This window comes from Cryptomeria japonica, chromosome 1 (genome assembly GCF_030272615.1).
Source record: "Cryptomeria japonica chromosome 1, Sugi_1.0, whole genome shotgun sequence".
NCBI lineage: Eukaryota > Viridiplantae > Streptophyta > Pinopsida > Cupressales > Cupressaceae > Cryptomeria > Cryptomeria japonica.
The window spans coordinates 447,246,816-447,318,904 of NC_081405.1; positions in this window are offsets into that span (position 1 = coordinate 447,246,816).

Consider the following 72,089-nt stretch of genomic DNA (forward strand, 5'->3'; position numbering starts at 1 on the left):
TGAACTATATCATCTGTCGCTATGGAATACCAATGACCATTACCACTGATAATGGGCAACCATTCAAGAATCAAGATGTACAAGAGCTATGTGAGAAGTTCAAAATTTAGCACAGATTATCCACACTATATTATCCACAGGGAAATGGGCAGGCAAAAGCATTTAACAAAACTATTCTGAAAATCCTTAAAAAGACAGTGAACGATGCCGAGAAAGATTGGCATATTCAATTAAACCCTGTTCTATGGGCCTACCACACTAGTACCCGCACATTGACAGGTGCCACACCATTCTCTCTTGTATATGGATCAGAAGCCATATTGCTAATTGAAGTAGAGATACCCTTTCTACGTGTGTCACTAAAAGGACTCATCCCAGATGAAGAACAAAGAGTATCTAGACTACAAGAGTTAGAACGGATTCATGAATGCAGACACAATTCCTTTGATCATCTAAAGGTATATCAACAAAGAATGTGTCGAAGCTATAATCATAAGGTCAAACCATGAATCTTTAAAGTGGGAGAACTAGTGCTAAAGGAAAATCCACGCAACCAGGCAGATCAAGAGAAGAAAGGAAAGTTTGAACCAAACTGGTTGGGTACATTTGTGGTCACAGCAGTATTTGGGTCAGGAGCATATCAGTTATCAACACAAGACGGCGATCAACTCGAGGAACCCATCAATGGCATGCACCTGAAGAAATTCTATGTTTGAAAAAAGAAAAAAAATCAAAAACAGTGAAAATCAGGAAAAATAAAAAATAGTGAAAAATCAAAAAAAATTAAAAAAAAAGTGAAAAAGCAAAAAAATCCTAAAAAAAAAAAAAGAAAGAAAGAAAAAAATCAAATATCAGAAAAAGTGCAATAAAAACAGATTGTGAAAACCTGGCAAACATGCGCTATCTGTCTGCTAGCTCTTCCATCTATCAGTTCATGCATTTTTCTACTTGCATTCATCTTCCATCAGCGTGGACCATCACAAAGCCTTTCTACATACGCAAGCATCCCAAGTGTCTTCTTGCCATGGTTTGGATCATTGGATATATCATAACGACTTTGTTTCTAGGCTTGGGGCAAAATCCTACACCTAGTTGGGGGCAAAACTCTTTCTCAATTTTGAGCTTAATCAAACAGGTAGAACAAACAATTAGACAACTCTTATTAAGCGAAAACTAAGACACATCCAACATTGAACACAAGATCAAACTATCAACTATCAAGCTATCACAAAATCAACCTAAGCACATCACACACTTCTCAGTGGATAATATCTTTGGATAATGATTGTAACATGATTGTTCAACTTTCCTATATTGCTTTTCGCTATCATGATTTCTGAGTGACTCCAGGATGTCATTGACTAGAGGCACACGGAAGAAACATGATATTTTTCTTGTCCGCTATCTAAAAATTAATCATTAATATGTGCAAATTTGTCTCGAGACATGATCATTGAAGTATCATTGAAGACATTTCTTATTTGCGTATTGAAATGATTAATACTACCTGTTTTACACAAACAACACTCAGGTCATCTCGATTCAATTATACCTCAATGCTTTTATTAACTTGCTATATCAAAATCTAGGAAAGAAATGCTCAGGTCATCATGGTTTAATTATACCATCGATGTTTGCACTCACTTCCCACATTTTAAAATCTCAATGATGACAAAAATGCAAAATAATCTAGTGAATGGTCCGGTCGTAGCATTTCATTATTGCATGGGATCCTACAAGATCCTTTTATTCAAGGCTAAATCTATCATAGGAATCATCAAAGTATCATCACAAGTGTATATGCAATCAGAATGATGACCCATCTCTCTCATGATATTGTCAACCTAGCCTAAATCTTATGCTATCTCCCTCAACAGAATCAACATCAACATATCAAAATATTTCTACAACTTGATATCAACAAAATATTAGTTCTTTATCTAATCAACCTTATCAAATCAAATCAATCACGCAAACCTAATCAATTCTATCACGTCTTATACAGGATGTATCCTTCCTAAAACCAGACATTCTGATCATGTCTTATATAGGATGAATCCTTCCTGAAACCAAACGCTTTGATCATCGTTGTCTTATACAGGATGAATCCTTCCTAAAACTAGACTGAATCTAATCAATCAAGATTTTTCAATCTTACCAATCTAAGCAATCAAGCTAATCGAAGAACTCGCATTTTCATCAAAACCACAGTTGCAGAAATAAAATAAAATCTATCGGGATATCAATCTCGCAAAACTCCAAAGATCAATTATCTCAATTGATCTTCTGAGGGGGCATCATCATACTAGAATTTAGCAAACAAGAGTTGGGGCATCCTATCAAATCAATATCATCATCAAAATGAGATTATTCTTTGAATCAACGTGTCATCACACCTCGTTTCAAAGAGGGGCAAAATGTAGATACCTAAAAATGGTCTGAAGATAATTAATTAAATAAGCAATTATTTAATTAATCCTCCTTCCCAATTTAATTGAATTCACTAAGCAATTTAATTAAATTTCCCTTTTCATCTACTTATTAATAAATTTAAGGATTTATTTAATAGGTTCATTTCATTTAACCCCTTTAATTAATTAATTCAAATTAATTAGTTCCCTCATCCAAAATCATTTCTTCTAATCCCCTAATTAATTAAAACAAATCAAATTCATGAGTTGTTGAGATTAATTATCCTTTTCCTATTATTTGAATTTTTAAATTCAAATTCTCCTAACTTCTACCACTCCTAAACCTAACCATTCCTAAACCTAACCCATTCTACCTACCTCCATGTCCCCTTTCATCCAACATCTTCTAGAACCTTGTGACACTTGTCACTAAGTGTTCCCTTTCATCTAACCTCTTCTAGAAGCCTCTTGACACTTGTCACCATAGAGATGACAGATGTTCCCTTTAATCCAACCCCCTTTGCCATCCTCCTCCAATTTAACCATTTATATCTTCATATCAATATTGAGCGTTGATTCTTGCCACATCACCCCTAGACCTAGAAAATCCTATAAATAGACCTCATCTTGGAGCTCAAAGGGTCCCAATTTCATATCATTTGATCCATCTCATTCGTAGCTTAAGCATTGTTATTATAGGCATCTAGCTTATAGTTTATCAGTTTTAGCAATGTTATCATGCTCAATCTTAGCTTAATTGCATCTTAATCTTAGCTTATTTTCTAGATCAATCATGAAATTATGTAGCTTAATCATTATTCTTGCTAGATCATGCATTTTCATCATTCAAATCCTCCATCTAAGTGTAGTCAAGTCACTAGAATTTGCATGATAAGATCTAAGAGAAAAATTCATACTCGCATTTACTAGGAGGCAATAAGTCGATTAGCTATGGTTTTGTCTTTCATTGTTTCAATTTGCTAACCATGCTTGTAATGATTTATTCAGTGCAATATGTTTGCAGAAACAAGTACACTTCACAGAGCACGACATCCTGCATCATCTAATGGACATAAATTTATCATAACTGCCATTGAGTATTTCACTAAGTGGGTAGAAGAAGTTCCACTCATCAAAACAACTGGCAAACAAGTAGCTCTGTTCATCCTAAACCATATCATTTGCAGGTATGAGATACCTTTGTCCATCGTGACTGACAATGGAGAACAATTCAAGAATAAATATCTGGATGAGCTCTGTGAGAAATTCAAAATTAGACAACACTGGTCATCTATATATTACCCCCAAGGTAATGGACAAGCTGAGGCATCCAACAAAAACATACTGACTATCTTGCACAGAACAGTGAACAAATCTAAGAAGGATTGGTATCTACAACTCAATCCTACATTATGGGCTTACAGAACAAGTATCAGAACACCTACTGGGGCTACACCTTTCTCTTTGGTGTATGGGTCTGAAGTAGTATTACCTATTGAAGTAGAAATACCATCTCTAAGAGTTTCTTTGCAAGGTCTTGTTACTAATGAAGACTATAGAATATCTAGATTGCAAGAACTTGATTTGTTGGATGAGCGTCGGCAAGTGGCATTTGATCATCTCAGAGTGTATCAAAAGAGAATGTCCAGAGGATATAACAAGAAGGTTAGACAAAGAGAATTTTAGGTTGGTTACCTAGTTCTGAGAGAAAATCCTAAAAATCAACAGTTTCGAGACAACAAAGGGAAGTTTGAACCCAATTGGTTGGGTCCCTACATCATTACTGCAGTCTTCAGCTCTGGTGCCTATCAACTCTCAACATCGGAAGGAGAACAGCTTTGTGAACCAATTAACACCATCCATTTGAAGAAATTCTTCACTTAGCATTATCTACTCCAGCAATCTATACAGCTGAAAAATGTCCTAAAAAAAACTCATAAAAATCATAAATAGTTTTGAAAAAAGAAAAAAAAAAAAAGAGAGAGAAAAAAGAGAAAAAATGTCCTAGTGAAAACCTGGTAAACAGGCACCTTGGTAAAAAAAATGATGAATCTATGCCAAGTAGGTGAAACTTGGCAAACAAGCGGCTCTTGTACTCAATGCTCCATCTATCAACGCAACGTTGCCATTTCCTGCTTTCATGCATCTTTATTATCGTTTGTACATATATTTCAGTCACTTTTGTGACATCTTGGTTCGTTGGAACCCCCATGGCTTGAAACTGATTAATGTCCTAGTCTTAGGTTAATCGACAGAGAAATTTACATATCCTAAGTAGTATCAACCAAGTCATCTTTCCGTCAGTGAAACCTGGTTGTCTACTCTAAGTCAGTCACATGTCTCCTAACTACCAAAGATTTTTATCACTGAGTACACAAGCAAACAACAAAATTGAAAACAATCACTAAATAGTTTTGAGCTATGAATGAAAATTTACTTTGTATGTTATCTTTTCTATTGATTTTCAATTATTATCCCTCTGAGTAACTCGAGGAAGTCTATCTTGACTAAGAGGAGCAAGGATTGGGGGCATAATATTTTCTTTGTTTTCTACTTGTAGGAATCATTCTGATGATCTAGAAACATCTAATAAGTTGGGTGTCTGTGATAAGAGCCTTCACAACAAGGTGAAATCTCCACACATACCTCGAGTCCACTTATTTGTATGCTACAAGGAGGTTCCCATCATTTCTTTGTCTATTTTGAGGGAATTTCTTTATCATGCAATCTGGGTCCCTGCAAAATTTGTCCAAGGATATGAACAAAATAAGGGTCATTATGGACGAGATAATTAATATTGCACATGAAAAGAAAGGAACTCTAATCTGCCTGTTATGTTTGTTATGCTCAGTAATGAAACTTAAGCATTTTAAATCCAGTGACTAGGTTTAGGTTGCATTTCATTTTGCATCTCATTTTGCATTTCATTCTATATTTTGTGAATTTAGATTGATTTCAGTATAATAATAATGATCTCTTTATCTTCTATCATTTCTTAGCTAAGTGGTCTCTTTTTTTCATCATTTCTCTGATCGAGTACTTTTGTTTTGAGATGTTAGCTACATACATAAACATCTTATATAGATTCATACATTTCATTATTACTCATTTGGATTCACCTTATTGCATAGCAAACATAAAATAAATTTTTGCATCACTCAGTTTCATCATTTATTTGCATATGAAAAGAAACAAAAACAAACATTCATATTCATCTGCATTACATACATCTATGCTAAATAAAATAAAAAAATTTATGCATACATATAGAATAAAGCATATAGGAGACATCTCATAATCAATCAACACAAACACTATGAAGTCCAATCAGATCTCGTATATATATATATAATCATCAAGTCTCATAGTACAAAATGATGTCAACTAACATATACAAACTTCCATCAGAGCAAGAATCGTATAGGCTACAAAAAAATGGGTGTGTCTACAAAAAATCTCACAGCTACAAAAAGAATATCTAGCTCTCGGCTTCTCCCTCATCACCTAGTGAAGGAGGTGGAGCTTGCTGATTAGGATCCTGACAAGGTGCCTGAGCTCCCTCTGATCATGCCATAAACTGCGAGTACAGTACAACCTGCTGCGCTACAGGAATAGCTATGTTGTAAGTTGCAACATAATAAGCCATCTGAGTGGTCTAGTGCAAAACCTCCTACCGCAAAGCGTCTGTCTCTGCCCTCCTTTCTACTCTCATCTCTGAGATATGATGATCTCTCTCTACTCTAAGCTCTGCTAGCTGTCGGTCTCGCTCCGCCAGCTAAGTTTGTGCCACTATCAACTATGATTGTAGATCTGCTAGATGTACTCTCATCGATCGTGTTGCGTCGGCCCCCTGCTCTCTCGCAGGCTCTCCACCCCCATCTCCACCTCCAGCTCCACCCTTCTTCTCCTGCCTCTATCGGACCTATCTAGGAGCTACTCACTCCTCCTCACCTCTACCCAACCTAACACCAACACCACCTAGGGATCCACCCTCACCCCTCTATTGTCTAACTCCAGTTGAAACCCTATTGCTGCTAGCACCAGGATCACCACCTGTCTGCCTCAGATCTCTGTCCCTGTCCTTGTCTCTCCCTGTCCCTATGTGGGGGCATCATCCTCAATCTCCTCAATATGAGGTTCCTTCTCTACCAGATCTGTAAATATAAAGAACGGATGTTGCTGGAACTAATCCCTGTACTGGGGCAATACCCCCACATCTGCAATGTCATCCATATAGTCCCATCGGAGTCGCTACAATCCAGTCACCTCCTACATACCTAAGGCATAAGATAACATCGGTGCCCATCCCCGCCTCTCCTCATCAGCATATCTCACATGTGTTGTGAACTCATGTGAGATCCCCTGAGGCCTACCATACTTCCTCATCACTTGAGATATGAAGAATCGCTCCACCACAGTCTGCAATCTTCCAATGAGTGGGCATGTAACAAATAGATCTCTATGTATGATCCTCCAGTCATCCCATGGCTCTAAACCCCTATAAGATCTCCATACCATAGCTATCAAGTCATCTAACTGTCGTCACTAGAAATCAGTCTTGCCCAGATGGGGCTGCATGACATAACCTGAATATCTTTATACAATCGGTTGACCAGGCTCCCTACTGTCATCTACAATCAGCCTACAAACTAGGAGGTGCTCCCAGGCCCATACCTGTAAGATCAAGACTCCTATAGCCATGCTCTTCCCCTCCTGATAAATAATCTCACGATACATGTGGGCCAATATACAAGAATCCCAGCCTAGTCTCTGAGGGGTCTCAACAAGCCTCTCTAGCATCCTACCCCATCCACAAAGGAATCCCTGTTCTCCTCTATCCGGCATAAGAAAATAGTCGATAAACCCTGCTATAACACAAGCTAGAGGAAGAGCCTCACTATACCTGCTCATCATAATGTCCCAACTGATAGAACGTGTCAAGATATCTTGATCCCTGAATACACGTCTGACAGCCTGTAATCCAAGAAGTTGTGTTGCATCATAATCTACCTTACCCCCACCAAAAGGGATATGGAGAATCTTGTAAATGTCCTCAAGAGTGATGGTCATCTCCCCACCTAGAAAATGGAAGGTGTTATGCTCATAATGAAATCTCTCTACTAATGATGTGAGCATCCCGTGATTCACATGGATATCGGGTAACCGAAGAAGGTGGGTGAAACCGCACACATCAATATGTGCATGCTCAACATCTAACAACTGCCAAACTAATGTCATAGTGGGTGGATATACGCATCTGAAAATAACATGAGGCAAACAAACCTGCAAAAAAATCAACCAACGAAGTATTAGAAAACATTCCAAATAAGCCTACAAGAGAAGTAAAAATTCACGCAAATTCAACTACGTCAATTGCCAAGTCAAAATTTCAAGTTGAACCTTCAAAAATGCTCATTAAACTCATACAAGTTAGGATTAGAGCTCGTACGACAAAATAATCCCATACGATACAGGACTAGAATTAGGACAACAAATTGGTCTCTTATTAATGTTGTTGTAGGATACAAGGGTAGGCCTCGCATGAAAAAACTAATGACTCTAAACAACAAAATACACTTTATCAGTTTTTCGTATGAGATAGGATCCTATCTCGCATGACAAAATGCGAAAGCCCGACTTCAACATGCCAAAAACTTGAAAAATCAACAAAAAAATTCAAAATTAAAATTAATAACAGGCTTAAGATCGATCACTTACCGTTGGCTCATAGTCCCAAGGTCGATTATTTCATCTCTGGCACTCAAATCGATGCTCATGAGTGGGGACCACCATTTTTCTTCACAGAAGGTTTTTTGAATTTTCAAACTTGGAGGCTTAAAATGAATTGAAAATGATACTTTTACCCCTTATATAGCCAAAACCCTAATTTTTCAACTTGCTCCGATGGACATGAAAATTGTACCCTTAGCTAATTCGCCCGTTTTGATTCCATTTTCAGGATTGAAATCAAAATTCGAGATCATTTTGCTAGTCAATTTCATAAAATTTAGACCACTTAGCGCTTCTTCATCAAATGCTCATTCTTTCTTCAAACTGCGCTCAATTTCTCATGAATCAACCTTGAATCTCAATTTTATTCTACACAACAACTTTGCCCTCAATTTCTTATCAATCAACGCCAAATTTTCAAAAATTCCTTTGAATCATTTGTGCTCTAATAATTATCATCGCCAAAAATTGCCTATAATCATGTACGCTCGCTAGCTTTCGATTTCGCTCCCAAGGGGGCATACTCATGACCTTATGACCTCATATCTTCAAAGTTGAGAAAATTTTCAAATCTTCATCAAAGTCGAGCAAAAATATTTTCAAATAAAGAAAATCAAATCAAATTCTTATTGCTAAGGGGCATCTCAGCTTCATCACTTCACATCAAGTTGAGATCTCTCGATCATCTGAATCAAATCAATCACTAGGGGCATATCAGTTTCATCGCTTCAAATCAAGCTACTATTTGTCTTCGTCTGAATCAATCTCTTAACGTTAATCAATTTCATCTCTTTACATCAAGCTGACTATTCATTTAAACTCAATCAAAAGTTTAAAGAGTATCTTCGATCACACACTCAATCTAAGCAGGTGTTTAGTTTCATCGCATCAAATCAGTAAGATCTGCTTCTTGATCAATCAAGTTCAATTTCGATATCTTTGCTCTCTATCGTTCCTAGTTCAATCAAGTTCGAGATCGATATCACTTTAATCAGACTATGTTCATCTTGTTTGCTTCAAATCAAGCTAAACACCTTGCTCTTCATCTGGTTTGTGATAAATCAAGCTCAAAACTAGCATCTCCTAGACATCAACTATTCTTTGAACCAACGTGTTGCTCACACATTAATTCAAAGAGGGGCAAATGTAATACCCTAAAAATGGTCATCTAAACCATGGGCCTCTAATCTCGACAACATCACCAAGGTCCTAACCAAAGACAATTAAATCAATCTTGACCACATTATTAATTCTTTAATCATCAAATGTCACATGGCAAATAGATTACTCAATATTAACTAAATATTTATTTAATTAATTGAATCATTCCAAGAAAATCATTTTTAATCAATTATCCTATTTAATTTATTAAATATCCTAGCATATTTAATTAATTAATTAATTTCCCATTTAATCATGCAAATAAGAATTAATTTATTACAAAAGAGGACTTAATTACAAAGCAAGAGTTGAATTGAAAATAAAATGAAAGAATTGAATTGAGAGAGAAATCAAACTTGAGATATTATTTCTTCTTCTAAATTTAGAACTTGAAATTGGAAAAGCAATTAATTAAATTATTGATCATTCTCTAAAATTAGAACTTAAAGCTTTTCAGAAAAAAAAAGTTCAGTTGCATTGAAAAGACTATTTTCTTGAATAAATCAAAGAATTGTCTATTTTTAGCACAAGTGCATGGAATTAATTAAATCTTATTTCCAATGCAACTTGAACTTCTAATTTAGATGCATTTCAATTAAACTATACTTGGAATCTATCTCAAGGTTAACTGAACCTGATTTCTCAATTATTTTCAATTAATCCTAAATTGAGTTTTTTTGTAATTCTCTATAAATTCAGCCTTCAGCTCTCATTCAATGCACCCCAGAGATTTTTGAGAACACGCTTGGAGATTATTATTATGCTAATTTTGCTCTGGAGTCATTGAATACATTGTGCTTTTTTAGATTATTTGCATCCATATTTAGTTTATTCCATTATTGCTTGAATTCGTTATTGCTTGAATCTTTCATCCATCTTGCATCCATATAGTTTAATATCATATAGATTAAATCCTTTGTCTTGGTGTATTCTAGTCACTAGTATTGCTTATAAAAATCTGAGAGCAATCTTATACTCGCATCTTTTAGAGGGCAATTAGTCGCTTTGTTATGGTTTATTATTTATTGATTATTGATTTACTAGCCATACATGTAATGACTTAATTGAAGTGTTGTGCCTGCAGCTATCAGACCTCTTTCCACTTTTACACACACACAAGCTCAGCCAAGCTTGATGAGATGCTTGTTAGTCAGAAGAATCCTAATAATACTTAGGGTCTCAGATATGAGAAAGGTGAAAGCTCCAAATCGGCATGCAGAAGAACAATTCAAGAAAGCCTCTGGTAAGGCAGCCTAATGCTCAAAAATTCAATGGTAACTATTTTGTTTACAATAAAGTTGGTCATATGGCTAGTTAATGCAAAAATAGGATGAACAACAAAGGTCCATCTTTTACCGGTCAATGTTTCAAATGCAATAAGTATGGTCATAAGGCAAATGTATGCAGAAGTGTGATAAACAACTTTTAGAATCGATGAAATGTTAGATGTTATGCATATGGTATGTTTGGACATATTGTGAATCAATGCAGATCGAGGACAAATCAAGGAGATTTTAGACCTAAATAGAGGAACAATATTGTTTTCTATGTGATAGGACCTAAAATTATGTTTTGCAAAATTTTGGTCACTACGTAATTTTTGGTTTTTTTTCGATTTATTTTGCCCTCTGTCAAAGTTTCAAGGTTTAGGGTTTTAGGGGTTGTGATTTCTGATTAAGTCTTGTTAAAGAGAAACCCTGAGCCTGTTATGTTTCGCAATTACCTTTTTTCCACTTAAGTCAAGGGTTGGTTACCATTGGCGGGGCCATTGTAATTCTTAAGCGTTAAGTTGTGTTCAACTGGTCCCTCTATGGTTTTTCTTAAGTTGCACGAAAAAATTTCCCTATGGTCAGTCCCATTTTAATATTTGTGCCTGTGCCCATTAATTTTTTGTAAGTCTAGTTTTTTAAATACTTTGGCATGTGGATAAAGGTAGAATAGATTTTACGGTCTGCGCTTCCCTGTGGTGAAGGTGCAAGGAAGATAAAGACCGCAGCATCATGAGATCATGCCACATGTCCTCAATGGAGAAGGGTGAGTCAGCGGTTTGACCTTTCAAATTTTTAATGTTACTGGTTCCCAGTGGATAAAACCCAAGTTACTAAGGATGTATGTTTCTGCACGTGCTTATATTGAATGATGATGTTTTAATCTAGGTCCAAGAAGTGCTCAGGATTTAGTGGCCATTTATTGTGATCATTGTAGTTGGAAAGTAAACAGAGAGTAGATCCAACAATTTTTGTAACCTCACGATCAAGAGATGTGAGGAGAATATGGACTACGACATCACAAGATGATGCCACATGTCCAAGACAGGCCAAGGAAAGTCAATGGTGGGGTCACTGAAAGTGGAGAAATAAGTGATGAGTTGGATATGCCACATCATGCTAAGGGTGGACCCACTTGCCACATGGAAGGATCAATGTCAGATTGACTGGTTTGGTCTGTGAGATTTGTCAGCATGAGAAATGATCAACGGTCGGGTTTTAAACTTTTCAAATGCAAGTTAGAGTTGTTATTTCACTTGCGTGAGTAATAATGGCAGATGAGACATTAGCGTTTCATTCCAGGTGATAATAAAAGCACTCTCAAAGCTATTTTTGATTCATAAATAAATTCATAGTGATTCAGAGGACATCCCTGTAGCTTAAGAATATTAAGATGATTTCCAACATAGAATTGCTATTTCCCAGGTGTAATCAAAACAATAAGTTCGTCTGAGCTTTTTCATCTATTTTGAAGAATTGATATTATAAATTTTGCACAAAATTGTAGGAAAAGAGTTTTAATTGTTCTAGGGGTAGAAGCTAAACAGAGAAAGGTGAAATTTGCTTGAAAATTATTGTTGTAATTTAAATCTTGTGTTATCTCTAGTCTTTTCCTTCCCAATTTGAGGTTGCAGTAGAAAATCCTAGTTCAAAAGATGGTTGCCTCAGTTCATTGGATTGTACCGGTGAGATGATGCATATGCTTCTCTGGTTAGCTTTCTCCTTGAATTAATGCCTTAGAGATCTCATTCCTCAGAGAGATAAGTTTGTCCAATTTAGGACTGAGTTTATACTTCAGCTCTCTAGCATTTGCCTTGATCCTTGCTTTTTCCTTCTCAAATTTCTCTAACTTTTCCTCAAATCCTACTATCTCTTGCTCAATAACTGATATAGGTTCGGATGAACCAATGATGTTATCAGCTATATCGTCAATTTCTTTTTGTACTTTACTTATCTCTTTATCAATGTCTTGGGTCAACAGATGTGGCTTGCATGTCTCTCTATACAATTCCTTGTACTCCAAAATTGTTGTATTTAGTGCCGGTAAAAGTGTGTTAATGTGTTCCGTGCACTTCTTTATTGGCTCCTCAAAGAATTTATCTTTTTCCATTTTCTCTTTGAATGTGTCCTCATTTACCTTATCCAATGTTATTACATTTCCAACAATAAACTAGACAATGTGTCTAACTGTCCTAAAGAATCCTTTACATTATCTACATTGCATTTTGGTGCAATCATCTTAAGAATAGATATAGTATCATCAGTTGCCTTGTAGGCCAAAGCATTACAATCAGTTATCTTCTTGATTGAGTCTAGAAGTACTTCAGTCATATTTGTAGGTCTGAATTCACTTAGTGAAGTACCTGATGTCTAACCAACTTCTTTTACTATCTTATTGCTTGCATTATTTGTAACCAATTTGCTTGTCTCAACCTCTGGTGGATCAATCTGAGTTTGTGTTTCCACCTATAGTGGTTTGGGTTTCTTAGTGATTACCAGTTTTTCTATCTCAACATGTATCTGTGCTTCTATCAGTTTCTCTATTAGTTTCTCAGTGTTATTAGTTGTCGGTATCTTTGTGTTATCAACTTCCAGTTTCTCTGACTCTGTCGGTTTCACCGTGCCAACATCTACACTACCTGTATTTATTCCATTGTCTAGAGGTTTCTCTGTATGCACTATTTGCACTTCAACCTCTACATTTTCTGTTAGTTGCTCAGCAATGTTTCCACTGCTAGTAATATCATCCTACACCTCTGTGTTATTCTTGTCCATAATGATGTTCACTTCCTGAGTATCAACATTCATAGTGAATAGAATTTATGATTCAGGGTTAGTGTCATCATGTGTTATGTCCACATTTTCAATAGCCAGTGTATCCTCAATGTGTACCGGTGAAGTATCCAAGGGTGTTGGTAGGTTGCCAGTTATTTTTATGTTTGGTAATCCACCAACTTTACCTTTCCCTTTGTCCTTGTCCTTTTGATAAACTTTGAATGTTTTCTTGGTTCTGTTCAATTCTTCCTGTTTTTCTTTTTCTACAAAAAAGATATCCCATTTGTCTATTGTTTCCTCTACAATTTCATTAACTCTGCAAGCCATTAGGCTCACATGTCGGTGACCGCTTGCAAAAACTGATCTATTTGCTTCACTAATTAGTTCATCAATCTCTTCTTTAGAGTTAACCGGATGTATAGCTAGTAGTTTTTCAATCTTGAGTTTCTTATCTAACTCCATAACTGCAATCCTCTTTGCATCTAACCTTCTATACAATTCATTTGGCAAATCATCTACAACTTCTATTAACACTTTCTTGTAAATTTCTAGATGTAGAATTATGTTATTTTCAACACTTTCCTTTTCAGAATCAGTGAATGTATTATACAGTTTTCTCACATTTGCCAAGTTGCCATCATCAGTGATTTCATTCAGTAAGTTATCCAAAGGTGGTATAACCTATTGTTGTTTCTTCTTAGGTGTCAACTTCTTTGTCGGTTGTCTTACTGCCTATTGCTTCTTCCTCAGTGTTCTTGTTTTCTTGGGTGGAGGAGAGGGTACCGGTGAAGGTTTTCTCTTCCTATCAACTCTCTTAAACTCAACAGGTATCTCACTGTCAGATGATGTACCAACCGGTGAGATATGTGACTCTGGTTGTAATCCTTCCAGATCACTTTCGTTTATTCCAGTAATGTTCATGATGTTTTCTTTGATTTCCTTTACTTGTTTTGTTGCACTCCTTATGTACTTTTCTCTTTTCTTTCTTTGTTCCAATGTCTATACACCGCTTTCAATTATTTCTGCACTATTAAAAACTTTTTCCGTTGGTTCTCTAGGTGATTCTAACAGGGCTTTAGCATAAGTTTCAAGAATATTTACATCAGCCTCATACCCCATTTCAATTACCCATATAGTTCTAGGAAGAACTGCTTCAATCCATATTTTATCCTTCTTAATTACAAAGCAGATTTCCTTACCATATTTGTCTACTATACTTTTTGGTAGTCTCTCTCTTATTTTCATTTTGGCTTGGAAGGTTTTGAAATGTTTAGTTATATTGCTTTCCTTATCAGTACCCATGCTGGTGAAGGCTTCTTAAAACTATTTGCCTACCGGTATGTCATATCCAAAATCTTTGTGTCCAATACCGAGAATTTATTTTGAGAAATACAACATAAGACATACCAAAAGATTACCAAAATGAAATGTTTGTTTCTTGTCTCCTTTTATCTTCTTCAAATTGTCAACTAGTTCATCCTTCAGCCATTCACATACATCTATTTTTTCATCATTATTTACCATATCATAAGCACTTTTAATGCAAAGACTAGAAAATAAGTTAAATCGGTTTGCATGTGTGGTCTTGTAACCTAAGATCATACTTATGAATCTGACATTTATATCCTTGATGTCATTTACTCTCAAAGATCTGCTATCAGATGTTGCCCCTATTAATGTCATGACTGTGTTGTTGGGTACCTTCTTTGTTTTGTCCGGCCTGCTACCGGTGGAGGGTAAACCTGTCACTGCCCTAATTGCTTGTCGAGTGAATTTGCAGACTGGGTCTAGCCAAATAAATTCTCCATGTGCCCTACTTAGGACAATTCTCACTACCTCCTCTGGAAATTCAGGGATGTTCAAGATTTCTACAAAACCTAAGGTCTCAATAACCTTCTATTTGAGTTTGACATTTCCATTCTCATCACAAATTATTGTTTTAAACATCTTTAATATTTCCACAAAACCTAACTCTTCAATATTGTAGTGAATATAAATTATAGGGTCTTCACCATAAGCTACTCCTTTAGGAATTTTTGAAAAAGCACCTATTGAATCATCTTGCTTAGCTATCTCGGAAATAATCTTGAAAATGGGCCTAGGGTGTTTTACAATTTCCACAACAGTAGGGTTTGCAATAAATTCTGGAGTAGAAAAGGAAGCCATTTTAAAAATACCTTAAGCTACCTGATAATGTTTGAGTGCTTGAAAGGAATTGCTTCACTTCTTCGCCTTGAATGCCTTCGCTCATATTTTTGTGCTCTCTACTAGTTTGAATGCTCGGTGAATTGAAATAGAGGGAAAACCGATGATTTATAATGAAATTTCATTCAACAACTGGAATAAATGCTCGTCGGTTAAGTGATAACTTAACACATCTGCTGGTAAAGAAGAAATCTATCTTCTCACCATCTACCGAGGGTAATTTGCATGATGTTCAACTTGCTGCAATACCCCCAAAGGGTTACTTCTCAGTTGGATGAAGAATTTCCTACCGGTGGAGTGATACTCTGTTCTATCAGTGAAGGAATAGTCTCATCAACATTCTAATCTGTCTTTCTAATCCATTGTCTTGAAAATTCTTGCTTTACCTCATCAACCTTTTCTTTGCCTTTCAAACTGGGTCCTTTATTGTTTACCGGTGAAGTCTTGCTTCTACAAAATTTTGCAATATGTCCAATCTTGTTACAAGCATAACATGTCACATTATTCTTTTGAATAGCCTTTCCATATCTTATGCCAGTTTGTGTTCTGCATTGATTAGATAAGTGCCCAAATCTTCCATAAACATAACATCTCACATTCATTCTGTAGTTTTCTGAATTATGACCAACTTTGTTGCATTTGGAACATTGACTGGTGGGTGCATTAATGTTTTGATTGTTTCTAGATCTACACTAATTTACTCTATGACCATACTTGTTACAATTAAAGCATTTCCCATTAAATTTGTAAGTATTAGGTTGTCTTACCGGTTTACTATGATCATGATTGTTTGCAGTACCAGAACTTTCACCAACTTCAAATCCAAGTCCATTAGTATCTCCATTAGGTTTCTGACTTTTCAGCATATCATCAAGTTCTTCTGAACTTTTCTTGAATTTCTCTTTATGTTGATTTGCAGTAGCCAACTCATTCTCCAGAATTCCCATTTGCCTCATAAGTTCAATTTTATCATGTTGCATGTGAATCAAATCTATCTTTAACATATCATTTTCATGACTGAGTCTTAGATTTTCATTTCCAGCATCATTGAGTCTCCTAGTCAAGTCATCTTCATTCTTCTTTTTGTCTTCAATGTCTTTACAAAATCTCATAGTCATGTCTTGCATTTCATTCCTCATAGTCATGTTTTCCTGCCTCATCTTGTTTACAAGCTCATTAAGAGTTTCCTTTTCATCATCATCACTTTGTATCTTCTCATGAAGTTCTTTTCTCTTATTTCTAGCAATAGTAAGATTCTCCTAAAGTCCTTGAATGAATTCTTGTGCAGTCCTCAGATCATCTTCAAGTTTGATATTCTTCAACTTCTCTGAATCATAGTCTACAAGAGCTCCTTCCAATTACTTTCTTAGGTTCTTCATCTGTACCGGTGTGAGAATCTTCCTCAAGTTGTTAGGCTTTTAAAAATAGAGGACCAAGCTCTGATACCAATTGTTAGGATTAATGATAGTCCCAAAGATACTGAGAGGGGGTGATGAATCAGTATCTAACTAGTTAAGAGAATATTTAACCTTATTAAGTATTTCACATTCCAAAATAATGTACCGGTAAATAAGAATTAATGCAATAAATAGGAACAGTAAAGATAGCATAGAAAACATACCATAACATAAGATGTTTAATAAGGAAACCCAGTGTGGGAAAAACCTCGGTGGGATTTGTGACCCACAATATTCACTCACTGGCCAATGAATAAATATTACTTACAATGAGGGGCCTACACATGCAAGAAGGACAACTGCCTAGTGCTCACTTCTCAATCTACAAAATGGAAGTCTCACTAACTTACAAAATGGATTATGAAAATCCAATACAATGTACTGCTTCAAATCTGTATCAACTATGCTAGGTTCAGTACTGGTTTATGCTCATACTATAACCATCAACCTTATACAAAATTTGTCATATGCATTCGCATATATCTCATCTTCTATTCCATCCACTATGCTTATTATCCTCTCTATCCTTATCACAAAATGATTTACAAGATCTCATACATATATGAGTCTATTACAATATTCCATGTCGGCTTTACAAAAAGATATTTACAATTAAATACAATAAACAAAATTTTATTCATGTCGGCTGGAGTATCGGTATGTATTGTTGTTGCTGTCGGTGAAGAGTCTGCCGGTGCCGGTGCCTGTCGGTGGTTTACCAGATGAATGTTGGGTGGCTGCCTGAAGGTTACCAGTAGGTTGTTGGTAGGTTGCCATCAATGACAACACCATCATGTCTCACTAGAGTGTAGAATGCCAACATAGGCCAGACCGAATACCTGAAGAGGAATCTTTATGATGATTTCTTGGACCAATTGAGGCCCTTGACAAATGATAGATACCAAGGGCAGAAATTTGTTAATGGAAAAACCCTAAGAGAAGGGTTAACTGATAAATCATATCGCTTGGCGGATGCTAGGATACCAATTACTGGGTTAGATATGTTTAAATTATGGTATGGACAGAGAAACTTAGATTCCCCACTCTCAAGTCCCTGGCAGTATGATTCGAGTAAATTAGTGGTGTTGAGTGTGTTCATGGATGTCGACCTTCTTAAGGTTTTTGCAAACAGATATGACCATGTCTCAAGGGTTATAAGGGGAAATGAAGGAGAAACTCTGCTAACAATCAGAAGAGAAGAATTCCAGGAGATTTTTGACTTATATGAACCATTTGCTAACTTAGTGCAAATAGATTTGAATGAGTTAAAGGCAGAGTATTATAAAATGAAGGATTTCATTAGAAGTAATTTTCTTCCAATGCATTTGCCTAGAGCAGGAGATACAACATATTACATTGGCCCTAGTTCAGAGGAGTCATTCCCTATTGGTGCTTTTGCTCCTTATTTTCAGGCTACCTTTTTCTCTCTATGTCATATTTTGGGTTTCAATCCAATTGTAGTTATGCCACCTAATTTCATGTATATGTCCATGCAAATTCAACATCCGAATTATACATTGGTTTTTTACTTTTCCCCATACCTTGAAGATAAGATTCATGAGGGGTTACAGATATTAAAAATGAAGTGGTTGGTGCTAGATTCTACTGGTATTCCTTGCTCATGCATATGTTCCTGTATAGGAACACAAATTACTTTGAAGGTACTATGAACCTCAAGAGGACAATTGATAATAAGGAAATTTCAGTGCAGCTTTGGAGCACGGATATGTCTTGGGACAGACAGGAGGCTAGTTTTGTGAGATTTGATAACAACTTTGCTTCTAGGTTGAGACAAAGGTTGACAGTGAACCCACCAAGGATCCCCAAGGAGTTGCATGATTTTGTAAGGCCTAAAGTGAGGTTTCCACTTGTGAGGATTGAGCATAATTGGGGGGATTTCATCCCTTATCTTGTTAGCACTGTTATTAGAATCTATGGTTTTTCTGGTCAGCCACATGTATTGTCTTTTAATGTTCCTTCGAGAATGGGTTTTGTTGAAGTAATATGGCAGATAGGGTGCATTCATGATAAGGAATTAAAGGGAAAAGGAAAAGGAACATTTTTTCTTGATTATACTATCATCCCATATTTTGTGATTCTGAAAGGAGGATATGAGCATTTTGACAAATTCTTTGCACCATATCATTTAGGGGTGAGCATATCTAGACACAATGACCCGAAAGGGTTTTACAACATTCTCAAGACAAGAATAAAAGGAATTATATTGCCTCATGAGAATAACTTTCCTGAGGATATAATTAGAAATGAGTTTGATTCCATGACTCAGGAGTGGAGAAAGAGAAATGGATAATTTTCAAGAAATAATGGGCTGCAATTCAGAAAATGGATCCAAGTTATGATCCAATAGAATATTTTACTCCATTTTGTGCTAAAGTCAATTTTGTTATGAACAATTTTGATGAGTTGAAGCTTGCATTGAAGGAGAAGAAGGCCAAACTTGAATAAGTTCATGGCCGACAAGTTGAAATAAGAGATGTACATCATCCAACACCCATCACTGTGGAGGAATCAGTTTTGATTCATCAAAAGGGATGCAACAGTCAAGATCATGACTTCCTTTGCCTCAAAGAACATATGGCATGATAGAAAAGAGACATGTTTATGAGTCTTCTCAAAAGAGAGCAAGAGAAGAAACAAGTGATAAAGAAGAGAGTAGAAGTGATAGTGGAGGATTAGTGAGGAGAAAAGTTAAAAGGATAATGAAGATAGAGCCTTCCCCAAAGGTGCAAATAAAGCCTTTTAAAGGAGTTAAGATCATTGATCTTGAAGACTCAGATAAATTTCCTTTGCCACCTTCATTCCCTTTTCAACAGTAAGGCAGGATGACGAATAAATGGAGGAAGATACGTTTCTAGAAACAAGTGCAAAAATGCAAATAGGTCCTATTTTTCCCCCTAATTTGGAGTTGGACCTCACTCCTTTAGATATTCAAGGTAAAGCTTTCAGGGATTCAAGGAAGGAGGCATGTGATAAGTTTCTTGAGGATGATACCTTTGTGAGAAGCCCGACCTTTTTGCAATTAGTATGGAAGATGAAAATTGAAGAATACAAAAGGAGAAGTGCTGAGAAAAAGGCCCAAAGGCTAGATAGGTCTAATCAAGAAAATCAAGAAGAGGTCAAGAATGAAATGATGGAAGAGTTTAAGAGAATCACTATAGATGAGGGCAGGATGATTATAAGTCAGGCTAGAGTTCTGATTTTACTAGAATGGGACATAGTAGATGCAGTGGCCTTTGATGCTATTCGGAAATCAAAAGGCCATCAATTTAGTTCAGAGGAGGAAGTAAGGTTGGCATTGAAAGGATCATATTTTGTAGATGATTATGCAACCTTGGAAATATGGGCATTAGAGGAAGGACCTAGAAAGCCTAACATTATTGAATTATATGCCAACTTAAGGGGAGGCCTTATTATAAAGAGAGCATCTGACACATCAAGTATGGAACTACAAAGTTGAATTTTGATGTTGCTAAATTAGCTCGTGAAACTTTAAAAAGAGAAGCTTTGGAAATGGCAGAGTTAATGAGAAAGTTTGATAATCTTTTCAATGATTACAATGCAGCTCAACAAAGGTGTGTGGAGTTACAAATGAGAGTGCAACTCCTTGAGAAAGGACAAATAAAAGTCTCCTCCTCTACACTTACAGGGACATCAGCGCCATCAACATCTAGGTCATCACTTTTTATCCATGAAGAAGAAGCAGTTCAACCTAACATAAATATTGGTATCCCCAGTATATCATTAGTCCCATATGATGATGACAAGCCTGAAGCCACTAGATCTACTGATCCAACTCAATCTTAGCTTTTTGAGAAGATTGTTGAATTAGAAAATAAGTTGAAGGAATCATAAGATCAATCGGTCAGGCAGCAAAAGGAGATAGTTATCTTAGTGCTAACTCATTTAAATGAAAAGTTTGATAGTAGGCATAATAGCATTCATACTTTGTATTCTTTATTATTTAATGCTATTCAAAAATTTGATGATGATAAAGAAGTGGCAATCCCTTTTTTCACAAAATGGTTGCAAAATGGAAATGAGCTTAGAATATTGTCTATAGCTTCCAAGTATCATGTTGAGAGGCCACATGCACTCCAACCAACATATTTGTTGCTAAAATCAATGCAGGAAGCTCAAATTTTGCAAGAAAATATAGAAAGAAAGGTAAGGGAATTGATGATAAATTTCAATGAGTTGAATGAAACTCTTTTGCTAGATATTAAGGATGAAGATGGGATAGTAAAGCCTCTACAATTTTGGAAGGCAGAGGCAGAAAGAGTCATCAGTACCCAAGTAGAGTTAATATGTGAAGGGTTGAACATGGATATGTTGGAGGATAGCATGGACAAAATAATTGCCACGAGGTCAATTTTTGAATCTTTTGAAAAAGAGGCAAATCAAGTAGCCATTAAATACACTCCATAAAAAGATAAATTTGATGAAGTCATGAGTTATGAATGGCAATCTGATGAAGAGTACAATGGATGGAGTAAGATGTATCTGAATAATGAATAAAGGTTGTAAACAGTTTGATATAATTATTTTTGTCTTCTAGTGGTGGATATGTTTGAACCAGAACAACAGCAATGGCAGTAAAATTCTTTATGAGTTTTAGAGAAGTGGCCCCAGATTTTGATTTTGAATGAAAGAAATCAAGGATGGAATATTTATGTAACAAAATGCAGTTGTATGTGATCATTTTGAGATGACAGGTGTCTCCTTTGGTCTAAATCTTGTTAGCTCCCTTGTTTTTATAAAAGGTAATTCAGGGCTATGTGATAGGGTTCCGATTTTGGTCCCTTGAGTGTTCCAAATTTCTGGTTCCAATAGCAAAGTCTAGGTGAAATGAGGGAATTGTAAAGTCATTTGTAGAGCAAATAGAAAGAGTCTTGTGTCTATTTTTTTGCAGGTTCTTGAAGGAGTTAAACATAAATTGTATTTTGACAGAGACAACTAAATTATTTACTAGCTATATAATTATAATTCATTTCTCTCCTGTGTATTATGCTACCATATTTTGAATGAATAACATCAAGGAATTTTTTTCATTCATTGCACTATTGTGTATGTAGTTTTTGTTCATGCTTTGGTCTAAGGGGCCAATTAAATGCTTGAGTAGAATTGCAAAGTGGTAGGGATATTGCAGGGATTTTGATAAGTAGTTTTGGGTTGGGGTTGCAAATGTGATGTATTCCAAGGCAATACTATCTTAGATCTATATGTTATTAGATAAATTTTGTCAGAATTCATTTTATGTAGTATGAATTCATGTACCCAATGAAGTAAGACACTGATTGTAGCTTGCAACTATCTTAGTGTTGACTTTTTGTTTGAAATCACCAACAATTTGCTATAATTTGTTGAATATCAGAATATTTTCATTATCATGTATGTTGCTAAGTGCACATAATCATCTCATGCTCCAAATTGGTTGAGGATCACTGAGGAATTTTCCATTCCTAAGCATTCTCCCTTTCTATCGAGCCTTTACATGAGATTATCTGCTTTGTTTTATGCCTAATTTGTGAGTATGTCATAGAGATCACAAATTGGCAAAGGGATTACCCTCCCGGGTCTTGCAGAGCTCAAAGTGCAGAAGGATTTGCAGATCCTTGTCGTAGTTGGTCCAATTATAAAAGATATTTTTAGTTGGAAGTGGATTTCCATAGGTATTTTGAGGAATCAACTTGGTTTCTTCCTCCCACAGTGTAAACCCATTTTTTCGGGCACCAACACTATGCTTGCAACAACACCAGTCACACTGCTAAGTATTGCAGAAGCGAAAAAATTAATAGGAGAGGTCCGAAAGTCAAAAATAAGAATGTGAAGCCATATGAGAAGGGAAAATAAAAAATGTAAGAGATCAGAGAGCAGATGAAGAAGACTGTTAGTGTCATGCCCAAACTTTTGGGCACAAACGGAATAATTTTTTTTTTTAAATACTTAACCTAATACAACTAACTTATTTAAAATAATGCAAGTCTAGTTTAGTCTTAACTATGTTTTGAGTAAATCAAACAACTAAATCAATTAGGCGATAAATAATCTAAGTTGAAAGCGGGATAATAATTCTCCATGAGAATTATTATTATCTCACCAATTAATAATTAAACACATTTAACAAAAATCTCTAATTAATTGATAAGGGTAATAATGACCCTCCTAAAGTCCTTTAATTGCCTAGGGTCTAAATTAATTTGCCCTAGCTCTTAGATTAAATAACCTATTAAATAAAATTTCCATAAATTAAAAATTCCTTATAATTTAAAATTTAAAGAGGGGGCCAACTTGACCCTACATATGTCATTTAATTTCCTAAGGATTCATCCTCCCAAGGATTTTTTTAAAACATCTTATTAGAATGCTTCTTCATATATAAAATAATTGAAAATGAATTAATTAATTTTACCATTAGCTATTTTAAATCCATATAAATGTAAAATTTAATTACATATATATATATATATATATATATAAGCAAGTGTGAGGAAATGTAAAGATATATTCTCATATATATATGTGTGTGTGTGTGTGTGTGTGTTTATATTCAAAGATTAATGGGTTTTTTTCTTTTTATATTTACTTTTAAAAGAATTCTAAAAATTCACCTACTAACCCTAAACTTTGTTTTAACACCCACACCACACATATCTTTTTTTTTTAAATCCCATGAGTGTTTGCCCTAACCCAAAATTAGGGTTAGGTCATGTGTGTGATAATTCTTTTTTTGTGTGTGTGTCATGTGTGTGTGTAATTTCCATTTTTTTTTCTGTGTGTGTGCAAGTGTGGGGAAGTGGCAGCCATGGGAGGCGGCGCTTATTATTTTATTGCCACGGTGGGGGTTTGGAGCTTCGCGCAAGGCCGAGCCGAGCGGTCTGTGGAGGAGGAAGGAGGGGAGCAGAGGGAGGTGATGGCGGGCGGGGTTTCCCCCAGGCGTCACTATGTTTATCCACAGTGCGACCGAGCGCCGTCCACTTTGGGTAAACACAGTGGCGGCCGGGAGCCACCACCACTGTGGTTGCCCACAGTGGGGGACCCGGTGCCGTCCACTGTGGGTAGCCACAATGGCAGCACGAGCCGTGCCATCCTCTATGCATAGCACAAGGGTTCGGCTCACTCCACAACCTGCTGTAGCATCATAAATTGTACGCACTTGCTAGGGTGGTACAATTTCACACCTAGTTTAGCACCCGCCTTGGCGCATTTTGCATTTTGCATTGCATTTCCCCTTTAGCACTTAATTAATCAAATTAATTAGGTCTAAGGTCTTATTTCATCATCTCCCATATCATAAAGTTGGGCCCTTTCATTAAAGTGTGCCCCTTTCATTTTATTCCTCCAATACATTATTTAAGCAAAAACCCTAATTAAGTCCTATTTTGAACTTGGGGGCTTGATTTCGGGGGTCAAAACATCTCGAAATCACCTGTAACTTCGGGATTCTCTCTAAAATCATCATATCCGACGGCCCTAAAAATTTGGTGAAAATTTGTCGGGACCATGGCGCCCGGCGTGCACATGGTCCCGGACATTTTTCTCGAAATTTTAGGAGCGCGATCCAATCATAAAATAAAGCTTAACCCCAAGAAATTGGCGGGAGATTCAATCTCTAGGTCGGCCAAAAGTTGAAATTAAGACCTAGGGTTTCATATATAAGAGCTCTCTTTCTTCATTTGAAAGGATCCAGAATTTTGGCTTTCAAGGACCTTCTATGCAGCGAAAGAGCAGATCTTTGAAGACTTCAACAACATTCAACATCCATCCATCAAGCATTTATCAATTTCATTCATCCATTTAGGGCTTTGAAGGCATTGAAGAGCAATAAGGGATCACCGACTGAAGATTGGCTTGTACCCCTCCCTTGGGGTTGGGTATGATTTCATGTTGTTTTCATGTCTTTGCATAAGCTTCATCATATCATTTGTATCCATGCTTTAGATCTCTTTTCATCTTGATTTGGAGCATTTACATTATCATTTACAAGCAATTAGGGTTTACTTTCTAGGTTGCTCTAGCTTGCTTACTTTCATTTTAGGATCTTGCACACACACAAGGTCTGCACACACATTACTTTTACAATACAACTTGGCTATTCATGGAGGTGGAAATCACCAAAGCGGGGGTTTGACTAAGGCAAAACCCTATATAGCCGCCCACCACACCTTTTCAGATATAAGTGCAGGTTTCAAAATTTGGACGACGCCGCAAGTTGCAGATCCGGAAGAAGCAGACCGAGACAGAACTTCACACCAAGTTTCAGAGCAAAAGACCAGGACAAGGGCGTGGGGCGCCTTGGTCTTGCCAGGACAGGGGCGCTGGGCACCCTGGTCCCTCGGACAGGGGCGCTGGGTGCCCTAGTCCCTCGGACAGGGGCGCTGGGCGCCCTGGTCCCTCTGTCAAACAGCAAGTTTCAGCATTTTTGACAGCTTTTCAGGTTGCAAAACAGCAGTTTCAGGAGTAGTTTCAGGGGCAGAATCAGAACAGTGGTGCCCACGCCCCCGTCCCGAACATTTTCACTCAGATTTTAACTCCGGGTATGCATTTGCATTCTTGTCTTGTCCTTGTGTTTACAGCTCTCCATTGTTTAGTTTCAATTCTGCAATCTTGTTATTAGTTCATACTTGCACTTTGGGGTTAGGAATTGAACTTGCATCATCTATCTATCATTTGCAACAAAGGAATAGAAATCCTAATAGGTAGCCCGTGGCTCTCTCTTCCACAAAAAGAAGTAGCCAATTGTGTGATACCTCTAGGCTCTTTCGTATTCCACAAATGTGTGATTGAAAGTGAGATTAGGGCATGTTTGCTTAGTGTCACTTTTTCCCCCACACACCTGCGTGGTGAAGTTTTTTTTTGCATTTACTTTTTTTTTTTTTTTAAACATTTAACATTTGTATATATATATATATATATATATATATATATATATATATATATATATATATATATATATATATATATATATATCACTGTTTTATTTTATTTTATTTATATAAGGTTTTTCCAGCATGAATATTTAAATGTTTAAATGTATGTATAAAAATATGTGTGTGTGTGTGTGTGTGTGTGTGTGTGTGTGTGTGTGTGTGTGTGTGTTAATATATATTTACATATAAATATAGGTTCATATAAAATCTCAATAACACTCATAGCCAAACTTTAAGTTTCTTTTCTGGTAAATTTTTTTTTTTTACATGCAGAAATTAACATGATCATTTACAGCATGATGATAGTGGAATAATTTTTTTTTTTTTCTTTCTAAAAGGCAAGAAAGAAAAGTAATTTATATTCTGCAACTAACATTTTAAATGCATATAAAACAGCAAGTTAAATGTAATCCTTTCTTGTATAACAATAAAACTTAATCTAGGTGCTAACCTCTTCTTTTTTTTTTTCTTTAAAATAGGCTACTACTATAAGATTTATTTTCTGCATTTAATGAAAGAACAAATAACAGACTTTATTTATTTGCAGCAGCATAAATAAAGCTAGAATCTAATGTGAGACTATTTCCATTTTGCTTAAGGGATAAAATGAACTTTTATTTGGTGAATAAACATAAATGAACATATAATATTTTCAACAGCAATAGGAATTTAACCCCAAATATAGACATGTTTCTTTTTTTTTGTAAAACTAACCAATAAGAAGAAATGCATTTCTTTAAGCATATTAAAATGCAAAGTAAATATTATTACAAATGGGTTTGAAAACCCAACTAGAATTCTCCTTTCCATAGGACTATGAATATAATATATACATACATTTCTTTGCTTTTGGAAAGTAAATACAACAATGGCTTCTTCTTTTTTTGCTACAAAATAAATACATTTTTTCATTGAAACTTTTCTGCAACTCAAAACAGCAACAAATCTCTTTATCTTTTCTTTCCCATCCATGCAACCTGCAATAAAATACAACTTGACCATGGAGTGCTCACCTCCTAGCCTAGGCTTACTAGAAGCCACCCCCGAGCTTGGAGAACCAAGCACTAGACGGGTCACAAACAAACAAACCCAACAACATAGGGCAACCACTCAACATGCACTTTCTCATCCCAAGCTACACTCTCACCACAACTTGTGATGATCTTTCCATGGGTGGAAGTGGACCAAATACCATTGGGGAGACTGCAAGCATAATACAACTCAATCCACCTCATGGCAAAACAAAATACAACAAATTCATCTCCACACCCTTATGCCCCCCAAAGTCATATTTTCTCCCCTTATGACCCCCAAATGCATACACAAGGCTATGCAGCAAGGGTCACAAAGGACACCCTTGAGATCACTCTCCATAAGGAGAGCCTCTCACCCAAGGTTGTCATACTTCTTCCACCCAAAGACCATCCTACTCTCCCAAGAGTAGGAGGCCTTGGACACTCCCAAAACAAGAACACATAAACAAAGAACAAGGAAAGGAAAACTTACATTTATCTCCTACAAAACATTTTACATATACACATCTCCTCATACAAGCATTTCTTTCTTTCAAAACAACATAAACTACATAACTAAAAGGAAGCAAAACCAACCTTAATCTACCAATAGGTATGATAGACTTAGTTGGGGATGAGCAGCCCAAATCCACACAAACTCTTCACCAACACTTCACCAAAAAATTTATCCTACAACTAATTTTCAAAAAAATTGCATTATCTCCAACAATGGAGAGTGGGTGATTACTCACTAAGTCCCTAATCCTTGCCTAAGAAGGCCTCTCTTACACTTCCCAACCCCTTGGGTAAGGTGAGAGTTCCCATTGGTTGTTCTTCCCAACCTCTTACATGTTGCTAAAACTAGAAAGGGAAAAGGTGAGAGAGGATGGGGAAGAGAGTTTGACATCAAAAGGGAAGGTTGTCTATCCTAGGAGGAACCTTCTAAGTTGAATTTTCGCTCACCTTGGGAAAACCACTTTTTGAGGTGACTAAACAGTCACATGGGAGTAGTCACATGTTTAAAAATACCCCTAACCCATAGGTATACCCTTTGGACCTTTGGAAAAGCCCTAAAACTGACCTTAGGAGTCCATTTGACCCCTCAGAAACCCAACTGAAGTTAACCTACGGGTCAAACCTAAGTTGACCACTCCCAAGACTCCCTACCCAAGACAAATTTGGGACCACACTCATTTGTTTGAATGGCTTTCGTGAAAACAAAACTCCCTCCAAGAGACAAGTCAAAATCAATGACACTAATCAGCACATGTGTCAACTGACACAATAAAATACAATATAAAAATCACACATGAAATTTGTCTCTTGTAGGATTACACATATACATAAAATCAATTTAACACTCATGCATCATTCACTTTCACAAATAAAATACAATACAAACGGGGTGTTGTCTCTCCAAATAGACAACCCCTGGCTTAACAAACGTACATAGGTCTAGGTTTGGTTCTCCATATTATTTCCATGGTCACATGGATAATTTTCCTGCGCATCTCAATTAACACATTAGTAATTCCAAATAATCACAAATATATATAATTAAACACATTAATTCCATTACACCTTAAACACTCATACATTTGACAATAGTAATTCAATATCTCATACATTCAAATTTGATTCCACATAAGCAATTATCATAATCCTCAAAATTGAACCATTCATATAATAAGCATCCTATTTCTATCATCAGAATGAAGTCCTGCAATTCCAATATTGACATACATCATTTCAAAATAATTCTATTCTAGCAACATATAAAGTTTCATAATCATAATGTATAAAATGAAGCATCAATATACATCAATGTGATCCAAATCATGGAATCATATAGGTTCTAAATCCATAATGCATAAAATAAAGTATCCATAATAGTCTCAATATGAAAATAACAGAAAATGTCGAGATGAGTCGGGGTAGGGCCTCACAGTTAGCAGCAATCAAGAAGGAAGACTGAGAGGGGGGGTGAATCAGTCTTCACCGGATTCATAGCAAATTAAACTTCCAAAACATAAACTAATAAACCACAATAATAACAAATAGGTAAATTAATCATCACAATGCACAACACCAATATTTTGATGTGGAAAACTCGGTTAAGGGAAAAACCATGGTGGGAAACTACCCACAATAAGATGATATTTTGCAGTAGTATGTGAAAATATTGCAATGGGGAATGCACATGCATTCATGCACACCACCTATAGCTCACTACTCAAAAGATATATGTTTGGAAGCCTACAACCCTTAGGAAAGTCTCACTGACTTACAAAATGATTCAGACTATAATCTAGAAGGAATGAATTGCAATAATAGCATCTACAAATGCCTGATGATAGTTCTGGTTAAGCACAGTTGTCTGCCTTGCAACACCAAACTCATTGCAACACTTCGTTGAATGATATATGTGTGTTCGCACATTTACCTCTCTCTGATAATGCAGACACAATACCGACACCAAAATTACATAAGCATCTCACCTATATATACAAATCATCAACCTTGATAACAAGGTCCTCTAAACCCTCAACCCTCAACTCATAATTACAAAAATTACATTACACGATACAAAGATCAACCACCGAACCAATATTGTGATTTACATTATAGAGCATGGACCTAATTCAAACTCCCAAACAATAACATCCACTAGAAATACTGCATAACTCATAAATTATCACCAGTTCATAGAAATCACCAAAAAATTGCCTAACGATCAATGCAGAATGCTAAAACAAATAGGACATGATTAGGAAACACCATCATGCATGTTAGAATCATCCAAAAAAGTTGTACAATCATCTCTTTACAAATCTTCATCGATCAACGTCTCAAAGCTTAGGAACACAACCAATCAGCAACTATCACAAAGAAAGATAACTTGCGGAACACCAAATCATGAACAATCTGAAATGAAGATAGACAAGATCATCCCAAACAGTAATCCAAAATCTCAACACAAGAGTTGATCACATCAGAATATACTAGAGGGAATACCAGATACTGCAAAATAGTGATCAACAAAACCGGACCAAACACCTTTTCCAATCTCACCGGAATAAGTCACTCTAACGGTGGACCATGGAGGTAGCTATACCAATAGAGCAGTATGGAAAAGGATACCTAATCAGACAATGGATGGGGTACAATGGCAAAGGACCTATAGGCAAGCATTAAGAAGGCATCACATAACCATTGGACCCTCCTTCATAGTTTTCCCAAGACAAAATAGGACTGGGATATGGACATAGTCTACCCCTGAGGGAAAAGAAGAATAAATATCAAAAACCTTAGCGGAAAGCAAAGAAGAAATACAACAAGGACTCATGGCAAGAGGCACTACACCAAGCAGCAGAAACAATAAGGAATGAGCAAGAACACCAATAAAAAGAGAAACAACAAGAGGAATTGGTCATTCAAAGAGAAGAAGCATCTTATGAGGAAGTACACCACATTCAAGAACCTATTCAAAACAAGGCAAAAGAACCTCCTGAAGAAGTCACTTATCCCCAAGGAGAGACAGTATATGAATAGATGCAAAGAGTACAATCAGGTTCTGATACGGAATCAAAGAAAACTACCAGACTGGTATCAATTATCAGGGATCTCTTTTCACCTTACAACATACCTGTCAGTAGCACTGAAAGACTCTGGGACAATAGTTCTGAAACATACTCTAATGACTATGAATGGGGTAGTTGTTTAAATGTTACTGAAGATATACCTGAAGGTGCTATTCATACACCCCTTTCTCAAGAAGGACAAGGCATAGAGTCTAGACTACTTGAATTTGATCCACAACATATCTACGAAGCTAAGGAAAGCGAGCAGCGTTACTACGAGCAAGTCTACATGAAAGATGATACCATCGAAGACCTCGACAATATCATTAAATTATCCAATATCCCAAACAACTTTAATGATTCCTCTATCATGACACTTACCGCAACTGACCTCGACCCACCCAATGACTCTTTACCACTCGTATTTCCTGATCTCATAGACTAGGATGAACCTGTAAACCATGACATACCTATTTTCCTAGATGACAACTCCATTATCCATTACCTATGTACTATCAACCTAAAAATAGACTCTACCAGCAAACAAAGTAATGATATCTGCAATCAAGAGGGTGCCAAGTCTTTCAGTCACAAAAATGAAAGAAATAAAGGGTCTAATGTTGAAAACCAGTCAATGGCAGCACTAGATCACAAAAAAGTCAAAATAAAGGATGCATCTGAGGGTGAAAACCTTTTTAAGGCACCTAAGGATGGGAGACTTGACACTCTTCCTGAACACTATCAAGAGCGATCACCCATATTGATTGAGCCCACTCAATCCATCAACATTGGTACAAAAGAAGCAGCCAAAAAAATACACCTAGCAAAATCTCTGACAGATAAAGAAAAACCAAACTTTGCTTGGTCCTATGCAGATATGCCCGGGATTGATCCAAACTTAATCATGCATCATTTATCTATTTCTCTAGGAGCTAAGCCAATCAAGCAAAAATTAAGAAAGATGAATCCACATGTAGCATTAATGGTCAAAATTGAACTAAAGAAGTTATTAGACATCGGATTTATTTGACCTATAGACTATGTTGAATGGATTTCAAACATTGTGTCAGTTTCAAAACTAGATGGAAGCATCAGGATATGCACAGATTTTAGGGATGTTAACAAAGCCTGTCTAAAGGATGACTTTCCTTTGCCCAGCATCGACATAATTGTAGACCTCACAACAGGACATGTAATGCTATCATTTATGGCTGATTTCTCTGGCTATAATCAAATCAAGATAGCTCCAGAGGATCAAAATAAAATAGCATTCACCTGTCCTTGGGGAACGTATTGTTGGAATGTCATGCCTTTTGGCTTAAAGAATGTTGGGGCAACTTATCAAAGAGAAATGACAACAATCTTTCATGATATGATGCATACCTTCATGGAGAACTATGTGGATGATTTACTGGATAAGTCATTTTCCCGAGTAGAACATCTGGGCATATTAGAGAAAATATTTCAAAGATTGGAGAAATTCCAAGTCAGGCTCAACCCTAAGAAGTGTGTCTTCGGGGTAAAATCAGGCAAATTATTAGGCTACATTGTGTCGGCAAAGGGAATTGAAGTAGATCCAGCAAAGGTACAGGCCATTATGGAGATGCCACCTCCCAAGAACATTAGCCAACTCAGATCTCTAAAAGGATGGCTATAGTCTATCAGGCGATTCATAGCCCAATTAGAAAATAAAAGTCTACCATTCAATCATTTGCTACATAAAAACATACCAATCAAATCGGAAGCCAAATATGTAGAATCATTCTATCAGATCAAGCAATATCTAATGAACCCACCAGTTCTAGTACCACCCATAGCAGGGAAGCCACTTATTCTCTACATATCAACAACAGACATATCATTGGGGGCATTGTTATCACAAGAAGATCAAGAAGGTAAGGAATGAGCTATGTATTACATCAGTAGAAAATTAAATGGATATGAGTTGAATTACACATTCATTGAGAAGGCTTGTTTAGCTATGGTATTCGCTTCTCAAAAGTTCCAACATTACATGCTAGCTCACACAATCAAGCTAGTAGTGAAAATTGATCCTCTCAAGTATTTACTCAGCAAAGCATCTCTCACGGGTAGACTAGCTAAATGGGTCATGATTCTCAGTGAATTTGATATCCAATACACAGAGCGTCGAGCCATCAAGGGATAAGTAATTGCAGATCAATTAGCCAAAGCACCACTACCAAATAAGCAACCAATGGAGGTCAAATTTCTAGATAGGGATGTCCTTACTATTACCACCAAGCAACGGACCCTATACTTTGATGGTTCCTACACTCAACATGGCTCAGGTGTCGGCATCTTGTTCGTCACTCCTGAAGGACACACCATTCCAAGATCATATAGACTCATGTTTCCATGTACAAATAACATTGCCGAGTATGAAGCACTGGTCATAGGAATCAAAATGGTTGTGGAATGGAGAATTACAAAATTGAAGGTCTATGGAGATTCCCAGTTGGTCACAAATCAAATCAACAATGAATATCAAACAAAGGATGACAAGTTATTGCCATACAAAAGAATGGTGGATGACTTCAAACAGTATTTTGTACACATCAACTTTGAGAAAATACCAAGGCTGGACAATAGAGCAGCCAATGCAATGGCTACTATCACTTCACTGCTACAAATTCCAGAACAACGGAGTCATTATAAGTTTCTAGTAGAGCAACTATTTTCCCCAACCTACGACAATTTTGCATCCCATGTTATCTATGCCTTAACTTGTTCAGACTCTCCTCTATACTGGACAATATATGGGTATCTTAAAACCAATACCCTACCCATTGACCTATCTTGGAACCAGAAACATAACTTTATTCGGCAAGCCACCTGTTATACCTTAAATGTCGATACCCTTAGCCATCGAGGTCTAGATGGTACTCTTCTTTGTTGTCTTGATCGTAATGAATCTGACTTTACTTTACACAAGCTTCACGAAGGTATCTGTGGCACACATTCAAGTTGTCCTACTCTCGCTAAAAAACTTCTGAGAATGGGATATTATTGGCCAACAATGGAGAAAGACTCTTATCAATTTGCAAAGAAATTTCCTAAGTGCCAAATCCATGGCAATCTTATCCATGCACTAGCATAGGAATTGTAGCCATTTACAACATCTTGGCCTTTCTATCAGTGGGGACTTGATTTAGTAGGAAAAATATATCCTTCATCTTAAAATGGACACAAGTTCATTATCATTGCAACAGAGTATTTTACAAAATGGATTGAAGCAATCCCAATGACCATAGTAACTGGAAAACAAATTGCCTCTTTTATTCTCAATTATCTGATCTGCAGATACGGCATCCCCAGTTCCATCATCACAGACAACGGGCATCCCTTCAAAAACTAGGATGTACGAGAACTATGTGAATGATTCAAAATCCAACATCATTTCTCTACACCTTATTACCTGCATGGCAAGCAGAGGCATCAAATAAAACAATACTGAAAAATCCTAAAGAAGACAGTAAATGATGCAGCAAAGGATTGGCATGTGCAACTCAATCCGACACTTTGGGCATACAAGACTAGCATCAAGACACCTACAGGAGTTACGCCATACTCATTAGTGTATGGATCAGAAGAAATTTTACCTCTTGAGGTAGAAATTCCATCACTCAAAGTATCTTTGAAAGGCCTCATTCCCGATGAGGAGTATCGGGTCAATGGATTGCAAGAAGTAGAGCTTCTAGATGAAAAATGCCAACATGCCTATAATCACCTCAAAGCATACTAGTAGCGCATGTGTAGAAGCTACAACCACAAATTCATCCCTAGAATTTTTTAAGTCAGTGATCTCGTACTCAAATAAAATTCCAAAAATCAACAAGATCGAGAAAAGAAGGGCAAATTTGAGCCTAACTAGTTGGGTCCCTATTTCATAATATCAGCCTATAGATCAGGTGCCTATCAGCTCACAACTTTAGAAGGGATGTGCTCGATGAACCAACCAACAACATCCATCTAAAGAAATTCTATACTTGAGTGGTCTAATGCATGGAAAAAGTGAAAATACAAAAAAATCAAAAAAATAACAAAAAAATCAAAAACAACAAAAAGGTGCAATAAAAACAAATGGTGAAAACCTAGCAATAGGTGCTACTTGTGAGGGAACAGCTCCTCTATCTATCATTACTCATATCTGTAAAGTGGAAAAATCAAACCCTAGTTGTTCTCCCCTCCCTAACTCCAAGGAGAGAGAAGGGAGGTCACTAGGGTTGATGGTTTTCACTTAGGAGAGACTTTACATTCAAAAGAGGGGTTGAAACCCACAAGATCCAATCCCACACAATGCAGGATTGGATTCTAAATGAGTTTCAAGGGTTAAGACATCAAGGATACCCTCTTTTGTAAAGAATGTAGATAGGATGATTGAGCTAGGAATGCATGTAAAGTAGGAAAGATTCACTTATAAACAGAGATAGGGATACGGGATGAAGCTGCGGACCTAGAATTAGCAGTAAAATGTCGAGACGGTGCTGTTCTGCAAATTTGAGTGAAAGTTGACGGGACGATGGCACCCGGAGTGCACACGGTCCTCCGAAAAATCCGTGAAACGAAGGTGGATCTGTTCGTCTCTGCACAAGGATTCCAGATCTTCAATTACACCCGCGTACCTGCAACCTACACATAGAAAAGAGAGGACGATTGGGGGGTTAGGGATTAGGGGTTTGCCTTTAGGTCAAACCCCGGTTTTGGAATTAACCAAGAAATGAGAATACTGTAAATGTAAATGTTTGTAATGTAAACAAGTACTAATACCTTGTTGTAAGAATGTTTGTATTCTTACATGCGAAGGTGTAATGTATGTAGTATGTTGTATGTTGTATGTGATCTCCTCTTCAATGGTTGAATCCTTGTCTTGAATGCAACACCTAGCCTTGAATGGAGACTTAGAATGCTCAATTGCTTGAAGGAATGCTTGAATGCTTGAATGTTTGAATGTTTGAATATCGCTTCCGCCTTTTGCATACATATTTCCTCCTCTCCCTTTTTTTGGAAGAGGAAATGTAGTTTATATACTTGTCAATTAGGGTTGAGAGACTGATTTTCCCAACCTTAGGCTGACTTGGAAACAATATTTTCCAATTTGCAAACTTAAAGACCTGATGCCCAACAAGAGACCGGGCCCAAAATAGGGCCAGGGACCAGGGTGTTGGGCGCCATGGTCCTGGGGGACCAGGGCACTGGGCACCATGGTCCTGGGGGACCAGGGCACTGGGCGCCATGGTCCCACCTCCCGGGACAGTAGGGTGCAAGTAGGGATCAGGCCAGGGTGCAAAAAGATGCAATTTTTGATGTCAGAAGCAGGTTTCGGGGTCTCCATTCAGGTTCAACATTGCGTCGCCATCGTGAAGACCCAAATGCAGTCGAAATTGCAAGTGTCACAATTTTAGGATGCTACATTTAGCCCCCACTTTAGCGGGAGTATAAGCGTACGCTCATACTTCCGGTAAAGTACAAGGAAACAACATTGAAAGACTTTCACCACATCAAGGAGGCAAGATACACCAAGCCCCTAGTGGACTAAGGATCTTACGACTTCGATTGACAAAGTAAAAGGGAAGATCACGAGGGAGAACCATGACTGTCAGTAGTAAGGTTCCCTCACTATGAGTCATGCAAGAAAGATATCAAAAATTTTCAAGGCAAAGCTAAATTTGTCAAGAAATTTTCAAGTATCTTGAAAAGATATGAACGGGATGTATGCCCCCCTACGTTAAAGCGATCGCACATGCCTCACCGGGGGTGATTGCTTTAAGGTAGTGATACATATAAGAAATGAGAAAGGAGCACGTTATCACAAGGATTTATCCCCCAAGTGTGAGATAAGCCCAAGGATAATAGACACAAAACATGAAGCACGAGGTGACTTTGCTTTCCTCAGGGTCAGTATGTTGTATGATAATTCATGTATATCATATGTATGTATGCATAATTGTTCTTCATTCCCCAATCAAGGAAGGTCACCTAGAAGAAGGGAACACATGTGTCTTTTGAGTCAACATGAGAGAGACCAAAAGAGATCTCAATGTTTTGCATCGTCCTCAAGTAGACAACACTAAGGACAACAAATAGAAGAATGAGAATAACACATAGAAGAAGTAACAAAAGAGATCAAGAGAGGAGGAGAGAGTCTGCTATGCTAATGAAACTAGTCTAGCACGTCATCTACCCCCCGATCTTGCTGATCAATATTTCGGGAAGGCAGGAAACACACTAGAGGAGGAACATCCAACACAGCAGATGGAGCTATCATAAGATCCAAACAAGGGCTATGTTCATATCCCAAGCCACGTTGTTCTTGTCTAGGAGCTAGGATAAGTGCTTTAGAAAATTTGTTAGATAAATGGTTATCAACATCAACATATTCATATTCACTATCAGAATGAACAGGAGTAGTATTTTCATCATGAATAATATTTTCATCTATATCATCATCAAGATTTATAAAAATAGGATCTTTAACTCACACAGGATCAAGACCATCATGCATCTTATGTTTAGGAGATTTTGGCTCAATTTTCGGTTGAGGAGAAAATGAAATAATACTGGCTGAAGGTGTTTTTGGGGATTGCAAAGTTTGAGAAGCAACTGCCTGAGCTCTAAGACGACGCTTTCGTCGGCGTTCACGTGCAGAATGATTTCATCTAGTCTTAGTAGGAAGTTGAGAAGATTGAGGAGGAGGAATGTTCTCATCCTTATCACTTGGGTGTTTAGGTTGTGGTCTCTTAGGTTGAACAATAGGAGAAGAGGAAGGTCTCTTCTCTCCATAAGAGGAAGGAGGAGGAACTGCTCCATATAAGGGAGGAATATTTGGTTTAGGAAGGAGACCAAGTCAATCATGACGAGGAGGTATAGGTCTACTTTTAGGAAGTTTATTAGTCATAGGCATAGTCACATTCATAGGGATGGGTTGGGAATCTTCTTGAGGAAAGACATTAGTTTTATCTTTCAAAGGAAGAACTTCCTTCTCAAGAACGATAGGAATATCAAGTTTGGGTGTTCTAGGTTCACTTAGAGATAGGATCATATCTTTTTTCCACTTTTGATAAGATTTGAAAAGATGATCACTTCACGGTGGAAGAGATTGGAATTGTTTAGGCCAAAAATAATCAATAGGAACGCTAGAAGTTCTTTCAGCTAGTTTAAAGAGACTATGATTGACAGTAGCAACTTCACCATTATGGGGAAATTTCAAACACTTATGAATAGGAGAAGCAATAGCTTTCATGGAAGATAACCAAGGATAGCCTAGCTTCACACGAAATTGTTCGGACGATGGAATAATAGCAAAGTCCACATCAAGGGATTTGTTATGGACCTCAATAAGTAATGTAATAGAACCAATTGTAGGAGAAGAAAATGCATCAAATAGTTTCACAACCACATTTGTTTCCTCATAGATCACTTGATTTAATTGCCAAGTAAAAAGAAATTCTTCAGTAATGACATTAACCATGCAAGAAGGATCAATAAGCACTCCACGGCAAGGTGTATTCTTAACTTTTGCAACTATATATAAAGGACCATCAGGTGCCCTGATAGTTTCAATGGAATCAAATGTGATGGAAAGTTCTTTAGGGATTTTTTGTTGTTCCACAAAGTTAATCACATTCGGAGTCATAGACACAAGATCATCATGTGAGACAGAGGAATCATTAGTATCAATCACATTAGAGGTATGAGAAGGTAATGGATCAGTAAAAATCTGAAGATTTTGATTAGGAGGAGCTACAGATGTGTTGCCTTTATCATTCACACCAGAAACAGAGATAGTATTATTATCAATCAAATCTTGAATTTTACCTTTTAAAGCAAAATATTTTTCAGTATCATGCCCAGGATGACGATGAAATTGACAAAAAGATTTGTTATCAAAATAGGGTGAGTTAATCTTTGCAGGATCTATTTGCTTTATAGGAGGAAGAGTAAGCACATTTTATTCCAATAACTTATTCATAATACTATGCAATGATTCATTCAAAGGAGTAAACTTTCTTTCTTTCTTGAAAAACTTAGAAATAGGAGGCACACCTGATGCTGCATTCACATTGTTGTTGATGATGTTTTCATTGAATTTAATTGACTCTCTGTTTGGTTTAAACTTCCCAAATGGTTGTTGACTACTATCACCCTTATCACTCGGAGCCATAGGATTTGCTTGTTCCATTTGACTCACAGTCAGTTGATAATTGTGAAGAGTTGTGCACAACTGTTGGAAAGAAGTAAACTCAGAAAACAGAAGTTTTTCTCTAATATCTTTTTGTAAATTAGAAATAAAGATTCTTTGAATATCATTGTCAGGTACTGTAAAAGAAATTTGAGCGTACAAATGCTTATATCTACCAATGAAATCAGTCACTTTTTCTTTAACACCTTGTTTACAATGCATTAAATCAATCAAAGTAACTTTACGACTTATATTGTTTTGAAATTGTTGAATGAAAGCATTTGCAAGTTGTTCGAAAGAATTAATAGAATAAGAAGGTAATGAGCAATACCATTGTAGGGCTTTATCTCTTAATGTTCTAGTAAACAGTTTTGCAAGCAACCTTTGGTCATAAGCAAAATCGGTATATATTGGTTGAAAGGTCTTAACATGTGTTAGAGGATCACCCTTACCATTATAAAGCTCCAAATGCGGAATTTCAACATGTTTAGGGGGGATAGCTCAAACAATGTCTAGAGAAAGTGGGCTCGCAACATCAAATGTGGGCACACTAAACTTAGATTGATTCATAGAGGCAATTTGTTGCTGTAAAGAAGAGACAGTTTGTGCAAGATTGTTAATGGTCGCTTCAGTCGAAGAGTTCATATTAGATGTGTTAGATTGTGATGGAGGTATTATGTTATGGAAAGAAGGTATTGATTGAGAGTAAGGTGGTGGGACACTATGATAGTTAGTCACAGGAGATGATTGGAAAGGAGGAACACTACAAGGAGGAATGGAATGATTAAACGAATTGCCCCCTTGCGTCATGTTCATTTGTGCTGATATAATAGGAACACTCATTGAAGGAATGAATGAAGAAGTTGGATTGAATGAAGGAAGAGGGTTGATTGAAGAAGAGGGATTGCCCCCATGACTGGTGATCATAGGTGGAATGTCTTGTATTGAAGTAGTCATTATGTTTGATGTAAAAGTAGGTATACTAGCAATAGGAGTTGTCAAAGGAATAGAATGATTAACTTGAGTAGGAGGTTGTGTATAACCTAAAGTTTCAGCACAACTTTTCATAGGCATCACATTCAAATCCACAATGTGTGCAATACCACGCAAAATATCAATTCCATTCTTATCACTTTGAACCATACATTTTAGACCCTCAATTAATGAAAGAGCTTCACTATCAGGGTATTCTTGAGACATCCATTGTCGAAAATCATCAAATTGGTTATCCAATTTTGAAATTTGTTCTATAGAAACCTCATGGAGAGCTTCTTCATCATTAAGAGGATTAGAGGAATTACCCATGTCCTCGTTAAAAAGGCCATTCAAATTAGGTTCCATCTCCTTAGTAATTAAAACTTGGAAAGACTTAATTCTAAGGCTTCGTCTAACAGGAATAGTGTAAGTAGGGCTTATTGTTGTAAAACTCATGCACTAAAGAGAGAGAGAAGATTTTGAATTTTAGAGGTAGCAAATTTCAATAAAATCAGCCAATCTCCTAGATTTAAGCTGTTAAATACAATCAGGACAATCTCCCGAAATTTCAGAAAAAATGTCAGGGACCGTGGCGAACGGAGTGCACACGGTCCTCGCAACTTTTTTCAAAATTTTCAGGGATGAAAGTTATGATGATTTTAAAGCTAATCTGAAAAAATTGAGTGATTTTATGATCTGTAGATAGGCCTAATTAAAGTTGCAATCTCAAAATTGAACCCTACCAAGATTGTTGAAAAATGCAAAATTCAAATTTTGAAAAAGAGAGGGAAACTGAAATTTTGAATTTTATGATTTTAGAGGGAATACTGAAAGCAATGCAGGCTTTGAAATTTAAAAGTTGACTTGATTTCATGCAAAATTCAAATTTGAAAGTGGAAATCAAAGTTGTTGCAATTAAACACTTAATTTCAAAAGTCACAAATTGTAAAAATTTGAATAAAGCACTGAAATTTCGAATGGATGCTAACACACTTTTCAGATTTAGTACAGTAAGGAACACAATTTTGATACAAATTTCAATTTCAACAATTTTTGAATGATTATAAGCCTTTATCCGAGCAATCACTAGACCAACTTTGACTTTAATTTTGAAAGTGTTAGAATTGATGAAATCAGCCAAAATTCTGGATTTTAGCAGAAAAATACAGTAAGATCTAGCTCCCGAAATTTTGGAAAAATGTCGGGGACGATGGCGCTCGGGGTGCACACGGTCCTCGCAACTTTTTTCCAAATTTTCAGGGATGAAAGATATTGTGATTTTATTGCGGAATCCAAAGTTACAGCCGATTTGGAGGTGTTTTGATCAGTGAAATTATCAGTCAAAGGTTGAATCAAGAGGGTTCTAAAAATTAGGGTTTTGACACTTAACCACTTAATTTTCAGAATTAAAGCACAAATATGAATTGACACTTTGCAATAGAAGGGTAGATCTGAAACAAGCATTAACAATTAAACATTTCACAAGCTTAATTACTAAAAAGAAAATTTTAGGGTTTTTATGCAATCAACCTCTAAAATTTGCAAAAGATCAAACATGGAAATGTAATTAAGGAAGCAAATTTTTCAGATCTAACCATGAATAATCAGAATTAGGATGTTCACGTCGGGTTCACCAAAATGTAAAGTGGAAAAATCAAACCCTAGTTGTTCTCCCCTCCCCAACTACAAGGAGAGAGAAGGGAGGTCACTAGGGTTGATGGTTTTCACTTAGGAGAGACTTTACATTCAAAAGAGGGGTTGAAACCCACAAGATCCAATCCCACACAATGCAGGATTGGATTCTAAATGAGTTTCAAGGGTTAAGACATCAAGGATACCCTCTTTTGTAAAGAATGTAGATAGGATGATTGAGCTAGGAATGCATGTAAAGTAGGAAAGATTCACTTATAAACAGAGATAGGGATACGGGATAAATAGAGATAGGGATATGGGATGAAGCTACGGACCTGGAATTAGTAGTAAAATGTCGAGATGGTGCTGTTCTGCAAATTTGAGTGAAAGTTGACGGGATGATGGCGCCCGGAGTGCACACGGTCCTCCGAAAAATCCGCGAAACGAAGGTGGATTTGTTCGTCTCTGCACAAGGATTCCAAATCTTCAATTACAGCCGCGTACCTGCAACCTACACATAGAAAAAAGAGGATGATTGGGGGGTTAGGGATTAGGGTTTGCCTTTAGGTCAAACCCCGATTTTGGAATTAACCAAGAAATGAGAATACTGTAAATGTAAATGTTTGTAATGTAAACAAGTACTGATACCTTGTTGTAAGAATGTTTGTATTCTTACATGCGAAGGTGTAATGTATGTAGTATGTTGTATGTTGTATGTGATCTCCTCTTCAATGGTTGAATCCTTGTCTTGAATGCAACACCTAGCCTTGAATGGAGACTTAGAATGCTCAATTGCTTGAAGAAATGCTTGAATGCTTGAATGTTTGAATGTTTGAATATCGCTTCCACCTTTTGCACACATATGTCCTCCTCTCCCTTTTTTTGGAAGAGGAAATGTAGTTTATATACTTGTCAATTAGGGTTGAGAGACTGATTTTCCTGACCTTAGGCCGACTTAGAAACAATATTTTCCAATTTGAAAACTTAAAGACCCGATGCCCAACAAGAGACCGGGCCCAAAATAGGGCCAGGGACCACGGCGCTGGGCGCCATGGTCCTGGGGGACCAGGGCGCTGGGTGCCCTAGTCCTGAAGGATCAGGGCACTGTGCGCCATGGTCCCACCTCCCGGGACAGCAGGGTGCAAGGAGGGATCAGGCCAAGGTGCAAAAAGATGCAGTTTTTGATGTCACAAGCAGGTTTCGGGGTCTCCATTCAGGTTCAACGTTGCGTCGCCATCGTGAAGACCCAAATGCAGTCGAAATTGCAAGTGTCACAATTTTAGGATGCTACAATATCTTTTGTAGCCAGATTCAAAACCATTAGCCATCGCCCAACACTTTATAAACAACATTATCCTGGACATACTTAGCATAGTCACTATCCTTGCTTATCTAAATATCAGTTCGTTATACCCCACCATGGCTTGGTAATCACTGTACATATCCACATCGATCGGTATCTATAATTAGGGGAAACATTCATCTGATTGGAAGCAAACAAGAATCACCGCATGTCAAGCAAATCCTGTCAAGCCAAAGCTCAAACAGCTAAGAAAGCAAAACAATGATCCAATTAACAACTTCAACACAAATGATGGATGATGTTTTGAAATATAAATTGTTTACATCTTGCATGAAGTTTTTGACTATTTTTGCACTTAAACCTTTTGAATTATTGGATCCCCTAAATTTTCTCAAGATGCATCGAGCTAGAGATAGTGGTTGGGGACTCTGATATTTTTTTAGTTTTTTGTCTATGAGGTGATCACTTGTATTGTGCAAATACTTGTCTTGTGACATGATTCACAACATATCACTAAAGACATTGTTCCACTTTGCACATACAAATGGTTCAATCTTGTTTGTTTATATGCAAGCAACACTCAGGTCATCTTGGTTCAATTATACCTCGACGCTTGTGCCATCTTGCAATATCAAAATCATGTAAATTTTTCTCAGGTCATTATGGTTCAATTATACCATTATGCTTGTATAAATTTTCAACATATCAATAGCTCAATGATGATAAACACACAGAAAGCTAAAACATGTGACTATACAGGAATGGCAAATGACAGAATGAGGATGATCAATTAGTTGCATATCATTTTACAATTAGTTGTATATCATTATCATACATCTTATTTTCAAGACACATCTCACAGCATATCATTATCATACATCTCATTTTCAAGATACATCTCACAGCATATCATTATCATACATCTCATTTTCAAGATACATCTCACAAATCAATATCATTGTATCTTCATCATCAATCATATTAATCAATATCAAATCAAAAAAAATTATCTGAGCATCACATCATCATCATAGAACCATCATATCTATGCATAAATCATCATCCATAAGCACATCACATGTGGATCGAAAAATCAATGTCATATATATATCTCCAAAATGGTCAAAATATACAAAAGATGTCATGTTTGTCGAAATACAACACAATGATCAAAATACAATAGAGACAAGTCTCTTAGGTATGACTATCTCCTGAGGCTGATGGTCTCGCAGCAGATGTCCCAGCTCTTGGATCTCTAGGTGGATCACATCGAGAAGGCCCTATAAAACCTCTTCTCTTTGTCCCTGACTAACTCCAAGGTGATCAACTAGCAGTAAAACTAGGAGCCCTCTGCTCTCTAGGGACTAGATCCTCATACAATCGCCTATAGTACTCAACCGGCATGGTAGTGTACTGTATCTCCCTTAGTGTGTCCCACATAAGTGCACCAGCTGTCACTCTCTGTAGTCTCTCTGCAAGCTCCTCTGCTCGACCCCGATGCTCTCTCTCTGTATTCTGCTCTGCGGTAATCTGCGTAATCTGGCGCTGCTAAGCAAGTACTTGTGCCTGAAGTTGCTACACTATTATCTCTAGGGACCTAATCTATGTGTCCTCTAGGTGGGTGGGTACCTAGACCTGAATAGGTACCTGTTTCGTAGTACCACCCATCCCTGTCCCTGTCCTAGGCATCGATGGAAGTAATACATCTGATCTCCTCCTCTAAGTCGATCGCCTAAACTCATTCGTCCCACCCACAACTACTATCACCTAGCCTGCTCGGCCAACTTCACCAGCTCCAACCACCAAACGTCCCCTCCCTCCCTCACCAACTGCTCTCCTGATTAATCCACCTCCTCTCCTTCCTCCATCTCCTCCTCCAATCCTCCCTCTATCTCCTCCATCCCCTCCTCTATCTCCTTGTCTCCTTCTACCACCCCCCCTCCAATCTCCCTCGTCATCTCCTCCGCCATCCCCATATCCCTCCTCCATCTCCTCTCCCTCATCTCTTCGTCTCCCTAACCTCTCAAGCTGCTCATCCTCATCATCATCAAAAGCGGCAATCATCTCCGCTGGATTTGATATCCGTGCTATGGCATGAGCCATGAAGAGTGCTCCAAACTCCTCCGTCATCCCAGCATCTACCACTCCAAACCTGAAGTCCCATATTTGTCTGGCCAAATGCATATACTCCTCCACAACCGATGCACTATCAATAGTCGGACCCCACTCTGGCACATCCTGCCTCTAAAGAGCATATGGGTATGCTCCCTACTGTACACCCTGTTGTTGACCATACTGCCGCTGAACTTGGTTGTGCAAAAACCTCTCAATGATAAAAGGTGTCCGCCCTATCAGGTATCGCAACATGTACACATAGGGCATCTCTAGCCCATCCTTCACCCACACCTCACAATCCATATAAGGTCTCCAGATGACCGTATCAATGTCGTCCAACACTCTCCTCCAATGCTCTAGCTTGCCCATCTTATGCTACCCATATGCATAAGCCCGACCAACTCACCTATCCCTATCTGCAAGTGGCCTCTCTATGGGAATGTGCTCGCAAGCCCACAGTTGTAATAATGTGACCCTGGTTGATAAACCATTGTATCCTAAATACACCACCTGGTGCAGATCTTTGTACAGATGGGCCAACATACATGACCCCCATGCAAACCTGTGACCCTGTGTCACCATATCCTCTAGCACCAATCCCCATCCCATTGCCAGTCCCTTCAACCTACGGTCGGGACACAAGAAGCCACCTACGAAACCTGCCAGTACAGAAGGTAGTGGAGCATAATAAAAATCTATAAACTCCTACCACGGGATCTCATATCCACAAATATGATCATCGTGGAATATTCAGAGAAGAGCCTCTGTCTCATCCTACTCTGTCTGCTCATATGGCAATAATTCCCCTATCACTAGAATCTATAGAATCTGATAACAGTCCTCTGGAGTGACTGTCATCTCGCTAGTAGCCAAATGAAAGGTGTTTGTGTCACTATGCTACCTCTCTGCCAAAGCTATCAGCAAACCCCAGTTTATGATATACTAAGGCATGTCCAACAAAGAGGATAATCCATACCTCTCAATGATATCCCTATCTGCCCATGTCAACCGAGCAATCAGAGACCATGGTCTAGGAAATCACTCTCGCGACTAAAGTACGCCAATTCGTTCCTGTAACAGCAAAACATGTCCAAATATTAGTTCCCACATCTATCTGATATGTCCAATCAACAAAATCAACTTGAAACAATAAAATATCAAATCAAGTTCCATATCGAACATCAAAATTCCATATCGTAAATCAAATTCAATATCAACTTGAAACAACGAAATATCAAATCAAGTTTCATATTGAAAACCAAATCCCTTATCGAATTCAGAACAAAATCAACTTGAAACAACACAAGTATCAATTCAAGTTTCATATCAAACATCAAGACCCATATCGCAAGCACCATATCGAGAATTCATATCAAAAGATCCATATCGAAAATGGAAGACCCATATTGAGAAATCACATCAAAGACCCCTAACACAAGCAACTCAAAAAAACATATCGCAAGCATCATATCAAGAACCATATCGGAAATCATGAATCGAAACTCATATCAGACATCACATTCCATGACAAGGCAAAAAACAAAGATCCAAATCAAAAGAAAATCAGGATCATCATTCAATCAATCAGCTTAGTACTTCAACAACAAAAGCAATTTCCCAATCTACACAAACTCGGACATCATCACAGCAAGCAGAAAATTGGCTAAACACACAAAACCAAAACACTTGGCAGACACCTACCCACCCCCGAATCATCTTCCATTCATCTATTTTTCCCCCACAACGCCACCTTTTCACTCCTTTCTAGCTAATTTTCTACTCACATGCTAAGAAATCACTCCCATGCGCTAGCTAAACTCGGCTACGCACTACAAACTTTACCCTATGTGCTAGGATAACCCTACACGCTACCAATAAGACCCTCTACGCTACCTTGTTCCCCGCATGCACTACCTTGTTATCCCTATGAGCTATCCTAAACCTACGATGCGCTACCCAATGACTCCCAGATGCTAACCTAGTTGATAAAACCTACGCGCTAACTGTTTTATCGTATGCGCTACGTGGTAGACCTAATGTGCTAAACCGTGAAAATCTGACACAAAAAATTAAAAATGTGATCAAAATCAACAAAACAAAAAGCGAAAGGGGCAAAATTTGGATGACTTACAAGTGGACCATATGTGGCAGGCCTCCGGTATTGACAAACGCGCTCGAATCGGTGCGAAGCATAGGGAACCAACATCTTATCACTCTCCAAGTGTCACTCTCACAAGAAGTCAATGGGTGCAAACAAAACAAATGAAGTCACTTTTAACCTTTTATAGGGTAAAAGTCAACTCGGGTTGGTAAGTGGGGCATGTATTTTGCTCATTTTTCTCACTTCGAACCCTACCAAACATCATTTTTTGGGAGATGAATCAATTAAACAACGCATTCAACACAATCAATTTAAAAATGTGATCACATCAAAAACGATTATCAACTCAACCAAATTTTCAATTTTTTGATTCATCTCCTAAGGGGGCATCATCAATATCATTTATCAAAACTGGGGCATGACATCGGCATCTCGATATATGACATCACATTGATCAAATTTTGGCGACACATCAATTTTTTCTTTGAATCGACATGTGCACACACGTCACTTCAAAGAGGGGCAAAATGTAGACGTATAAAAATGACCACTTTCCTAAGTGAATATTTAATGTTCAGTTTCTTCTCATCCCTCTATTTAATTAAATTTAATTTAATTAAATCATTCACATTCATCTATTTGATTAAATAAGTTATTCAATTTATTTAATTAAATTCACCTAGGTCTTTCATATCATTTAATTGAATAAATCACTTTATTTAATTAAATCCCCTTTCTACTCTTTTTAATTAAATTTACATTTAATTAAATTGTTCACCTCAAATAAATAAATCTAATTTATCTATTTAAATCCCCTACTTGTATTTATGCAAGTTGCATCTATTTTTGTTGAAATAAAGCAATTTATTTTAATTAAAATTACCCTCCATCCACTTGCATTCTCCTACATCTCCCACTGGCCTCTCTAAACCCTCTTCTAGACTCTTCTAATCACTTCTAAATTAGCCTAACCCATCTACTAAATATTGTCACATCCCTAAACAAAGGGAAGTCACTTCTCAAACCCTCAAAGTCTTTGAAAACCATTAAAGGCTTTATGTCTTCAACAAGTTAACCTTGAAAGTCTTCCAAACCATTAATGGTTAACTCAACCCTCTTGCATGATTAGAGACTTTCTCTCTAACTCAACCCACATCTAACCCAGGGGTCTCATTAAGCATTCATTGCTTTGACCATGGTTATCCCTTTAACCCTTTCACAAGAGTTTATCCTTTGGGTAAAAGCTTTATCCAATGGGTAATCCTAACCTAACCTTAACCCTTACCTCCTAAGGTAACCATGAGGTCTTCTCAAGCATTTAATGCTTCTTACATCTCCTCTCAAGTAGTCTTATGTTGATAATTGTCACCATTTCATTGGTGAGAATTGAGTGCATGGATTGATAACTTTCAATCCTGGCCCTTGTTAATATTATCCAATCTTGACCCTTCATTGCCCTATTTTTCCTATAAATAGAGCTCTCATTCCTCCATTTTAAAGATCCAAGTCTTTAGCATCACACTTATAGGCATTTTACTAAGCATATCTAGTCATTTTATCAAGCATTTAGTCTCTCTTTGAATAGAAATAATCTAATAAACATTTTAGAAGCATTTATATTATCATAAATAATCATATTAAGCTATGTATCATGTTAGGATAGTTCTTTTACTAATCCTTTCATCTTATCATCATATACATGCTAGTTTAATTCATATTTGTTAATAGCATGCACATTTAGGATTGCATTCATGTTAGATTGATCAAACATCCCTCATTCTCATGATTGTCATCCCTATGTCACTTTGCTCAGTGATCTGAGAGAAAAGGCATTGGCTTGAGGAGTCTTGTGAGATAGAGAGCAATGGAACATCCCTTGGGAAGTTGAGCTATTCCATATAGCTCCATAACCTGCACCAAGAGTCCCAATGGTGTGTGGACTTGTCCTGAATTTGTATTTTTTGTTTCATTGCACAACATTTCCCATACACAATGTCATGAAAAAAGACTTCAACAATCAAAATATTATCATTTTCAATTTTAAAGTACAGATTACTATCAGCAAAACCTTTGACAAATCCCAATTTTAGCAAGTATTTATCTAATCTAGCATACGAGGCTCTAGGGGCTTCTTTCAATCCATAAAGTGCTTTCTTCAATTTACATACCATGTCTCCATCATCTGATGGTGAAAATCCATCAGGTTGTTCAATATAAACTTCTTCTTCCAAATCACCATTCAAAAATGCAGATTTGACATCCATTTGATATAACTTGAAATCTGTATAAGCAGCATAAGCAAGCAACAATCTAACAGCTTCAATTCTGGCAACCGGAGCAAAATTTTCTTCATAATCAATCCCTTCTTGTTGTGAATAACCTTTGCAAACTAGTCTGGCTTTATTTCTAACTACTTCACTGGCTTCATTCAATTTGTTCCTAAAAACCCATTTAGTACCAATAACATTTTTATCCTTAGGTCTAGGCACAAGTTCCCAAGTATTGTTCTTTTCAATCTGATCTAACTCTTCTTCCATGGCTCTAATCCAATTATCATCTTTACAAGCTTCAACAACATCTTTAGGTTCAACTTTAGAAATCAAACATATTTCTTCTACAGCTAACCTTCTTCTAGTCATTACACCTTTATTCTTATCACCAATAATCTGATTTTCAGAATAATTTTATCTTACATACCTCAAAGTCTTCTGATTGTTCTAATTCTCAGACTCGGGCTACTGAACATCCTCACCAACAGCAGCAATAGTCTTTGTCTCTACCAGATCATTCATCTTAGGCTCTTCAGGCTAAATAGGAGCTAAAAAAACATGTTGACCTTCATCATAGGCTTTGATCTCCTTCCCAAGGTTTTCATCCACCTTCACACTTGCACTCTCAACTATCTTTCTCAATCTCTTGTTATAGCACCGGTAGGCTTTGCTATTTGTAGAATATCCTAAAAAGATACCTTCATCGCTTCTAGCATCAAACTTTCCAATATCCTCATCTATCTTGATATAACATTTGCTACCAAAAACTTTGAAATATTTCACAGTAGGATCATGACCAAACCAAAGCTCATATGCAGTCTTACCGGTATCACCGTTGATATGAACTCTATTGAATGTATTGACTATAGTGCTAATATATTCTCTCCAATAGACCTTTGGAACATTTCCTTTAATCAACATGGTTCTTGTAGCATCTAAAATAGTATGGTTCTTCCTTTCAACAATCACATTCTGTTGTGGGGTCCTAGGACCAGATAACTGTCTTCTGATTCCATGCATCTCACAGAAAGAAATAAACTCACTGGAATAGAATTATCCACCTTTATCAGATCTCAAGAACTTCAACAACAATCTGAACTTAGTTTCAACTTTAGCTTTGAATATCTTGAATTTATCAAATGCTTCTTATTTTTCCTTCAAAAAGACAACCCACATCATTTTGGAATAATCATCAATTAGTAACATAAAGTATCTATCATCCTGCACACTTCTAACATTTGTAGGTCCACACAGGTCAGTATGAACAAGATCTAACAATCCATCTTATGTGTACCATTTACTTTTGAAAGAAATTCTTGTTTGCTTACCCAACTGACATTCCTTACATACTGGATTAACAGGTTTAACAATCTTAGGCAGATCTCTAACAACATGTGTAGAACTGATCTTGATCAATGAATCATAGTTTACATGACACATTCTTCTATTCCACAACAAACTCTTATCTATCTTAGCAATCAAACAAACTTTTCTCACTAGCATTAAAATGAAAAATGTTACTATCAGTCTGATGGGGTTCACCTAGTTTGCTAACACTTCACCTAGTTGGTGTTGCTCAATTCCACCAACTCTTCAGGCCTAATTGCACTCTATACCTCCAATTTCTTCTCAATATCTTCTAGGTATTTCTTCTTAACCATTCCAAGGTGTTTGCTTCAAGTGTTTTAGCTAGGAACCCTACCAATTCACAATGCTTCCCATGTGCTCATTATGGTTGTCTTGGCTTCAACTTGTCAAATTGACCTCCTACAGTTTTGAGTTGATGCAGAGGTGTGGAGGTGGCTTCTAACATGTTTTGAATAAATTTTGTGTCCATTTGAGGTTTTAAATCATTTCCCTCCTTACCAAATTCACCATTTTGCCTAGAAAAGGGCTACAAGGAATTAGCCCTATTAGGCCTCCAAAATCTGGTTTTCTAGGGCTTGAGGGAAAATGGTCCAAAAGACCCCATAGAAAGTTTGGATTTTCTTCAATGAATCACCTAACCTCGAGTTATTTTTGTGGTTTTGGTTCCTTACTCCACCGTACAATGTCCTAACCCCAAAATGAGGGTTTTGAAGGGTTTCTAGGCCTTCTAACTGGCAGTGACTAGTCAAGTTGGTGTTTGGGAAACAAATGACTTTGTCAAGGCTTCCCCTTGCATTGGAAAATCTATACTAATTTCATGGACCCCTCCAAAATCTTATATGGTGGTTTGGCATTCACCCCTATAGTTTGCACTTCAATTTCACCATGTCTCCTCTAGTCGGGTTTCTCTTGGACTCGCCTAGAACAAGGTGATAGTCACATTAAATTTCATCTCCAAAACTTGTCCCTGCATATGTACAATTTACAAGTGGTTTCCTTCCATTTCCCAACAGGTCGTGATGGTAGCACGTGTGGAATTCATGGGGCAACCATTTTACTCAAAACTACTATATACAAGCCAAAATTGGCTATTTGCAAACCAAAACAAGAAAACACTAATGAAAACTAATTACAAAGCTTGAAATGAAACTAAATGCTCTGAAAAACATTAGAGAAACTTAATCCGTAACTGGATCAATGGATTCAATCCATTTGCATTTACAAAATGAGCAAAACAAAGCCAAATATTGTCAAATAGTCCGAAAATGGGTAGTTTCAGATTGTTGAATTTACAAAACAAAATCTCCAACCTTGGTAACCATGAAAGAGAGTATTCTTATAGAATTCCCCACATGTGGATTATTTCTAGGGTGTTGTACAATCCCTAACTCCATCGCTAACCAACTTAGGACAAAAGTTGTCATGACAACTTTTTGTAACTTTGCACTTTTGCACTTTTTGGCTTTCTCAACCTATGAGACCTATTCCAAGCCATCACACATGACTTTTAAAACATTTATAAGACTAATTTAACCCTCCCTAATTCCTATACCAATTTTTCACACTTTTGACCATCAAGAAGGTCAACTACCTTCTCAAACCACTATTTATGCATAAAATGCAAACCTAGAAAGAAACTAACTCTACTAGGCCTACATTTCACTCATCACACTCACACTTGGACCCTCCTAGAGTCCTTATTCTCTACCTAACTTGGCTAGGGTCAATACAAGCTAAAATGAGAAAAGTCTTTAATCCTAAGTCCTAGGTGCTCCTGCACCATTCTCCCAAACAAAAGAAAATCATGTCACCTCCTTGGGAATCAGATTTTGATCAATGCCTAGCTTCAAAAACTCTATCTCAAACACCCATGTAGCTTCAGCATCATTGATACCCTACCATTTTATTAGGTGCTCCCAATTGGTTTGATGCCTTGTCTTCTTGGCGATCCTTGAACTCAACACCTTCTTGGCCTTTGGATTTGGTTTGGCTAGTAGTTGAAGGTTGTTCACATCATCTGATACCTCTAAGTGACTACAATCTGAACCTTGAATTGGTCCCTTGTATGCAACTAAGTCTACTATGTTGAAAACCAGTGGCAATCCTATGTCACTAGGTAGATCCACCTTGTATGCATTTTCTCCATACTTAGCTAGAATGGCACATGGACCTATCCTTCTCATTTGCAACTTGTTAGGCACTCCTTGTTGTAGCCTTTCTTTGTTTAGGTGCACCATGACAAGATCTCCCACTTGAAATTGGAGGTTCTTCCTTCTTTCATCAACTTTTTGTTTGATTTTGCTTGTGTTCTCCATCAAGGATTGCTTGACTAATTCATGTACCTCCTTCATTGATTGAGCAAAGTCCTCTCCATATCCACTTCTTGTTGTTGCACTACCTAAGTCTCTCAACTCCAAAATACCTCTTGGGTGCACACCATAGACCAATTCAAAAGGGCTTTTGGTGGTAGTCCTATTCATGGTGTCATTATATGCATATTCAGCTTGTGAGAGTACTTGATCCCATGTCTGACCATATTCTTTAGTAAGGCACCTTAATAAGTTTCCCAAGCTTCTATTCACCACTTTAGTCTGCCCATCTGTTTGAGGATGGTAGGCTGATCCAAAAGAGAGGTTGGTGCTAAGCTTTTGCCAAAGTGTCCTCCAAAAATGACTCATGAACTTTTAGTCCCTATCTGAAACAATGCTCATTGGTAAACCATGTATCCTTACTACCTCTTTGAAGAACAAATGAGCTATTTGGCATGCATCATGAGTAGTCTTGCAAGGCACAAAGTGAGCCATTTTGCTAAATCTATCCACAATGACATAAATGCTATCAAATCCCTACTTTTTCCTTGGTAAGCCTACTACAAATTCCATACTAATGCATTCCCAAGGTCTATTTGGTATGGGAAGAGGTTGGTATAAACCGGCATTTGAAGAAGTACCTTTGGCCTTTTGGCAAACTATGCAAGTCTCCACATACTTTTTCACATCTTGACTCATCATTGGCTAGTAGTAATACCTCTAAACCAACTCTTGAGTCTTATTGACTCCAAAATGTCCACTAAGGCTGCCATTATGCTTCTCTTGTATGAGATTTTCTCTCATTGAGCCTCTAGGAACACAAACCTGCCCACCTCTAAACAATAGTCCATTTTACAAAGTAAAATCAAAGTACTCACTATGGAAATGATTTTGATAATCCTTACACACCTTTTAGGCATTTGAAAAGTCTTCATCCTCCGGCTATAAGTCTCTAAAACTATCAACTCCTATGCTCCTCAATTGGATTTCTTGGACTGTCAAAAGTCTCCTGCTTAATGCATCAGCAACCCGGTTTAACTGCCCTTTCTTGTGCTTAATGGTGAATTTGTAGGCATGCATGTACTCCACCCATTTCATTTGTTTATGATTGAGTTTTTCTTTTGAGTTTAGAAAACTCAATGCTTGGTTGTCTGTATAGACTACAAATTCCTTAGGAAGGAGATAGTGTCTCCACTTCCTCAAAGCCTGCACTAAAGCATATAACTCAAGATCATAGGAGGAGTATTTCCTCTTTGCATCACTTAGCTTCTCACTACGGAAGGCTATTGGTCTTTCTTCTTGTCTTGGGATAGCACCTACTGCAAAATTGCTTGCATCACATTCCACTATGAAAAGTTTCTCAAAACTAGGCAAAACTAGCACCGGTTGAGTAGCTATCTTCTCCTTCAAGGTTTCAAAACCTTTGTTTGCTTGTTCACTCCACTACAAATTTTCCCTCTTTCCACATCTAATGGTTTCTAACATTGGTCCACATATAGCATTGAATTGCCCAATGAACTTCCTGTAGTACTGAGCTAGTCCATGGAAGCTTTTCACCTTTGTTGTTGACTTAGGAGTAGGCCAATTTACTATGGCTTCAACCTTGTTGGGATCCATCTTGAGGCTTCCTTGAGACAACACAAACCCAAGGTAAACCAACTCCTTCTTAACAAACTCAGACTTATCCAAGTTCATGGTTAGCTTTTCATCATACAATCTTTGTAATACATCTTGCAAATGATTAATATGATCTGCCCTATCCTTACTGAAAATGAGAATATCATCTAGGTATACCACCACAAATTTCCCTATGAAGTCCTTCATCGCCTCATTCATGAGTCTCATGAAGGTTCTTGGAGCATTGGATAAGCCAAATGGCATTACAGGCCACTCATAAAGACCGTCTGTAGTCTTAAAGGCAGTTTTCCATTCTTCACCCTCCTTAATCATATTTTGTTGATATCCACTTTTAAGGTCAATCTTGGTAAAGTACTTGGCTTCCCCTAAAAATACATTAAGTCTTCTATTCTAGGAATTGAGAACCTATATCTGATGGTGATCCTATTTATAGCTCTAGAATCAGTACACAATCCCCAAGTACCACCTTTCTTTGGGGCTAACACGGTAGGGACAACACAAGGGCTAATGCTTTTCCTAATTAGGCCTTGGTCTAAGAGCTCTTGGATTTGCTTGGCAATCTCAAAATTTTGTTGGGGAGTCATTTTATATGCTGCCTTATTAGGCAAGGATGCTCCGAGAATGAAGTCTATTTGATGGCTTATGGTTCTTTTAGGAGGTAAGGTGGTTGGTTGTCCATCACTTACTATGCCTTTGAATTTCTTTAACAAATCTTGCACCTCTATTGGCAAATCTGGCTTTTCTTTCGTGTCTTCCTCTTTGGGATTCATTACTAGTGCAAACCATATACCTTCACCTTCCTCAAGTGTCTTCAAGAACTTTTTTTCACAAACCAAAAGAACATTAGGACCTATTGTCCTCTTTTCACCTTCCTCAAGGATAGACTAAATCTTGAATGTGACTCTATCTTTCTTGAATGAGTACGCATTCTTGGCTCCATCATGAATAGCTTGTCTATCAAATTTCCATGGTCTTCCCAATAGAATATGGCATTAATCCATGGGTAGGACATCACATAACACCTTGTCCTTATACCTCCCAATGGTAAAATCCACCCATGCTTGCTCACTGACTAGGACATGTTGGCCTTTGTTCAACCAAGTGACTCTATATGGGTTGATGTGAGGTATCCTTTGCAATTTGAGCTTACTCACTACCTCTTCTGACACAATGTTGTCTGTAGACCCTGAATCAATGATCACTTTGCAAACTTTGACCATAATCTTGCATTTGATCCTAAATAAGGACCTTCTTTGGCTTGGCTCTTCTTTGACCAGTTCTTTGATTTAGTTGTCACCTACCTCTAACTCTAAGGCAACCTCTAAAGTCTTGCTACTTGAAGACTCTTCTTGAAGATAGTTCACTCTTCTTTCACTACCATGTGTGATGATCCCTTCTCTGAACACCTATATGTTGGATGACCAAGTTGGTTGCAATGGTAACACTACATTGTTGCAAAGTATGAGGAACCTCTGCCTTGGCCACTAGATCTTCCTCTAAAACCATTGTTTGATCCCCTTCCTCTGTTGAATCATCCTCTATTAGTCCCACTCTCTTTCTACTCAGTGAGTTTAGACTCTCCTTGTGTTCTTTGTTCAGAACTTCTTCCTCCAAAGCCTCCCCTATGGCCTCTATTGTCTTTTCCTCTACCTCTGCCCCTATTGTTGCTTGAGTCATGTCTTCTTTTCAATTTTTCCTCCACCTTAAGGGAAATTTGATAGGTTTTATGGACTATTTTGGGGCTCATTAGACTAATTTCTTCTTGGATGTTCCACCGTAGACCATTTAGGTACCTAGCAACCTTGAGACTCTCTTCTTCCACCGCATGAGATCTAAGGCTAAGTTTGTGAAACTCCTCCATATAACTATTGACATCAAGGTCTTTTTGTCTTAATTTTTGCCTCTTCCTGTGACTTTTCACTTCATAGTCATCAGGGAGATAGACTTCTTTGATTTTGACTAACATCCCTTTCTAAGAAGAGATGGGTGCTTTGCCCATTTTCTTCCTCTCATCTTGCACAAATTTCCATCATGTGAGAGCAGCTCCTCTCATCCTTGACTTGGCTACCTTCACTCTTTGGGCTTTAGTTATTCCTTCACATTCAAAATGGTTCTCCATGCCTTCTATCCATTCTAGGACCACTTCTGCCTCCATCTTACCAGTGAACAATGCCAATCCTTCTAGTGATTTACCACTTAAGGCCTTCAATGCTTTCAGGAAAGGTTCTTATTCTAGTTAAGGGTTAGATTCAGGTACTTTGTCAATCTCTAACACTTCTTTACCCTTCCCTTCTGCTCCTTCTACCTTTACCAACACTTCATCTGCCTTGGTTTATACCTCACCAAGCTTACTCTCCAATTCTAGCAACTTCTCCTTTAGGAGTCTATTCTCTTCTTTCTGATCATCCACTTTCTTTCCAACTCTGCATTGGTCACCATGTTTTTGTCTCCTACAGATTCCACTGAGGACATCTACTCACCTAGCCCAAATCTTATAGGCTCTGATACCAATTTGATGGGGTTCACCTAGTTTGCTAACACTTCACCTAGTTGGTGTTTCTCAATTCCACCAACTCTCCAGGCCTAATTGCACTCTAGACCTCATAGTCCTTCTCAATCTCTTCTAGGGATTTCTTCTTAACCATTCCAAGGTGTTTTCTTCAAGTATTTTAGCTAGGAGACCTACCAATTCACAATGCTTCCCATGTGCTCATTATGGTTGTCTTGGCTTCAACTTGTCAAATTGACCTCCTACAATTATGAGTTGATGTAGATGTGTGGAGGTGGATTCTAACATGTTTTTAATAGCTTTTGGGTTCATTTTATATTTTCAATCATTTCCCTCCTTACCGATTTCACCATTTTTCCTAGAAAAGGGCTACAAGGAATTAGCCCTATTAGGCCTCCAAAATCCAGTTTTCTAGGGCTTGAGGGAAAATGGTCCAAAACACCCCATATAAAGTTTGAATTTTCTTCAATGACTCACCTAACATCAAGTGATTTTTTTGGTTTTGGTTCCTTACTCCGCCGTACAATGTCCTAACCCCAAAATGAGGGTTTTGAAGGGTTTCTAGGCCTTCTAAGACTAGTCAAGGTTGTGTTTGGGAAACAAATGACTTTTTCAAGGCTTTCCCTTGCATTGGAAACTTTGTACTAACTTCATGGACCCCTCCAAAATCTTAGATGGTGGTTTGGCATTCACCCTATCTCCTCTAGTCGAGTTACTCCTGGACTCGCCTAGAACAAGGTGACAGTCACATTAAATGTCATCTCCAGCACTTGTCCCTACATATGTACACTGTACAAGTGGTTTCCTTCCATGTCCCAATAGGCCATGTTGGTAGCATGTGTGGAATTCATGGGGCAACCATTTTACTCAAAACTGCTATATATAAGCCAAAACTGGTTGTTTGCAAACCAAAACAAGAAAACACTAATGCAAACTAATTACAAAGATTGAAATGAAACTAAATTCTCTGAAACACACTAGAGAAACTTAATCCATCACTATATCAATGGATTCAATCCATTTGCATTTACAAAATGAGCAAAACAAAGCTAAATGTTGTCAAACAATCTGAAAATGGGTAGTTTCAGATTGTTGAACTTACAAAACAAAATATCCAGCCTTGGTAACCATGAAAGAGAGAGTTCTTATATCATTCCCCATGTGTGGATTCTTTCTAGGGCATTGGACAATCCCTAACTCCATCGCTAACCAACTTAGGACAAAAGTTGTCATGACAACTTTTTGCAACTTTGCACTTTTGCACTTTTGCACTTTTGCACTTTTTGGCCTTCTCAACCTATGAGACCTATTCTAATCATCACGAATGACTTTTAAAACATTTCTAGCACAAATTTAACCCTCCCTAATTCCTATACCAATTTTTGACACTTTTGACCATCAAGAAGGTCAACTACCTACTCAAACCACTATTTATGCACAAAATGCAAACATAGGAAGAAACTAACTCTACTAGGCCTACATTTCACTCATCACACTCACACTTGGACCCTCTTGGAGTCCTTATTATCTACTTGACTTGGCTAGTGTCAGTACAAGACAAAATGAGAAAAGTCTCTATGCCTAAGCCCTAGGTGCTCCTGCACCACATTCCTAGTTCCAGATGCAATTTCTATGCCAGATGCATTCAAGACCTTGTATTTACCATCTTTGAATTGTAGATCATAACCCTTATCAACCATTTGTCCAACACTCAAAATATTATGCTTCAAACCTTCAACATACAAGACATCATCAGTGTTATGCTTACCATCAAAAGAAATAGAACCTCTCCCACGGATTACACAGGCTTTGTCATATTCAAATCTGACTATTTCACCATCATACCTTCCATGCTTACAAATTTATTTTTGCCACCAATCATGTGGTGTGAACAACCATTTTCTATCACACATTCACCTTTTTCTTCTACCTTAGTAGCCAAAGCTTTCTCCTCAACAAAGCAGCTAGTGGAATCAATAGGTGTAGGAGTATATTCTTTAATGACAATAAACACAACTTCATCTTCTTCTGATTCTTAATCTGTAACACCTTCATCTATAGTATAATAACGGTTCTTTTAGTTCATAAAATTTTGGTTAGACTTATAAGGCTTATTATACTTCTCATGCTTCTCATATCTATCATTTATATCAAACTTATCAAACTTATCATCTCTTTCATACAATCGTTCTCTTCGGACATCTAGAAACAAAATATCCTATCTTATTATAAGAAAACCATTTTAACGGCAACTTTCCATCATATTTATCGGCACCTCCCAGCAATCAATGCTTCAAGATCATCAAGCTCTCTCTCTTTCTCTACTATCTCTCCTTTATCTTTCATATCTAGATATCCTGCACTCATCAGGATCATATTTCTCCTTACTGGACATAGATGTTGATGCTTTGAATGTTGTCTCAGACTTTTCATGGGATTAACCAAATTCACTTATCTCAAATGCAATAAGTTTTCCAACTAATACATCTCTTTTCATGGTAATTACACTCTAGATCTCATCAATATCGGTAACCTTATGTTTATAAGTAGGAGGCAAAGATCTTAGTACCTTAGCAACAATCTCATCTTCTTCAATCTTTCCATTGGCATATTTGATACCAAGGACAAGCTCATTCACCTTAGCCATGTATGAATGTATGTTCTCATCATCTCCCATCTTCAATGTCTCATAATTCTTGCAACTTGGCAACTTTCACTTGACTATCACCTTCATACAAGATCTCAAGCTTCACCTAGATCTCATTTGTGGTTTGAAGCTCCATAACATTTGTCTTTTCAGAATCAGTCAAGGAACTAAGTAATTCTTCCTTCACTCTGATGTTGTATTCAGCTTCCTTAATCTCATCAGGAGTGGATGGTCCATTCTTAGTAACAACATAGGCATTCTTAGCAATCTTACAATAATCTTCTCCAAGACATTTCAAATGCACCTCCATCCATTTCTTCCATATAATATAGTTGCTTCTATCAAACCTCAAACTATCCTTCTTGAAAAGAATAGCTTGAATTGTCATCCCAGATCTCCTCAAGTCATTAAGCTTCTACTGAAGGATCTAGCTCTAATACCAATTGTTAGTAGCAATGAAGAAGGAAGACTGAGAGGGGGGGCAAATCAGTCTTCACCGGATTCACAACAAATTAAACTTCCAAAACATAAACTAATAAACCACAACAATAACAGATGAGAAAATTAATCAGCAAAAAACACAACACCAAGATTTTGACATGGAAAACCCGGTTAAGGGAAAATCCATGGTGGGAACCTACCCACAATAAGATGATCCTCTGCAGTAGTATGTGACAATATTACAATGGGGAATGCACATGCATTCAAGCACACTACCTAGAGCTCACTACTCAAAAGATATATGCTTGGAAGGCTACAATCCTTAGGGAAGTCTCACTAACCTACAAAATTATTCAGACTACAATCTGGAAGGAATGAACTGCAATAATAGCATCTACAAATGTCTGATGACAGATCCGATTAAGAATAGTTGTCTACCTTGCAACACCAAACTCATCACAACACTTCACTGAATGATATATCCTTGTTCACACATTTACCTCTCTCTGATAATGCAGACACAATACCGACACCAAAATTACATAAGCATTTCACCTATATATACAAATCATCAACCTTGATAACAAGGTTGGCTAAACCCTCAACCCTCAACTCACAATTATAAAAATTACACTACACGATACAAAGATCAACCACCGGACCAATATTATGATTTAAATTACATAGCATGGACCTAATTCAAATTCCCAAACAATAACATCCATCGGAAATCCCGCCAAGATCAATCGCAACACGCTACACCGTCAAAAATACTGCATAACACACAAATTATCAATGGTTCATAGAAATCACCAAAAAATCGCCTAACGATCAATGTGGATTGCCAAAACAAATAGGACACAACTAGGAAACACCATCAAGCACGTTAGAATTGTTGGGTGAATATTTTCTCACCAGCGTACCAATGACAAAATATGTATTTCACACACAGCTATGTTGAGACAAAGTCTCTCCTCTCATCAAGGGGAGGTTCCCTGGTAGAATTTGGGTATTTCAACAACTTTGAAATTAAATTCGGAGGTAAGCTTAGGGCAAGCAATTCTCTTTTTTCATAATTAATGTATTTTCTCTTCACTTGGTGATATTTATTATAACTCAATAAACTTAACAACTAAATAAAACTTCTTGATAAAGATTATTAATATCTAGACAATCATGTAAGCTCAAAGTCTTACGTGAGTGCAACTTATTATAATATCCACACTTACAACTATAATCAAAACTTGTAGCTCAAAGTCTCCAAGATATGATTAATTTTCCTAAAAAACTAAGAGCAAATAATAGCAATACAAAGCTTACTAAGTAATCACTTGACTATCGGAAGATTTCCCAAATATACAAATAGCACAAAGTCTACTTATCACAATTAGAAATTTCTCTTACTCACATAAACAATAATTCCACCAATATCAAGGAATTAAAGAACACATATAACCAATGAACATAGGGACATTAACTCATATAAACAATCTTCGACCCAACACAAAGTTTGGAATCAAATGGAATTGCTCTCTTTATTTATTTGATTGAATCTTCACAACAAAAGCTCAAAGTCTTAGTTGAGGCAAAAAATTCGGCAGAGTTTTGCTAAGCATAATAAAAGATAAATATTTACAAAAGAGGTCCTCCTTATATAGGAAATTAAGTTGAGAAAAAGGTGGGCACAGTTGACTAATTCAACTGCACAATCCCACTTGACTACAACTACTGCATAAAATAAAAATGCAACTGCAAGAAAATTTGCAGTAAGAAAAGATGCAACTACATGAATTCTACTTAGTGTCAATGAGGACACTTTATTCTTCATTTTCTTCCCTTTGCATTTACTTGGAGAAAGATCAGTCATCCACCAAAATTTGCAACATTTACATCATGAAAATCGACATTCACCATCAGATCACCAAATTCAAAGATTCAGAATGATGCCTGAAAGATAAAATTACCCTTAGACGAAAGATAAAAAATCAGCAGATCGGGTTTTAAAACCCGATCTACAGTTGGACAAAACCTAGGCTACAGGTCGGGTTTCACATGTACAGAAAATGACCTGCAGGTCGGGAAAATTTTCCCAACCTACCAATAGACAAACCTACAGGTTGGGAAAAATTCCTGACCTGCACATAGGCAGCCCTGCAAGTCGGGAAAAATTTCCTGACCTGCACTTAGGCACTACAGGTCGAGAAAAATTTCTCGACGTCCACATAGATAGGCCTGTAGGTTGGGAAAAATTTACCGACCTACACTTAAGCATTGTAGGTCGATAAAAATTTCCCGATCTGCATATAGACAGGCCTGCAGGTCAAGAAAAATTCTCGACCTGCACTTAGACATTGCAGGTTGGGAAACATTTATTGACCTGCACATAGATAAACCTACAGGTCGGGAAAAATTTACTGACCTGCATTACTTTGCAAACCAAAACTGCACTTCGGGTTTTAAAACCCGACATGTAAGAAAACACAAAAAACACTGCATTTCGGGTTTTAAAACCCAAAGTGCAGTCAAAAGATGAAATAAAAGATCAAGGCAAAAACATGAAAACAACAAAAAAGAAAATGCAAATTGACATGACTTATGAGGAAAGTCAATTGACCTTGGAGGACGTGAGGTATGAAATGAACTAGTTTTGTAGGGTTGGCTCATGATTTCGGTCATGTTGGAATCGATGACAACGAGAATCATCGAGAATAGTTACATATTCATCTCTTTTCAAATCTTCATAGGTCAACGTCTCAAAGCTCAGGAACACAACCAATCAGCAACTGTCATGAAGAAAGATAACTTGTGGAGCACAAAATCATGAACCATATGAAATGAAGATACAAAAGATCATCCCAAACAATAATCCAAAATCTCCACACAAGATCTTATCACACCAGAATAAACCTAAGGGAATACCGGATACTGCAAAATAGTGATCAACAAAACCAAACTACAAAACTGGACCAAAAACATTTTCTAAAATCACCAGAATAACTCACATGAATATGTTGACATCAATGACAACAACATATCCTAGCAACATCAATGAACAACCAAATCAAACAATTTCCCCAATAATCCAACAAAAGACTTGGGTGAAGAAGAGCGATAATGATGCAAGAAGTGGACCTACACTTGATTCCAGTGTTGGAACCTCATCCGGTAACTAAGCTAAGGCATTCGGCCTTAGGGGGAGTTTTTTATGAAATTATTACAACCCGCTATTTGATATTTGTACGTGTTTTTGATGGTCACTGATGCATTTTCTGGAATATTTGAGCCAAATTGAAGGTTCGTAGAAGAGAACTCTGTGTATGCAGGGTGTCCGAAAGAGTCAGGGTTAAAAAGCATTTATTATACCTAAAGGTTAGGTATGTGGCAGATAAAAGGTGATCCAATATTTCATTCTCACTTTTCATTCAAAGTGAGAAAGCAGCAAAGCGTGGCGAAAGTGATTTTGCTGAGATAGAGGAACTTGTTAAAGAGATCTTGCATCCGGTTGAAGATTGAAAAGGTATTTATCTAAGTTGGAACTTTTTTTAGTTTGAAACCTAAATTTTTGATATGGCATCGACTTGTGTTGCGACTCCACTGGTATTTGAGGTAACTGAATGAGCTAGACCAAACTTCAAGAAACATCCCTACAAATTGATAGAAGATGGTCCGAACGATGCCTTTTCATCAGTCCCACATGGAGTCTTGCATGTGGAAGATATTAGGGTTTACTGTCACTATAACATTGAAGAACTTGGGAACACTCAAATGTTGAAACTTTACACAGATCATATGATTAACGAGATGGGAAACCTGAAACTAGAATTCAAGATGCTTGAGGAAAAGGGCTTTGCACAGTTTGTGAAAATTTTAGTTTTTAATGAACCAGAGTGGGTCTGGTATATCAGGAGTAGAATTCATGGTGATTTTATGTGGCTCAACAAACCACACAAGATCACCAAATCAGCAATCAAGGTGGTGACCTGTATGAATTCGACTGGTGAGGTACCTAGTATAAGAAATGTGAAGAACTAGACCATAACAGAAGCAACGGATTCACAATTTGACAAGAGGGTAATGACAATCGGTGATATAATTGAACATGATGTCAGATTTGCATCGATGGTAATAGGATACAAAGTTTATCAATCCAGCCATGACAATTCAGTATCTGCTATGACCATCTATGTTGCCTATCAAATCTTGAAGGAAGGTAAGGCATACAATTTGTGTGAAGTGCTTTAGAGTGAGCTCTTGAGCAATTTGAAGAAAATCAAGCAAGATAAGAAGCATGTTTTCAAATTTGGCACTCTGATTATTTGTCTATATTTCTACTTTATGAATGAGATTTTGAGAGTAGGAAAGGTTCAGAGGGCCTATGACAAGCCGGTGGTTGTTCAAATCAAAGAGACACTTCAGAGTCTAGGAAATTTTCAAGCCCAAAAAATCTTACTTTGCAGATGTTATCATTGTTTAAAAAATGGGTTTTCTTTCCCCATAAGCAGCTAAGTTTTTGAAATTTTGAGTTAGACACACTATCAAATGCTTCAAGTCTGTGTTAGGTCTTAAGGGTTTAAGGTTTTAATTTTAAATCGTTCAATGTTTTATCAAAAAACCCTCTGGTTTCTATTCCTTCGTTACTTTATCCACTTAAGTAACGGGTCTTGGGGTCGTAAGAGGTGTCCCCCCATGTCTTTTGCCTAGGCGGTCATTTGAATTAATTGTAAAAATTCATGCTTTATGTCTTTTCTTCCTAATGTTGTCAGGCCCAGTAAGTTGCATGCAACTTTCAGATGGATCTATGGTTTTTGCTATTTCATTAGGTGAAGTTGCACATGGTTTAAGACCCGCGAAATGGTGAAAGGGAGAAGCATTCTAAATGGTGCGCATTTGGTTCAGTTTAAAAGGGCTTCATCTCGCTCAGGATCTAATGGCTGGTTATTTCAAAGTCGGAACTTGCAAGTAAAATACCTTTCACGAAATGGTGAAAGCGTCTGGTGGGACCCTGCAACAAAGACTTTCCAAGCAACTAAAAGGTGATCAAGTCCCATTTGATCCGATGGTTCGCGTTGTTTCGTAGGGTGAAGATGCTCATGTTTTAGCTTTCACGAAGTAGCGAAATGACATGGCACTCCAAGTAGATAGTCCAGCTGGTCGAGGGGGCGAGTAAGATGATGGCATGTGGCAGAGGGTCAACATAGTCAGCAAGTCGGATCTAAGGATTAAAAGGTGGGTCCCAGAGGTGAGTCATGTCGCGGGATAAGAAATGACCTGGTAGATACAGGTGTCAAGGATGAGGTGGAATCAGATGTGTCCTCTTAGCAAATGAAAGGTTGACATGTCAGTTTAAAAGTGACTAGATGCCAGGTAGATGGAGTTGAGTCAGAGGGCCCACTTCTGCCAGATTCGATTAAGATTGTTAAGCATCAAGCAAGTCAGAAATAAGCTAACGGCCCATGTGAATTTGCAATGGTAAAGTGCTCATTTTATGCCTTGCGAAACAGCAAAAAGGTTTTTGGGCCCCGAAGACGGATAAAGCATGAAGTTAAAAAAAAGATCAACTCTGATTCAATCTGACGGCCCGCGTTATTTCGCAGTTGCGAACCAACTGAAGGATATGCTTCGTGAAATAGCGAAAGGAAAAAGGGCTCATCCAGGTGTAATACTATATGGTGACATGTCCATGGACACGTGGTTTTAGAAGAAGTTGAGGGCCCACCAAGGTGTAACCGGCAGTTATAAGGGAAAGACACGTGGCTGACGTTGAACTAAACTCGAAGAGTTTTCCACGGCTAATGGTTGACTGCCACGTGGTATTCAGTAACCAATGACAGAGTGGCCTAAGTGAAGCAAGCATAAAGGTATCCCTTAAGGATGATCATCTCCAATTTGATCCAACGCTTCACGTTGTTTCGTGGCCCGAAGTTGAAAATTGTTTAAGCTATGCGAAATAGTGAAAGACCGTTAGCAGCCAGGATAAAGGTGCGGTTAATGAAGAAGCTGACAGTCCTAGTGAGAATTAAATGCCGAGTAGTTAAAGTTTCATCCAACGCCTGGCACAATTTCATGAAAGAAAAGTGCTCAAAGGATAAAGCCCGCGAAATGGCAAAAAGGAGGTGGGCTCGGTGCTAAGGCAAAGCTGTTTAAATCGATGTAAAGGTCGATCAAGTTTCCTTTGATCAAACGGTTGGCGTGATTTCATTTAATGAAATTGCCCAAAGGTTATGCTTTGAGAAACTACGAAAGAGTGAAAGGAAAGAATGTGCAGGTATGTTGTGACCCATTGGAGCAAAAATTCGAATTCTCTCATGAATTCAATTCTGAAGGGACGGCTGAAGCATGCAGTATCAATGTCGTAGTTAAGAGCTTGAGTACCATATATGATCTCCCATTGATTGAGTAAAGGTATCATTCCAAAGAATTGTTGTAGAGGAGTGGTTGCAGAGCTATTTTCTTCAAATACAAAGAAAATTCATTTAGTTGCAGAGCAGATTCCTTCAAGCTAAAACAGGTTTTCTTGTACTCTTGCTTGGTAATTTCTTAGCAGTGTCTGTTAATTGAGGTCTTGATTTTGTCATAGAACCAGTTGGGGTAATAATTACATTGCTTGCATATTCTAAAATGGCACCTAAGAGAGAATTTTCCGGGAAATTTAATTACCAAGAAAGGGCCATTTGTGATGATTTTCTCGAGCAGTTGACATTGTCGACTAATCAGGCATCAAAAGTAAAAGAATTAGTGCCAAGAGCTCCTCGTTTGAAGATAGGAGAAGGGTTGTATGATAAGGGTAACTGGTTGAGAGATCCACAAGCTGGGTTGTCTGGGTTGGGGTTGTTCAAAGTTGGATTTGGCATGAGAAATTCCCCAGCCCCGCAGAATAGCATCTAGGAGTTAGATGTTGGAAAATTGGTAGTTCCAGGAGTATTCATGGATATGGATCTCCTAACTCAAATCGCACATAATTATGATCTAGTCACAAGGAGCATTAGGGATATAAATGGAAAAACCCTCATTGAAATCAATAATGAGGAATTCAGAAGTGCTTTTGGGCTTAATGAGTTTACCAATTTTCTGGAACCCATTAATTTCAAATCATTGGCTCAAGTATACAGTGCATAGAGGAACCACCTTAGAAATGGGCCTCTTAAGGAATACTTTGTGAAGATAGGTGGGTTGACAGTTGTAGGACCCAACACTGAAGAGCCCTTCTCATTGAGTCTATTCACCCTTAGGGCTAAGGGAGTGTATTGGTCACTTTGCCAGATTTTGGGAGAGGATGCTGAGGAAAATATGCCCAATCATTACATGCTAATGATTGCTCAAATTCTGAATCCTTCTCTTGCAGTAACCTTTGATTATGCTTCTTTTATTACTAATGCTATCCATGGAGGGTTGATAGGAATAAAGAATGGAAAGGTTGATAGGCCTTTCGGATGGTATTCACTCCTCATGCATCTGTTTTTGTTCAAAGGTTGTGATTATTTTGCAAGTGGAATGGACCTTACAAAAGAGAAGGATGGAGAAAAGATGCCAGTGCAACTATGGAGTACAGTGTTGTCATGGGATAGAGATGATGCCAGTTTCTTAAAATTTGATAAATATTTTGCATCAAAGATTAGGACTCTCCTCTACTCAGAAAACCCAAGAATCCCCAAGGTTCTTTTGGAATTTATTAGACCAAAAGAATTTGCAGAAAATATAAAAATTGTCCATAATTGGGGTGATATTTACTTATACCCTATATCCACAATATTCAGAGTATTTGGTTTCAGAGGCACTCCATTTTTATTGCCCTATCAGGTCCCTCTCAAAGTGGGAATTGCAGAAGTCCTCAAACAAATTGGTAGTGTACAAGAGGCAGAGCTGACAGACAGGGGTAAAGGGACTATTTTCCCTACGGTCACTATAGTCCACCAATTTGTAATAACCAAGGGAGGTTTTAACTATTTTGAGGATTTTCTCAAACCTTATCATTTGTCAACTACAGTGTCCAGGTGTGCCGATCCTGAAGATTTCTTTAATGGCATGTTTAGAAAGAGAGCAGTGTGCAGAGGAAGACCCCATCAGCTCCAGTTTCCTGAAGACCTCATTAGAAATGAGTTTGATCTAGATGAGCAGGAGTTGAGGAAGGAAAAATGGGTGGCTTATAAAAAGGCCTTAGATTTTGTACATCAGTTTGATACTAGCTATGACCCATTGTCTAGCTTTTTCCCTTTTGAGGAGAAAATAAAGTTTCTAATTCTTTGCTTTGAGGATGTAATGCAGACTCTGAAAGAAAAGAGGGAGGTTGTGATAAAAAAAAACCCTAAAAAGGAAAGAATGGTTTTAAGTAGGTCTGCCCCTACTATAGTAATCCCTCCTGGTGACTATACATTGCACAAGAAGTCTAATTATAGTGTGTTGATGCCTATAACAGGGGAGCCCTCTACCTCCAAAGGAAAGAGGAAGATACAAGATGTCATTGACATCCAAAAGAGCCCAAAGAAGTAGAGAGTAGGAAAAGAAGTACAATCTGATACACCCTTGTACTCTCCATCCCAATCCCCTATTCATATAGGAGATGAATAGGAAGCAACTGAGCAGCTGATACAGTTAGGTAGCCTGGGAGAAATAGCCTACACATATGATGAAGTGGAGGAAGGAATGCCAGAAGAACCCCCTATTGCTGAGATGAACATCACTACTAATGAATTCAAGGGCCAGGAGTGGGATCCTGAGATCAAGCAGGCTAGTGATGACTTCTTGGCTGACAATAACTTTGTTACATCAGGAGCATTCATGCAATTTGTATGGAAGCAAAATATTGACAAATATAATGCAAGATGTGAGAAGAGAAAAGGTGAGCAGCCTCACAAAGATCTAGCTCTTGTGGAGGAGGAAATAAAGCAAGAAATGATAGATGAGTTTAAAACCATCACTCTTGAGCAAGGAAGAGATATGGTGGCACAAGCTGGAGTACTCATTCTCCCTGAGTGGGACATAGCAGATGCCTTGGTATTGGAGGTAGTGAGGAAAGAAGCTAAACCCATGGAGGGAATCACTTTTAGCAAAGACAATGCTGCATTGGTCATGTGGTCCCTCAAAAGAGATGAAAATAGGAGAAATAAGGACACCCCAGGGTCAAGTTACCTTGGTGGGATGATAGTAAAAAGAGTGCAAAACACAGGGGTGGTGGAAGCTGCTAGCACTGTGCTAGAAACTACAAAATTTAGTGTTGCAGTAGCAGAAAGAGAAGCTAAGGAAAAAGCAGACCTCCAAGTCAAGTTGGAGACGATTTTGAAGGTTTACAATAGTGCTAAGGAAGAGGTAAGAGGTAAAGATAGCATCATTGCTAAGTTGCAAAGCCAGTTGACAGGACACTACCATCAAGGTGAGTCTTCAACACTGATGATCTCCTCTTCTCCTGCAAGACCTCCACCTACCAGCCCCATCATTGAGTTCCCACCATCTCCAGCACCTTCTAGCCCCCAAATGGTTGAGATTACTCCCCAAGAATTGGAGAATTTAAAACAGGCTCAGGCCTTGTATGCAAAGAAGTATGAAGAAAGAGTAAAGGCTACCATTTCAAGTTTTGCAGATACCATGAGTGTCTCACTGTTATATAACAACATAAGCAAGATTTTGGATATGTGGAATGAGCTTAATGGAGATAAGGCCATTTTGACGCCTATTTTTGACAAGTGGAAGCCTAGAGAGCAGGACTTGGAGCTTATTTGTGTATCTTACGATGAAGCAGGGGTCGATCCTATCATCAAATCCACTTGTGATACCACCAAAGATCTAGTAAAATTGGCAGAAGGGATAGACAATGCTGATAGGAAGTTCAACTTGTACAAGAAGGAGTACACTGATCAGGTTTTTGAATTGCTCCCAGGAGTTTTTGTCAGCCCAGGTCAACTGAAGGACAAACAAGTGTGGCTTAAGGAATTAGAGGCCAAACTATCAGCCAGAATAAAAGGAATTATTGATTTAGATGATTCTTCCTTTTTTGTTGTAACAATTCAGGAGATAGAGAAAATCAAATCTCATTATGGTTTTCTCAATTCAAAAGTCAACAAGATGAGAAATTCCTGGAAGAGGTTAACCAAGGCAAAGGCAAAAGTGATTAACTTTGTGTGGCAAACTGATGATGTGTACAATGAGTGGACAAGAAAATATGCCATCCAGGATGTAGAGCAGTTAGAGGGCGCTCCTGAATAGTTAGAAGAGGTTGTAACCGGACAGCAAGTAGAAGAAGTTGCGGAGGTCGAAAAGGACTTGTAACTATTTTTGTAAAAGCTTTATGTAACTTCTTCTTGGGAAGAAATGATTGTAACAAATTCTCCTAGGAAATTCTGAAGCTATGTGCATCCATATTGTTATAAATGGATACCAAGACTAGTGAAAAGGAGATCGCAACAAGAATTGTAAGAAAACTTTGCAGAAATTTATCTGAGCTTTTCCAAATTTTAATGGAGAATATTCGAAGGTTTCTTGTAATACTTTTTTGAAGAATATCAATATACAGACCATTGGTTTTGAGTAAAACTTTGTGTCATCTTCAAATGTGTTTGCAATGGTTTACTGTTTCATTCTAAATAATCCAAGGTTATTTCATTTGAATAGGGGTTGTAAGGCAACTTTCAGTGGATGTGTTTGCTAGCTTTTCTCTTTAGGAGGGAAATTAAATATGCGGGGATCACTTCTACCAGTAAATTCTTTGTGACATGTTTGAATCTTGATGAGCATAGTTTAATTTGGTGTGCATAAATTCTTATATGTGTCAGGCATATATAGGGATCTACGGAAGCCAAACTAATGGGATATGTATATATATTTGACTATGGGAGTATTGTTTGAACTTAGATGACTTTGTGACCTTGGATAAGGCACTCGTATAGATTGAGGTTGTCTATTACATGTTTTGTAGGTCAACTGCTGAATATGAGTACAATTTTCATTCCTTTGTGTCAGTTAGTTTTAAGGTGATTAGATCCACTGGTTTTCTGGACTGGTTTGCTGTGGATTTATCTTTTAAAGTGTGAATTTAGTTCACAAAGATATACTCGCTTGGACTCTGAGTAGGTCCAAAGTGTAGAAGGTTAAATTAAACCTTGTCATATGTTGTCCTAAGATTTTCCTTCCCTTTAATATCTCTTCTGCATAGAGTTGTCATATTATTATAATAATATTGAAGTGAATCATATTTTGAAGACAACAGCGGATACTTCAAGACATTTCAAAGCATGATGCAAAGCAGAGAAAGGATTCCTTGAGAGATAGTTGAGAAATATCAAGATACTATTTGTTTTATGGTTGATACTAGTGCAGACACGGTTAGGAGGTACCTCAATGAGATCTATCAAGATCGTGTAGCAGTAGTAAACACAACGAAAACAAGACAAGATGATGGAGGCAATGCAAAACTGAATGAATTATTTCCTAAAAATAAATTACAATCTACCAACAACAAGCGGGCTACAAGATTTTTCTCACTGGCCTGATACATTCTCAATTACAATATCGGTCAACTGCGGACCTCTAAATATCTATATATATATCTTCTATGTTTTCCCTACTTCCTATTACATGATAGATTACATTGATTTATATGCTCAAGAGGGATATGCGTCAGCCCAAGAAGAATCAAATGTCGATGAACAAGATGAAACATGTAAAACCACTAGGTTGGCCTCCACCAATAAGAATCCTCTTAAAATCCATAGGATGAAGTGCAGACCAAAGGTTAGGTCGACCACACACCAAGGAATGTTGGAAACAATGAATTGAAGTTTTGGAAGTTATGGAAATTATCCGCAAGATTCGCCAAAGCCAAAATAGGTCCAAGCAGTTCCGGTGTTCTAAGCCATAAAATTGTCCCTGATACCGGAATCAATAACTTATCAAAAAAATATCCAAACATCTCATGGACCTGGGGTAAGGAAGATAATCGTGTCCATAAGAAAAATCCAGCTCCGCAAGATCCGGTGAGCAAATGCAAGAAAAATGGAGAAAGAATGTTGAGCTGCAAAATAGGAAACAAATTGAAAAATAAA